The sequence below is a fragment of the Oncorhynchus gorbuscha genome, linkage group LG17 (genome assembly GCF_021184085.1).
Source record: "Oncorhynchus gorbuscha isolate QuinsamMale2020 ecotype Even-year linkage group LG17, OgorEven_v1.0, whole genome shotgun sequence".
NCBI classification, from domain to species: domain Eukaryota; kingdom Metazoa; phylum Chordata; class Actinopteri; order Salmoniformes; family Salmonidae; genus Oncorhynchus; species Oncorhynchus gorbuscha.
In genome coordinates, this window is record NC_060189.1 from 30,869,895 (window position 1) to 30,927,196 (window position 57,302).

The 57,302-nt window shown below is 43.0% G+C and overlaps 2 protein-coding genes across 3 annotated transcripts; one reads left to right on the forward strand and one right to left on the reverse strand.

The window, feature by feature from the left end:
• Positions 1-386: 386 nt before the first annotated feature.
• LOC124002010 (serine protease 27-like) lies at positions 387-22,831 on the forward strand. Its single transcript, XM_046309220.1, has 9 exons — positions 387-444; positions 9,909-9,929; positions 10,054-10,213; positions 10,338-10,606; positions 10,811-10,956; positions 11,159-11,375; positions 13,170-13,347; positions 21,306-21,403; positions 21,491-22,831. The coding sequence occupies exons 1-8, from the start codon at positions 387-389 to the stop codon at positions 21,307-21,309; spliced, it is 1,053 nt and encodes a 350-aa protein (XP_046165176.1). The 3' UTR covers positions 21,310-21,403; positions 21,491-22,831.
• Positions 22,832-30,435: 7,604 nt separating this feature from the next.
• Positions 30,436-56,981, reverse strand: ptpn21 (protein tyrosine phosphatase non-receptor type 21). Of its 2 annotated transcripts, XM_046308699.1 has the most exons (20): positions 56,439-56,981; positions 54,926-55,229; positions 50,462-50,631; positions 49,964-50,061; positions 48,595-48,662; positions 48,413-48,483; positions 43,864-43,951; positions 43,451-43,539; positions 42,827-42,914; positions 42,441-42,520; positions 42,205-42,300; positions 41,782-41,842; positions 41,489-41,570; positions 39,780-41,290; positions 38,790-38,924; positions 35,505-35,723; positions 33,786-33,914; positions 33,393-33,627; positions 33,016-33,176; positions 30,436-32,062 (listed from the first exon to the last, which is right to left on the reverse strand). In XM_046308699.1, the coding sequence occupies exons 2-20, from the start codon at positions 55,103-55,105 to the stop codon at positions 31,934-31,936; spliced, it is 3,690 nt and encodes a 1,229-aa protein (XP_046164655.1). In that variant the 5' UTR covers positions 55,106-55,229; positions 56,439-56,981; the 3' UTR covers positions 30,436-31,933. The 2 variants fall into 2 exon arrangements, with proteins under 2 accessions (XP_046164655.1, XP_046164656.1); XM_046308700.1 differs by lacking the exon at positions 42,205-42,300 and having other exon boundaries at positions 56,439-56,979.
• Positions 56,982-57,302: the final 321 nt, after the last annotated feature.

The window sequence follows — 57,302 nt, forward strand, 5'->3', positions numbered from 1 at the left end:
AAGCTGGTTGAGAGAATGCCAAGCGTGTGCAAAGCTGTCATCAAGGCAAATGGTGGCTACTTTGAACAATCTCAAATATATTTTGATTTGTTGGGGGGAAAAAATGGTTACTACATGATTCCATATGTGTTATTTCATAGTTTTGTTGTCTTCACTATTATTCTACAATGTAGAACATTGTAAAAAAATATATTTAAAAAAATGGAATGAGAAGGTGTGTCCAAAAGTTTGACTGGTACTTATATATATATATATATATATATATATATATATATATATATATATATATATATATATATATATATATAGGGGAGGAGTGAAGGCAGGGATGAGTACAAAAGTATAAACACTAAACAGAACAGGCTGTTGTGGTGGGCATGGAAACAATGGAAGTCTACAAAGCACTATGTTTGATGAATCTACTAGTTGCATTCCTTTCAAAAGGTAAGAGACACGATTCCCATTATTCCACTGCTTTACGTCTTTGGACAGTTCTACAGGTGACTCTGGAGTTAAAGGGATAGTGTGATTATGCTAGTTGTAGGGGAGACCATGCTAGCTGTTCAGCATCACTCCATCATGGAAAAAAATAATAGGCCTATTCTTTCTAAAAAAAAAAAAATATCTACGTATATATCAGGTAGTTGTGTATCCCTGGAAATAATTGGAATGCATGTAATCCCGAACACAAATTAATTTGACTTGTTGAAAATCAATTTTCTTTTTACCTAACTTGCTTACCACTTTTTCCATGTGCTTTCTTCCTTCACAGACATTTAGAAACTAGGGTAGCTGAACTTACCCCTTTGGCACAATTTATCCCACTCTCCCCTACCTGTAGACTTCCAGTCATTGTGCTAACCTAGTGGCTTGCAAAACGACCTACAACTTCTTTCAAACTGCAGAGACATAAAAACGGTATCCGTGAGTTAATCTGACGCTTGGTAAAATCTTGCACTATCCCTTTAAGGAGTTGGTCAGGTTATGGAACGGTGATGGTGGTGAGCATAGCCAAAAAAAACAGTCAAAGTCAATACAATGTCATGTGCCTTATGACACAGGAGAGAGACCTGTTAGACTGTTTTGGCCCTTGAGGGTGCTGCAGTGCGTGCAATGAGGCAGAACATTTACATTTGTCTAACATGAGCATCATAGCAACACAACAGAAATGCCATTGAACATGACTGAAGAACACTGCAAAAGGTTCAGTGTGTACAGTGTTGAAGTGGACCAGCTGAAGTCATCTTTCAAAGCAGCTAAAGGGACAGAATTAGATATTTAATGAGATGAAAGTTGAATCGTACAAGGAACTTAAGTTAGGGACAGAAAAAAATACAAACCAGTGAGTAACAGAGTAACTTGGCCAGGTCTTCCTCGTAAAAGAAGACTGACTTCAATGGGACTTCTTGGATTAAAAAAAGGTTGAAAAAAAAACAAAAAAGACCTCCAGTAAAACATTTTAAAAGCATTCCTCATTTAAGTAATGAGACTCATTAAACTACAATCTGACGCTAAGTAAAATGTTTATGAGAGAGAGAAAGAAAGAAACGAAAGGGTCTGCATGAAACCTCACTTTGATTATAGGGTGGCATGACAACTGATGATGGCATAAAGGAGATACGCAATCCCTGAAATAAAAAAGACAACAGGCAATGTTCCTTTACATGTCATGTGTATACCTTTATACAAACTAAGATTCTCCCAGCCAGCCAGACAAATGCACGCTGTATTTTGCATGAGAATTTGCATTTTAGAACAGCCTAAGAAAAAAAAGCTAAAGCACTGTCAAGTAGAGACACCTACTGTTGAAGTTGGAAGTTTACATACACCTTAGCCAAATACATTTAAACTCAGTTTTTCACAATTCCTGACATTGAATCCTTGTAAAAATGCCCTGTCTTCGGTCAGGATCACCACTTTATTTTAAGAATGTGAAATGTCAGAATAATAGTAGAGAGTGATTTATTTCAGCTTTTATTTCTTTCATCACATTCCCAGTGGGTCAGATGTTTACACACACTCAATTAGTATTTGGTAGCATTGCCTTTCAATTGTTTAACTTGGGTCAAACATTTTGGGTAGCCTTCCACAAGCTTCCCACAATAAGTTGGGTGAATTTTGGCCCATTCCTCCTGACAGAGCTGGTGTAACTGAGTCAGGTTTGTAGGCCTCCTTGCTCGTACACGCTTTATCAGTTCTGCCCACAAATGTTCTATAGGATTGAGGTCAGGGTTTGTGATGGCCACTCCAATACCTTGACTTTGTTGTCCTGAAGCCATTTGCCACAACTTTGGAAGAATGCTTGGGGTCATTTGCGTCGATTTGGAAGAACCATTTGCGACCAAGCTTTAGCTTCCTGACTGATGTCTTGAGATGTTGCTTCAATATATCCACATCATTTTCCTGCCTCATGATGCCATCTATTTTGTGAAGTGCATCAGTCCCTCCTGCAGCAAAGCACCCCCACAACATGATGCTGCCACCTCCGTGCTTCACGGTTGAGATGGTGTTCTTTGGCTTGCAAGCCTCCCCCTTTTTCCTCCAAATATACTGATGGTCAATATGGCCAAACAGTTCTATTTTTGTTTCATCAGACCAGAGGACATTTCTCCAAAAAGTACAATCTTTGTTCTCATGTGCAGTTGCTTTTTTATGGCGTTTTTTGAGCAGTGTCTTCTTCCTTGTTGAGCGGCCTTTCGGGTTGTCAATATAGGACTTGTTTTACTGTGGATATAGATATTTTTGTACTGGTTTCCTCCAGCATACTCACAAGATCCTTTGCTGTTATTCTGGGATTGATTTGCACTTTTCGCACCAAAGTACGTTCATCTTTAGGAGACAGAACGCGCCTCGATCTTGAGCAGTATGACGGCTACGTGGTCCCATGGTGTGTGTACTTGCATAATATTGTTTGTACAGATGAACATGGTACCTTCAAGCGTTTGGAAATTGCTCCTAAGGATGAACCATAATTATGGAGGTCTACAAAATTCTGAGGTTTTGGCTGATTTCTTTTGATTTTCCCATGATGTCATGCAAAGAGGCACTGAGTTTGAAGGTAGGCTTTGAAATACATCCACAGGTAGATCTCCAATTGACTCAAATGATGTCAATTAGCCTATCAGAAGCTTCTAAAGCCATGACATCAATTTCTGGAATTTTCCAAGCTGTTTAAAGGCACAGTTAACTTAGTGTTTGTAAACTTCTGACCCACTGGAATTGTGATACAGTGAATTATGAGTGAAATAATCTGGCTGTAAACCATTTTTGGAAAAATGTCTTGTATCATGCACAAAGTAGATGTCCTAACCGACTTGCCAAAACTATAGTTTGTTAACAAGACATTTTTGGAGTGGTTGAAAAACGAGTATATGACTCCAACCTAAGTGTATGTACATTTCTGACTTCAACTGTACATTCTAAAAAAAAAATACATATATGTATATTGACACTTGCACCACATATGTGGCCTGTATGACGGTGGTTAGTTCTTAGATCTAATACAGCTGTAAAGCCAGTGCACCTGTAAAATGATGGACACTTCTTCCTGTTTGTGCCACTGGAACTGATGTGAAAAAGGCACCTTTAATTAATTAGGCCTATCACTGATGTGTGTGTGTGTGTGTGTGTGTGTGTGTGTGTGTGTGTGTGTGTGTGTGTGTGTGTGTGTGTGTGTGTGTGTGTGTGTGTGTGTGTGTGTGTGTGTGTGTGTGTGTGCGTGTGTGTGTGCGTGCGTGCGTGTGTGCGTGTGTGCGTGTGTATGCAACATTCCCTCTGAAGCGTAATGGAGAGTTGAATCAAGACCATAGAATGGCTTTTCAACACGTCAAGGAAATGTTTCACCTTCAGCTGACAATTCCATCTTACTGGAAACAGTTAAGCTTGAGTCACCAATGTAATCAATGCAATGTCGTACAGGGAGGAAATTGAGGTTCCAAAGTGTATCAGAATTGGTGTCGACAGGAAAGTTGTGCCTCAAATCAAAGTGTTTGTCCTCACACACAACAGTTGGATGGAATACAATGTTTGATATGTTCATTATGTAATGCAATATTTCATGCAATGAATTTGTAGAAATGTATAATTTTGCAATAGAGAAGTCTGATTTGTCGATTGTTATTTGCCTTTTTGTGTGTTGTATGCATTTATGTATTTTTTAAAAACATGACCTGATTTTAGTGGGTGGGGACTGAATGTGAAGTACGCCAGCCAGCCAGACACACCCACAGAGCACACAGAACTAGGGTGCTTATCAGTAGTCCACTAGTCTCTCACGGATCTGGTTGCCAATATCAGCAGTCCAGTGGATCCCTCACCTGGTCTGTTCTCCTTTAGTTGCACTGGTTTGAAAAGACAGAGTAGTTGAAAGTGTTGTTAAGGCTTGCTTTCACATTGTCCAGGTCTTTCAGATCCCAGGAGAGGAAGCCACTTGGGAAGATTCAAAACATCAGAGGCAATTGAAGGGCAATTTGTGTTACCTTCTTTGTATTCTTTTCGGTGAAATCCCCATATAGTCCTCCAGCCAAGATGACTCTGTGATTGTGATTTTTTAAATTCTTGTTATTGTTTTGTTTGGATGACATTTTTCCAGACGAAAAATCTGAATGGACAGTTTGGAACAAAGTTAACCATAACATTAACACCACTTTAAAAATATATATATTTATCCTCCTAAAATGTATATACAGTGCATTCGTACACAGACCCTTTGACTTTTTCCACATTTTGTTACGTTACAGCCTTATTCTAAAATTGATTACAGTGTTTTTTCCCTCATCAATCTTCACATAATACCCCCTGATGACTAAGCAAAAACATTATTTGTATATATTTTTTTGCAAATGTATTAAAAAATCAAACTGAAATATCACATTTACATAACTATTCAGACCCTTTACTCAGTCCTTTTTGATGCACCTTAAAGCTGGACACACCTGTATTTGGGGAGTTTCACCCAGTCTTCTCTGCAGATCCTCGCAAGCTCTGTCAGGTTGGATGGGGAGGGTCACTGCACAGCTATTTTCAGGTCTCTCCAGAGATGTTTGATCGGGTTCAATTACGGGCTCTGGCTGGGAAATTCAAGGACATTCAAAGACTTGTCCCGAAGCCACTCCTGCGTTGTCTTGGCTGTGTGCTTAGAGTTGCTGTCCTGTTGGAAGGTGAACCTTCGCTTCAGGCTGGGGTCCTGAGCCCTCCGGAGCAGGTTTTCATCAAGGATCTTTCTGCTCCGTTCATCTTTCCCTCGATCCTGACAAGTCTTCCAATCCCTGCCGCTGAAAAACACCCCCCACAGTATGATGCTGCCACCACCATGCTTCACCGTAGAGATGGTGCCAGGTTTCCTTCAGACGTGACGCTTGGCATTCAGGCCAAACAATTCAATCTTAGTTTCATCAGACCAGAGAATCTCACTTCTCATATGTTCTTCTGCATTGACTTATTATTACGCACATCTGCACCCGCTTCCCGACTCACGGTGTATTCCGTTACAAACGCACATTCGGGATAATGTGAAGTGTACAGTAATGTTCGGTAACATACGCAGTGATTAAATTTGTTTTGTCAAACAATCCACAGACTCATGACAAGCATCCAGCATACAAAGTTCGCTCACATGGAAACTATGGAACAACACTAAATACACAGACTAATTGATTGACTGGCTTGGGTCCGCAGGTAGTATAACTTTTCATTACATTTCATTACATTTCATTATAGTACAATGGTTTGATTTGTCTAATCTTAGCAATTTCTTCTTAGCTAGCTACATAGCCGTCTTTGTATCAAAGATAATTGCGTAATTATCGTATTTCGTCGTCCTAACGTAGTCTACACTGCTATCTGCCCAGCAGCTAGCCAGCTAGCAAACGTCCACCGTCTACCGAATAGCAGCACTGTAGAAACTATTACGCTCAACTGAACGACTTGATTAGTGTAGTGTTAGCTAGCTACATAGTTGTCTTTGCTGTCTTCGTATCCAAGATAATTGTGTAGTTTAGAGTGTGTAGTCTTAGAGTGATTATCTTAATTTACCGAGGTTAGCTAGCCAGCTATTTGTCGTCCTTAACGTAGGAGACACTGCTAGCTAGCCAACAGCTAGCCAACGTCTACCGAATAGAACTTCCGCACTCAACAACCCGGTCGCATTCCGCTTCGCTCCACAGGTAGTATCACATTTTCATTTCATTTCATTACAGTACAACGGTTTGATTTGTTTGATCGTAGCTAGCTACATAGCTAGCTACATAGCCGTCTTTGTGTCTTTGTATCAAAGATAATTGTGTAGTCTAGAGCGATTTTCTAGGTTAGCTAGCCAGCTATTGTCGTTCTTTTAACGCAACGTAACGTAATCAACACTGCTAGCTAGCCAGCTAGCCCCCGAATAGCAGCACTGTAGAAACTATTACACTCAACGGAACGACTTGATTAGTGTAGTGACAACAACGCAGCCACTGCCAGCTAGCCTACAAAGTCAACAACGCAGCCACTGCCAGCTAGCCTACTTCAGCAGTACTGTATCATTTTAATCATTTTAGTCAATAAGATTCTTGCTACGTAAGCTTAACTTTCTGAACATTCGAGACGTGTAGTCCACTTGTCATTCCAATCTCCTTTGCATTAGCGTAGCCTCTTCTGTAGCCTGTCAACTATGTGTCTGTCTATCCCTGTTCTCTCCTCTCTGCACAGACCATACAAACGCTCCACACCGCGTGGCCGCGGCCACCCTAATCTGGTGGTCCCAGCGCATGACCCACGTGGAGTTCCAGGTCTCCGGTAGCCTCTGGAACTGCCGATCTGCGGCCAACAAGGCAGAGTTCATCTCAGCCTATGCCTCCCTCCAGTCCCTCGACTTCTTGGCACTGACGGAAACATGGATCACCACAGATAACACTGCTACTCCTACTGCTCTCTCTTCGTCCGCCCACGTGTTCTCGCACACCCCGAGAGCTTCTGGTCAGCGGGGTGGTGGCACCGGGATCCTCATCTCTCCCAAGTGGTCATTCTCTCTTTCTCCCCTTACCCATCTGTCTATCGCCTCCTTTGAATTCCATGCTGTCACAGTTACCAGCCCTTTCAAGCTTAACATCCTTATCATTTATCGCCCTCCAGGTTCCCTCGGAGAGTTCATCAATGAGCTTGATGCCTTGATAAGCTCCTTTCCTGAGGACGGCTCACCTCTCACAGTTCTGGGCGACTTTAACCTCCCCACGTCTACCTTTGACTCATTCCTCTCTGCCTCCTTCTTTCCACTCCTTTCCTCTTTTGACCTCACCCTCTCACCTTCCCCCCTACTCACAAGGCAGGCAATACGCTCGACCTCATCTTTACTAGATGCTGTTCTTCCACTAACCTCATTGCAACTCCCCTCCAAGTCTCCGACCACTACCTTGTATCCTTTTCCCTCTCGCTCTCATCCAACACTTCCCACACTGCCCCTACTCGGATGGTATCGCGCCGTCCCAACCTTCGCTCTCTCTCCCCCGCTACTCTCTCCTCTTCCATCCTATCATCTCTTCCCTCTGCTCAAACCTTCTCCAACCTAGCTCCTGATTCTGCCTCCTCAACCCTCCTCTCCTCCCTTTCTGCATCCTTTGACTCTCTATGTCCCCTATCCTCCAGGCCGGCTCGGTCCTCCCCTCCCGCTCCGTGGCTCGACGACTCATTGCGAGCTCACAGAACAGGGCTCCGGGCAGCCGAGCGGAAATGGAGGAAAACTCGCCTCCCTGCGGACCTGGCATCCTTTCACTCCCTCCTCTCTACATTTTCCTCCTCTGTCTCTGCTGCTAAAGCCACTTTCTACCACTCTAAATTCCAAGCATCTGCCTCTAACCCTAGGAATCTCTTTGCCACCTTCTCCTCCCTCCTGAATCCCCCCCCTCCTCCCTCTCTGCAGATGACTTCGTCAACCATTTTGAAAAGAAGGTCGACGACATCCGATCCTCGTTTGCTAAGTCAAACGACACCGCTGGTTCTGCTCACACTGCCCTACCCTGTGCTCTGACCTCTTTCTCCCCTCTCTCTCCAGATGAAATCTCGCGTCTTGTGACGGCCGGCCGCCCAACAACCTGCCCGCTTGACCCTATCCCCTCCTCTCTTCTCCAGACCATTTCCGTTGACCTTCTCCCTTACCTCACCTCGCTCATCAACTCATCCCTGACCGCTGGCTACGTCCCTTCCGTCTTCAAGAGAGCGAGAGTTGCACCCCTTCTGAAAAAACCTACACTCGATCCCTCCGATGTCAATAACTACAGACCAGTATCCCTTCTTTCTTTTCTCTCCAAAACTCTTGAACGTGCCGTCCTTGGCCAGCTCTCCCGCTATCTCTCTCAGAATGACCTTCTTGATCCAAATCAGTCAGGTTTCAAGACTAGTCATTCAACTGAGACTGCTCTTCTCTGTATCACGGAGGCGCTCCGCACTGCTAAAGCTAACTCTCTCTCCTCTGCTCTCATCCTTCTAGACCTATCGGCTGCCTTCGATACTGTGAACCATCAGATCCTCCTCTCCACCCTCTCCGAGTTGGGCATCTCCGGCGCGGCCCACGCTTGGATTGCGTCCTACCTGACAGGTCGCTCCTACCAGGTGGCGTGGCGAGAATCTGTCTCCTCACCACGCGCTCTCACCACTGGTGTCCCCCAGGGCTCTGTTCTAGGCCCTCTCCTATTCTCGCTATACACCAAGTCACTTGGCTCTGTCATAACCTCACATGGTCTCTCCTATCATTGCTATGCAGACGACACACAATTAATCTTCTCCTTTCCCCCTTCTGATGACCAGGTGGCGAATCGCATCTCTGCATGTCTGGCAGACATATCAGTGTGGATGACGGATCACCACCTCAAGCTGAACCTCGGCAAGACGGAGCTGCTCTTCCTCCCGGGGAAGGACTGCCCGTTCCATGATCTCGCCATCACGGTTGACAACTCCATTGTGTCCTCCTCCCAGAGCGCTATGAACCTTGGCGTGATCCTGGACAACACCCTGTCGTTCTCAACTAACATCAAGGCAGTGGCCCGTTCCTGTAGGTTCATGCTCTACAACATCCGCAGAGTACGACCCTGCCTCACACAGGAAGCGGCGCAGGTCCTAATCCAGGCACTTGTCATCTCCCGTCTGGATTACTGTAACTCGCTGTTGGCTGGGCTCCCTGCCTGTGCCATTAAACCCCTACAACTCATCCAGAACGCCGCAGCCCGTCTGGTGTTCAACCTTCCCAAGTTCTCTCACGTCACCCCGCTCCTCCGCTCTCTCCACTGGCTTCTTCCAGTTGAAGCTCGCATCCGCTACAAGACCATGGTGCTTGCCTACGGAGCTGTGAGGGGAACGGCACCTCAGTACCTCCAGGCTCTGATCAGGCCCTACACCCAAACAAGGGCACTGCGTTCATCCACCTCTGGCCTGCTCGCCTCCCTACCACTGAGGAAGTACAGTTCCCGCTCAGCCCAGTCAAAACTGTTCGCTGCTCTGGCCCCCCAATGGTGGAACAAACTCCCTCACGACGCCAGGACAGCGGAGTCAATCACCACCTTCCGGAGACACCTGAAACCCCACCTCTTTAAGGAATACCTAGGATAGGATAAAGTAATCCTTCTCACCCCCCTTAAAAGATTTAGATGCACTATTGTAAAGTGGCTGTTCCACTGGATGTCATAAGGTGGATGCACCAATTTGTAAGTCGCTCTGGATAAGAGCGTCTGCTAAATGACTTAAATGTAATGTAATGTAATGGCTTGCTGGCTGTGCTCTAAGACTCTATGTTACTACCATAGAGATCCTGGTCAATTATTCTAATTCCTTATGTGGTTGCTATTGTAAAACCAGTAGGGTGCAAAGAGTTAAGTTACATGTTTTCCCACAGTGTGCCAAAACCAAACTGTTCAACTGTTTTTCTCCTCTCCTGTTTTTAGGGTCTCACTCTCAGTTGGATGGTGAGTATTTTTCTCATTGAATGGCATTACCATGCACCTATTCACTAACTAGTGAGGTTTCAATCTCTTCACTTCCTTTGTGTGCTCCATTTCGTAAACCTTCATCCATATGTGTCTCTGTTAGTATGCGGAACCCCTCTCAACACTAGGATTGTGGGGGGTCAGGATGCTCTTGCAGGGAGTTGGCCATGGCAGGCCAGTCTGCACAGATCTGGCAGGCATTTTTGTGGGGGATCCCTCATCAACAAAGAGTGGGTGCTGACTGCTGCTCACTGCTTCTCCAGGTGAGGGATTGCAGGATTGCTAGAATCCTAACATTTAACTCTTACACCAAACCTAATCACAACTCAATTGAGCCTCCTTTTACAGCATTTCTGTTATCTTTTTTATATATATATATTATCTCAGCCCCAGTACATCAAATTTGGTGGTCTACGTTGGTCGTCAGAACCAGAAGGGCTCTAACCCCAACGAGGTGGACCGCGGGGTCACTCAGATCATGTCCCACCCCAACTACACCAGAAGTACTAATGACAATGACATGTGTCTTCTCAAGCTCTCCTCCCCTCTGACTTTTACCAACTACATCCGGCCAGTCTGCCTAGCTGCACCAGGCAGCTCTTTTCATGCCGGCACTACTAGCTGGGTCACTGGCTGGGGCACCATCCGCAGTGGAGGTGAGATCTGATGGGAGAGATTAAATCGAATGCATTGGCAATAGTCAATATGTAAAATATATTTGTAATATAATAGGAGTGATGATCAATTGTAACAAAATACATTTTCCTCAAATAAACCTTCAAAATGAATCGATCAAGTAGTGCATTTCAAATCATGTTGTACTAACTTTACTTGTCTGAATGTGTCTCCCATCTCCTCAGTGTCCCTGCCCTCACCAAAGACCCTACAGGAGGTGGATGTGCCAGTAGTGGGAAACAGGCTGTGTAACTTTAACTATGGAGTAGGTTCAATCACAGACAACATGATCTGTGCTGGTCTAGCAGCAGGAGGAAAGGATTCCTGTCAGGTAAAATCTCTTGGTTATCCTTTTTGTTTATTACATTGTGGGTCAATTACATATTGGTCCGATCCCCCGGACACAGGTTATACCTAATCCTAGTCTAAAAAGCATGTTCACATTGTAAATGGTTCCTCATCTGAGACTGTGCTTCATCTGGGAAACTGACTGTTTGATAATCCTGTTACACTTTAAATCTGTCTATGCATAGGGGGACTCCGGAGGTCCGATGGTAACCAATCAGGGTACTCGCTGGATCCAGTCTGGTGTTGTGAGTTTCGGCAAAGGCTGTGCCCTGGCAAAATTCCCAGGAGTGTACACCAGAGTGTCCCAGTACCAGACCTGGATCAACAGCCAGATCAGCAGTGACCAGCCTGGCTTTGTCACCTTCTCCTCCAGTGGGACTGACTCTGACCTCAGTGTCTTCTGTACTGGTCTTTCAGCCCCTACAACCACCACTACCACTACAACCATCACTACAACTGCCCCTACAACTGCCCCTACAACCACCACTACAACTGCCCCTACAACCACCACTACAACTGCCCCTACAACCACCCCTACAACTACCCCTACAACAACCACTACAACCGCCCCTACAACCGCCCCTACAACCACCCCTACAACAAACCCTACAACTGCCCCTACAACCGCCCCTACCACTGCCCCTACAACAACCACAACAACCACTACAACCACCCCTACAACCGCCCCTACAACTGCCCCTACAACCACCACTACTGCCCCTAGAACCACCACTACCACCACAACTGCCCCTACAACTGCATGTACATACATACAGTGCCTTCTGAAAGTATTCAGACCCCTTGACATTTTCCACATTTTGTTACGTTACAGCCTTATTCTAAAATATATATTTTTTCCCTCAATCAACCCCATAATGACAAAGCAAAAACAGGTTTTTGGACATTTTTAAATAAAAAAACTGAATGATCATATTTACATAAGTATTCAGACCCTTAGTACTTTGAAGCACCTTTGGCAGCAATTACAGCCTTGAGTCTTCTTTGTTATGACGGTACAAGCTTTGCACACCTGTATTTGGGAAGTTTCTCCCATTCTTTGCAGATCCTCTCAAGCTCTGTCTTGTCCCGAAGCCACTCCTGCGTTGTCTTGGCTGTGTGCTTAGGGTCATTGTTCTGTTGGAAGGTGAACCTTAGTCCCAGTCTGAGGTCCTGAGTGTTCTGGAACAGGTTTTCATCAAGGATCTCTCTGTACCTTGCTCCGTTCAAAGGCCAAAGAGTTCAACCTTGGTTTCATCAGAGCAGAGAATCTTGTTTCTCATGATCTGAAAGTCTTTAGGTGCCTTTTGGCAAGAGGGCTGTCATATGCCCTTTACTAAGGAGTGGCTTCCGTCTGGCTACTCTACCATAAAGGCCTGATTGATGGAGTGCTGCAGAGATGGTTGTCCTTCTGGAAGTTTCTCCCGTTCCACAGAGGAACTCTGGAGCTCTGTCAGAGTGACAATCCGGTTCTTGGTCACCTCCCTGACCAAGGCCCTTCTCCCCAGATAGCTCAATTTGTCCAGGCAGCCGGCTCTAGGAAGAGTATTGGTGGTTCCAAACTTCTTCCATTTAAGAACGATGGAGGCCAGTGTGTTCTTGGGGACCTTCAATGCTGCTGAAATGTTTTGGTACCCATCCCCAGATCTGTACCTCGACACAATCCTGTCTCAGAGCTATACGAACAATTCCTTCGACCTCATGGCTTGGTTTTTTGCTCTTACATGCACTGTCAACTGTGGGACCTTATATAGACTGGTGTGTACCTTTCCAAATCTTGTCCAATCAATTGAATTTACCACAAGTTGGCTGCAATCAAGTTGTAGAAACATCTCAAGGATGATCATTGGAAACAGGATGCACTTGAGCTCTATTTCGAGTCTCATAGCAAAGGGTCTGAATACTTATGGAAATGAAGTGTTTCTGTTTTTTGAAAACCTGTTTTCACTTTGTCATTATGGGGTATTGTGTGTAGATTGCTGAGGGAAAAACATGTATTTAATCAATTTTGAAATAAGGCTGTAACATAACGTGGAAAAGGTCAAGGTGTCTGAATACTTTCCGAAGGCACTGTATAGACTAACCTGTGCTTATGGCTACAACTTAATGTGAATCTTTTACTTTTGTAACATATCTGACTACTGAATTATTCCCTTTTATTTGTCTCTCAAATGTTTCTGTCTCTCCCTCCCTCTGCAGCTGTGGTGTGTGGCAGCGCTAGCTCCTCTTTGAACTCCCATGTTGGTGGCGGAAGCTCGTTGGCGACAGCAGGTTTGTGGCCCTGGATAGCCAGCATACAGACTAACGGAGCGCACCTCTGCGGGGGCACTTTAGTGGCGGTAGACTCTGTCATGAGTGATGCCAGCTGCTTTTCTAGGTAAGTGAACTCTACCTGTATGTCAAAGTGGGAGAGTTAGTAGCTGGATTGAAATGTCAATTCCTTACATGATTCTAAGGAAATCTAGTCATAGAACCTACATTCTGATTTTTGTTTTTACAGTGCCATTACATTAACAGTTAGTGATGCATAGAAACGTTTCCTTTTCAACCCTAATGCAAAGGTTAACCAAGATTAATACGTATGACAATTGTACAATCACTGTGCTACTGAAAATTCTAGGAGGGGTAGCTGTCTATAAACAACACCCATGTTTCACACAACCTTGGCTTCAGAGAGCATGGTTATGGTGTCATCGTCATGTCAACCAGTGTCTGGGTGACTCCATGGGCTCAACAGGCACTTACTGTAGTAGGTACTCTAGTGTACCAGAGGGGGGAGCCACCAGCCAACATCTCTTCCACACTACTGTTTTACCATCCTGATCAGCTGGACAGTTTAACGTTTTGCTACCTTCACAAGGAATTTAGTGGCCCATTCAGACTTAGGATATCTATGACTATTTTACGTATTTTGATTTAAGCACTTCTCAGTAGTTGGTATTCAGACTTACACTACATGGCCAAAAGTATGAGGATTCAACTGACACGTGTATAACAGAGCACACAGCAATGCAATATCTATACAGTAGAATGGCCTGTACTGAAGAGCTCAGTGACTTTCAACGTGGCACCGTCATAGGAAGCTACCTTTCCAACAAGTCAGTTCATAACATTTCTACCCTGCTAGAAGAGGCCCCGGTCAACTGTAAGTGATGTTATTGTGAAATGTCAAGGAGCAACAACAGCTCAGCCGCGAAGTGGTAGGACACACAAGCTCCCAGAACGGGACCTCCAACTGCTGAAGTGCATAAAGATCATCTGTCCTCAGTTGCGACACTCACTACCAAGTTTCAAACTGCTTCTGGAAGCAACATCAGCACAATAACTGTCCGTCGGGAGTGACAAGAAATGGGTTTCCATGGCCGAGCAGCCGCACACAAGCCTAAGATCCCCACGCGCAATGCCAAGCGTCGGCTGGAGTGGTGTAAAGCTAAATGATGTCAGGAGAACGCTACCTGCCTGAATGCATAGTGCCAACTGTAAAGTTTGGTGGAGGAATAATGGTCTTGGGCTGTTTTTCATGGTTCGGCTAGGCCCGAAGGGAAAATCTTAAAGCTACAGCATAAAATTACTTTCAAGGAGATTCTGTGCTTCCAACTGTGTGACAACAGTTTGGGCAAGGCCTTTTCCTGTTTCAGCATGACAATGCCCCCGTGCACAAAGCGAGTTCCATACAGAAATGGTTTGTCAAGATCTGTGTGGAAGAACTTGACTGGCCTGCACAGAGACCTGACCTCAACCCCATTGAACAGCTTTGGGATGAATTGGAAAGCCGACTGCGAGCCAGACCTAATCACCCAACATTAGTGCTTGACCTTAATAATGCCCTTGTTGCTGAATGGTAGTCCCCACAGTAATGTTCACATCTAGTGGAAAGCCTTAACAGTAGAGTGGAGGCTGTTATAGCAGCAAAGGGGGGGACTAACTCCATGTTGATGCCCATGATTTTTTTTAACGAGATGTTCGACGAGCAGGTGTCCACATAATTGTGCAGGTGGGTAGTGAGCTCTGCTGCTGTGGCTCCCTTGTTCGCATTGAATAAATGTAATTCAATTCAAAAGTTTTGGTTCAATTAGTTTTTCTGTTTATCTCAAACAACTCCCTTTAAATATTGTGTAGTTTTAATTTAAATTAGATCTGCACAAGACTAATTCATGTCTGAATTTCCCTTTAAATAATAATTACGTCAACTTTCTTGACAAAGAAAATATCAACTTAGTACAATAATGAATTATGTCAACTGATGATAACATGAATGAAGAGTTGAGTATGAAGGGTGCCTACCTAGGGCATAACATAACATACACATTACATAAGCAGTAAATAAACATTTAATAAGACAATTGGAATGAAGAGTTTAGTATCCACACTAAAGTAGCAGGGTGAGGCCGCTTGATGTACACCCCTTGGACAGGACACTAGTCTGTCACAGGCAGTGGATGCTCCACAGAGAAGGGAGGGGAGGACCATCCTCATCAGTAAATTTCATAAAAATGTAATGCTTTTGTGTGCGGGGCACTGTCCTCAGGTAATCGCATGGTGTGCTTTCGCCGTAAAGCCTTTTTGAAATCTGACACAGCGGCTGGATTAACAAGAAGTTAAGCTTGTTTTTCTGATGTATGACACTTGTATTTTCATGAATATTAAATATGATTATCTGCCATTTGAATTTCGCACTCTGCAATTTCACCAGATGTTGTTGAGGTGTGTCGCTAGCACCACGTCTAGCCATAACAGGTTTTAATGATTGCACCGAATATCAGCTAGGTGCAGGTAAGCGTGTGAAAGGCGGTATTGAATGTCACTGTCTGTCACCTCAAATTGTCTCTCGACCTGTGTGCACCTAAGTTGTAAACTTTCATTCATGAACTAGGTTGTAGCAATCTCATGATTGGTATAAGGAAAATTCCAGTATCATGTGCAGTTGAAGTCGCAAGTTTGCATAGACCTTAGCCAAATACATTTAAACTCAGTTTTTCACAATTCCCTGTCTTAGGTCAGTTAGGATCACCACTTTATTTTAAGAATGTGAAATAAGAGATTTCAGCTTTTATTTCTTTCATCGCATTCCCTGTGGGTCAGAAGTTTACATACACTCAATTAGTATTTGGTAGCATTGCTTTTAAATTGTTTAACTTGGGTCAAACATTTCTGGTAGCCTTCCACAACAAGTTGGGTGAATTTTGACCCATACCTCCTGACAGAGCAGATGTAACGGAGTCAGGCTTGTAGGCCTCCTTGCTCGCACATGCTTTTTCAGTTCTGCCCACAAATTTTCTATAGGATTGAAGTCAGGGCTTTGTGATGGCCACTCCAATCCCTTGACTTTGTTGTCCGTAAGCCATTTTGCCACAACTTTGGAAGTATGCTTGGGGTCATTGTCCATTTGGAAGACCCATTTGCGACCAGGCTTTACTTCCTGACTGATGTCTTGAGATATTGCTTCAATATATCCACATAATTTCCTTTCTCATTGAAGCCATCTATGTTCTGAAGTGCACCAGTCCCTCCTGCAGCAAAGCCCTCCCACAACATGATGCGGCCATCTCCGTGCTTCATGGTTGGGATGATGTTCTTCGGCTTGCAAGCCTCCCCTTTTTTTCCACCAAACATAACGATGGTCATTATGGCCAAACAGTTCTATTTTGTTTCATCAGACCAGAGGACATTTCTCCAAAAAGTATGATCTTTGTCCCCATGTGCAGTTGCAAAACATAGTCTGACTTTTTAATGGTGGTTTTGGAGCAGTGGCTTCTTCCTTGCTGAGCGGCCTTTCAGATTATGTCGATATATGACTCTTTTTACTGTGTATATAGATACTTTTGTACCGGTTTCCTCCAGCATCTTTTCAAGGTCCTTTGCTGTTCTGGGATTGATTTTCAGTTTTCGCACCAAAGTACGTTCATCTCTAGGAGACAGAACGCGTCTTCTTCCTGAGCGGTATGACAGGCTGGGTGGTCCCAAGGTTTTTATACTTGCTTACTATTGTTTGTACAGATGTACATGGTACCTTCAGGTGTTTGGAAATTGCTCCCAAGGATGAAACAGACTTGTGGAGGTCTACAATCTTTTTTCTGAGGTCTTGGCTGATTTCTTTTGATTTTCCCATGATGTCAAGCAAAGAGGCACTGAGTTTAAAGGTAGACCTTTAAATTCATCTACAAATTATGTCAATTAGCTTATCCCCCCCCGCAGCTCCTCGCCCAAGCCTCTCCAGGTTCTCATTTACCCAAATCCAGATAGCAGATGTTCTGAAAGAGCTGCAAAACCTGGACCCGTCGGTCAAGGTGCACCTCAGCCACACTCAAGGTACTAAACGGCATCATAACCGCATCCCGATAAAAGACAGTACTGTGCAGCCGTCTTTTCGACCTTGCCAATAAATCAGCTGGGCTTGACAATCTGGACCCTCTATTTCTGAAACTATCCACCGCCATTGTCGCAACCCCTATTTACCAGCCTGTTCAACCTCTCTTTCATATCGTCTGAGATCCCCAAGGATTGGCAAGCTGCCGCAGTCATCCCCCTCTTCAAAGGGGGAGACACCCTGGACCCAAACTGTTACAGACCTATATCCATTCTGCCCTGCCTATCTAAGGTCTTCAAAAGCCAAGTCAACAAACAGGTCACTGACCATCTCGAATCCCACCGTACCTTCTCCGCTATGCAATCTGGTTTCCGAGCCGGTCACAGGTGCACCTCAGCCACACTCAAGGTACTAAACGACATCATAACCGCCATCGATAAAAGACAGTACTGTGCAGCCGTCTTCATCGACCTTGCCAAGGCTTTCGACTCTGTCAATCACCATATTCTTATCGGCAGACTCAGTAGCCTCGGTTTTTCGGATGACTGCCTTGCCTGGTTCACCAATTACTTTGCAGACAGAGTTCAGTGTGTCAAATCGGAGGGCATGCTGTCCGGTCCTCTGGCAGTCTCTGGGGGTGCCACAGGGTTCAATTCTCGGGCCGACTCTTTTCTCTGTATATATCAATGATGTTGCTCTTGCTGCGGGCGATTCCCTGATCCACCTCTACGCAGACGACACCATTCTATATACTTTCGGCCCGTCATTGGACACTGTGCTATCTAACCTCCAAACGAGCTTCAATGCCATACAACACTCCTTCCGTGGCCTCCAACTGCTCTTAAACGCTAGTAAAACCAAATGCATGCTTTTCAACCGATCGCTGCCTGCACCCGCATGCCCGACTAGCATCACCACACTTGATGGTTCCGACCTTGAATATGTGGACACCTATAAGTATCTAGGTGTCTGGCAAGTCTGCAAACTCTCCTTCCAGACCCATATCAAACATCTCCAATCGAAAATCAAATCAAGTGTTGGCTTTCTATTCCGCAACAAAGCATCCTTCACTCACGCTGCCAAGCTTACCCTAGTAAAACTGACTATCCTACCGATCCTCGACTTCGGCGATGTCATCTACAAAATGGCTTCCAACACTCTACTCAGCAAACTGGATGCAGTCTATCACAGTGCCATCCGTTTTGTCACTAAAGCACCTTATACCACCCACTGCGACTTGTATGCTCTAGTCGGCTGGCCCTCACTACATATTCGTCGCCAGACCCACTGGCTCCAGGTCATCTACAAGTCCATGCTAGGTAAAGCTCCGCCTTATCTCAGTTCACTGGTCACGATGGCAACACCCATCCGTAGCACGCGCTCCAGCAGGTGTATCTCACTGATCATCCCTAAAGCCAACACATCATTTGGCCGCCTTTCGTTCCAGTACTCTGCTGCCTGTGACTGGAACGAATTGCAAAAATCGCTGAAGTTGGAGACTTTTATCTCCCTCACCAACTTCAAACATCAGCTATCCGAGCAGCTAACCGATCGCTGCAGCTGTACATAGTCTATAGGAAAATAGCCCACTGTTTTTATACTGTTTTTATTTATTTATTTTTCTGCTCTTTTGCACACCAATATCTCTACCTGTACATGACCATCTGATCACTTATCACTCCAGTGTTAATCTGCAAAATTGTATTATTCGCCTACCTCCTCATGCCTTTTGCACACATTGTATATAGACTGCCCATTTTTTTCTACTGTGTTATTGACTTGTTAATTGTTTATTCCATGTGTAACTCTGTGTTGTCTGTTCACACTGCTATGCTTTATCTTGGCCAGGTCGCAGTTGCAAATGAGAACTTGTTCTCAACTAGCCTACCTGGTTAAATAAAGGTGAAATAAAAAAATAAAAAAATAAAAAATTCTTGATAAACCCTAGACACTGTCGTGTGTGAAAAGCCAAGGAGGCCGGCCAGTTCTGATATATTGGAACCGGCGCACCTGGCATCGACGATCATACCATGTTCAAAGTCGATTAAGTCACTCGTTTTGCCCATTCTAACGTTGAATTGAACAGTAGCACTGCCTCTGCCTTCTTTAAATAGCAAGCCACGGCCATGTGACTCACTGTCTGAAGGAGCAAAACATTTGTGAATGGGGTGGTGTACCTAATAAACTGTAAGTTCATATGTTGTAATATCACTGGATTCACTATTAGCAATTGCAGTTTTTCAATACAATTCAACAAATTACTGTATTGCTGTATATTTAATGCAGCACACTGGTAGTGATGGTGCGTTGCATCCAGGTCTTGGACCCTCCACGTTACTTCCCGTGTCCCACAAGGATCTATTCTTGGACCCATGCTGCTCATCCTGTACATGGTCATGTCATTAGCCGGAATGGAATCTCATTCCACTGCTAAGCTGATGACACCCAGCTGTATGTAAAAACTACCCCAAGTCCGTCTGATGCATATGTCTCATCCATGCCTTTATCTCCTCAAGCCTGAACTACTATAACACACTCTTCATTGTGATCCCTGGCAGGAGTCTCCAAAAGCCCCACTACATCCAGAACAGCACTGTCAGGATCCTGGTGAGAGTGAAGAAACATCACCCCCATCCTGGCATCTCTGCGCTGGCTCCCCGTCTCACTACGGATTTAATTTTAAAACCCTCTTGCTGACTTTCCAGCGTAGTCATGGATATCCCACTCCTTATCTCAAATACCATAACTCCACCCGCACCCTCAGGTCAAGCAATGGCCTGCTCCTCCACGCCCCCAGGACCAAGCTCTGCTCCTTGGGGGAAAATCAGGCTTTCAGCTCAACCATCCCGAGCCTCTAGAATACCCTCATGTACCACCTGAAGGCACCACAGACTCTGAGCTCCTTTGAAAGGGCCCCAAAGACTGTTTAGGAAGGTAATTCTGTTGATAGCTGTGCTCCTTGGTGTCCTTGTCCCTTGTAGCGTCAGCTGGGTTCTTTGTACCGGTTGCCCTGTCATTTTGTTTTTTTATTTGAAGGTCATTTGAGATTATTCTGTATAATGAAACGCGCTTTACAAAGGTAATACATTATTATTTATTGCTGGAGGGGAATGAATCACTGTCTCATGAACATATTTTAAGGAGTGCCTTGTAAGTGGCTTTAATTGTTTCACCCATTAGTGAGAGTCCTGTACTAATTTAAGTGATATGTGGTAGTAGTTCCCTAACAATTTAAAGGTATATTGAGGACAGATCAGTGACAGCAGATCTTAAACCTTTAATGGTTGAATATTTAACAGTGTTCATTTGATCTGTTGCTCTGTAATCACAGCCAGTTTGGAAGCCTTTTGTTTAGGCCTCTGGGCCTCATTTAATATGCTGTAATACACAAATGCCTAGCAGCCAATCTACTTACTCTAATCCCTTGTAATTACAGTAAAATACTGTAAAAATGACTTTCCTACAGTTCCTTACAGTATTGTACTGTGTTTTTTACTGCTTTGACGTTTTAGTAATTTACAGGAAGCTGGCATCAAGTTACCGTGAATATCTCTGTCATGTATTGGTACTATCCAGAGATATATAATCATAAGATATCTTGTTGTAATTACAATTATTTTAAAGACCAGTATATCCTTAACTACAACAACATTTTCAGTAATGGTTATAGAAACGTTTACATGTTATGACTGTGATATATATATTTTTATCAACCTTGGTTGACTGCACCGATTAAAGAGCACCACTAAATGACCAAAATGAAAACACTGGGTAATATGCAGTAATTCTAATTGATACTGTAAATTAGTAACTGACTTGGTACTGTAAATTAGATTTAAGTAAAAATGTTGGTACCGTTAAATGAACTACAGTAGCTGTAAAATAAATTACAGTACCTTTCTGGCCAATTGCTGCCAGTAAGTTTCTGTTCATTTTACAGGAAATGTTTTACATTGTCGGTATTGTTTCCGGACAGGACCGTGGGGGTGGGTATGATAAGTAATAAACCCATCTCTCTTTGTCCTTAGCTGAGGAAGTTCTGCAGGAGTTGCAGACCTCTGTGGTGGAATGTGTGAATGTTTCGTCTACGGACAACATTTGCACCGGAGCTGTGACACTACTGCAGGTTTAAAAGTCATACTATTTAGCTTGCAACATGTTATAAGCACATAACATTATAACCATATTAAACCTAGTGTACTTCCACCCACAGGGTAATGCCGGTGGTCCTTTGATGTGTAAGCATGGCAACTCATGGTTCCAGACTGCTGTGTTGACTGTCGACAGCAGCACCAATAAAGCACGTCGGAGCAGGGATCCCCGCACTTCCCCTATCCAAGTCTTCACCAAAACCTCCCACTTCCAAAACTTCCTGACTGCCAATTTGGGAACCTTCCTATCCCCTGCTACCTCAGCTGGTGGCAGCAGTGGAGCTTCCCTGGCCCACTCCTCTCTCCTCGTCTCCCTCTCCTCCGTCCTACTGTTGGGTTGGTACTAGGAAACTCCACGGCTACCATTGACAAGCACTCTCTTTTTACTATTTTTGCTGTCAATGTTTTTGTATCAGTAGCATTTTCTGGATACTATTTTGTTATGACACTTACAGCATTGCTGTTTGAGACGCAATATGCAAGATTTTCTGTTAACTGTCTGGGTATGTGTAACATTGTAACATGACAATATCCAGATACCATGTAAAACAATGGAACATAAATGTTGCCAGAGTTGACCCTTTCTAGCCTGAGCGAAATGTTCCATTTCTTGCAGGATCAAGACCTCTGCATATATTAATGGGTATACGTTGCTGATGTAAAAATTGATAGGCATTTTGAAAGCTGAGAAACAGCCCCTTGACTGATTGCTATTGTATGTCACATTTCAAGAAATAACCTGTGAAAATATGCTTCCTATACAAAAATCTATGCTTTCTCCCAAACTGCCATTCCCATAACTTTTTAATGAAGATGAGGAAAGAGAGTATATTGTCTTTGTTTGATAAGTGTTGAACATTTGAAATCAGAATAGAAATACCTTTTACTGATGTTATTTTTCAAAAATTCTATGGAATATTCCTTGATCAGACACTATCTGGTTAGTAAATAAATAAAACTCTGCATCAAAACAAATTACAACCAGCATTTAGTCTTACATAAGGAAATAAGTAATATAATATTAAAACAACCTTATTCTTTCAATGAAGTTATGGGGAATAGATTGTCTGTCATAGCCATAACATTCATCTCAGTGATTTTTACCATAAACATTGATCTGGAATTACAGTGCCTATAGAAAGACTACGCTCCCTTAACTTTTTCAAAATGTTGTTGTGAGAAAATAAGTATATATTAAAAATACAAAACTGAAATATCATAACTGGATAAGTCTCCATCCCCCTGATTTAATACTTGGCAGAAGCACCTTCGGCAGCAATTTCAGCTGTGAGTGCTGGAATAAGTTTCTACCAACTTCGTATTTAGAACTCTTGACTTTTTCCACATTTTGTTACATTACAGCCTTATTGTAAAATTCATTAAATTCCTCAATCTATACACAATAACCCATAATGACAAAGTGAAAGATTTTTTAAAATTGTAAATGTATTAAAAATAAAAAACAAATTCCTTATTTACATAAGTATTCAGACCCTTTGCTATGAGATGCAAAATTGAGCTCAGGTGCATCCTGTTCCCATTGATCATCCTTTTGATGTTCCTACAACTGGATTGGACTCCCTATGTGGTCAATTCAATGGATTGGACATGATTTAGAAAGGCACACATCTGTCTATACAAGGTCCCACAGTTGACAGTACATGTCAGAGCAGAAATGAAGCCATGAGGTTGAAGGAATTGTCAGTAGGGCTCAGACAGGATTGTGTGGAAGCACAGGTCTGTGGAAGGGTACCAAAAGATTTCTGCAGCATTGAAGCTTCCCAAGAACACAGTGGTCTCATTTTTAAATGGAAGAAGTCTGGAACCACCACGACTCTTCCTAGAGCTGGCCGCCCGGCCAAACTGAGCAATCGGGGGAGAAGGGCTGTGGTCAGGGAGATGACCAAGAACCCAATGGTCACTCTGACAGAGCTCCACAGTTCCTCTGTGGAGATGGGAGAACCTTCCAGAAGGACAACATCTCTGCTGCACTCCACCAATCAGGCCTTTATGGTAGAGTGGTCAGACGGAAGCCACTCCTCAGTAAAGGGCATGACAGCCCGCTTGGAGTTGGACAGACCATGAAAAGGACAGACCATGAGAAACAAGATTCTCTGGTCTGATGAAACCAAGATTGAACTCTTTGAACTGAATGCCAAGCCTCACGTCTGGAGGAAACCAGGCACCATCTCTACGGTGAAGCATGGTGGCGACAGCATCATGCTGTGGGGATCTTTTTCACCGGGAGGGACTGGGAGGCTAGTCAGGATCGAGGGAAAGATGAATGGAGCAAAGTACAGAGAGATCCTTGATGAAAACCTGCTCCAAAGCGCTCGGGACCTCAGACTGGGGGCGAATATTCACCTTCCAACAGAACAACGACCCTAAGCACACAGCCAAGACAACGCAGGAGTGGCTTTGGAACAAGTCTCCGAATGTGCTTGAGTGGGCCCAGCCAGAGTCTGGACTTGAACCCGATTGAACACCTCTGGAGAGTCCTGAAAATAGCTGTGGAGCGATGCTCCCCATTCAACCTGACACAGCTCGAGAGGATCTGCAGAGAAGAATGGGAGAAATTCCCCAAATACATGTGTGCCAAGCTTGTAGCATCATACCAAAAAGACTCAAGGCTGTAATCGCTGCTAAAGGCAAGACGGAGCTGCTCTTCCTCCCGGGGAAGGACTGCCCGTTCCATGATCTCGCCATCACGGTTGACAACTCCATTGTGTCCTCCTCCCAGAGCGCTAAGAACCTTGGCGTGATCCTGGACAACACCCTGTCGTTCTCAACTAACATCAAGGCGGTGGCCCGTTCCTGTAGGTTCATGCTCTACAACATCCGCAGAGTACGACCCTGCCTCACACAGGAAGCGGCGCAGGTCCTAATTCAGGCACTTGTCATCTCCCGTCTGGATTACTGCAACTCGCTGTTGGCTGGGCTCCCTGCCTGTGCCATTAAACCCCTACAACTCATCCAGAACGCCGCAGCCCGTCTAGTGTTCAACCTTCCCAAGTTCTCTCACGTCACCCCGCTCCTCCGCTCTCTCCACTGGCTTCCAGTTGAAGCTTGCATACGCTACAAGACCATGGTGCTTGCCTACGGAGCTGTGAGGGGAACGGCACCTCAGTACCTCCAGGCTCTGATCAGGCCCTACACCCAAATAAGGGCACTGCGTTCATCCACCTCTGGCCTGCTCGCCTCCCTACCACTGAGGAAGTACAGTTCCCGCTCAGCCCAGTCAAAACTGTTCGCTGCTCTGGCTCCCCAATGGTGGAACAAACTCCCTCACGACGCCAGGACAGCGGAGTCAATCACCACCTTCCGGAGACACCTGAAACCCCACCTCTTTAAGGAATACTTAGGATAGGATAAAGTAATCCTTCTCACCCCCCTTAAAATATTTAGATGCACTATTGTAAAGTGGCTGTTCCACTGGATGTCATAAGGTGAATGCACCAATTTGTAAGTCGCTCTGGATAAGAGCGTCTGCTAAATGACTTAAATGTAATGTAAATGTAAAGGTGCTGCAGCAAAGGGTCTGAATATTTATGATATATATTTTCTTAAAGTGATATTTCAGTATTTTCTTTCTTCACATTTGCAAACATTTCTAAAAACCTGTTTTTGGTTTGACATTGTGGTAGTGTGTGTAGATTGAGGAAAAACAATTGAAACCATTTTAGAATAAGACTGTAACGTAACAAAATGTGGAAAAAGTCAAGAGGTCTGAATACTTTCCAAATGTACTGGAGATTTGGCAATATATGAACATTCTTCTTTACAAAACCGTTCAAACTAGGTCAAGTTCCTTGGGGAGTGTTGATGGACAGCAATTTTCAAGAAATGCCACAAATTTTGAATTGGACATGTATCTTTTTATTCCTTAGCAATTCCACTGTAGCTTTGACTGTGTGCTTCATTGTCGTGCTGAAAGGTGAACGTCCGTCCCAGTATCAGCATTCTTGCTGAGGGCAGCAGGTTTTCCTCAAGGACTTTCCTGAACATTGCTTTATTCATTTTCTCTTCTATCCTGATTAGTTCCCCATTCCCTGACAATGAGAAACATCCCCAGACCATTATTCCTCTTCCACCAAACGTGACAGTTGGCACTATGCATTGGGGCAGGAAGCGTTCTCCTGGCATCCACCAAACCCAGATTTGTCCGTCGGACTGCTAGATGGTGAAGTGTGATTCATCCCTCCAGAGAAGGCTTTTCCACTGCTCCAGAGTCCAATGGCGGCAAGCTTTACACCACTCGAGCCGATACTTGGCATTGCGCATGGTGACCCGAGGCTCGTGTGCGGCTACTCGGCCATGGAAACCCATTTCATGAAGCTCCAGAAGAACAGTTCTTGTGCTGACGTTGCTTCCAGGGGCAGTTCGGAATTCAGTAAGTGTTGGAACAAAGGACAGGATTTTTACCCTATTTAAGCCCTATGTGCTTCAGCACTACGCGGTTCTGTTCTGTGAGCTTGTGCGGCCTACCACTGAGTTGTTGCTCCTAGATGTTTCCACTTCACAATAGCAGCACTTACAGTTGACCGGGGCAGCTCTAGCAGGGCAGAAATTTGATGAATTTACTCGTTGGAAGGGTGCCATGTTCACAGTCACTGAGCTCTTCAGTAAGGCCGTTCTACTACCAATGTTTGTCTCTAGAGATTGCATGGCTGCGTGCTCGATTTTATACACCTGTCCGCAACGGGTGTAGCTGAAATAGCAAAATACACTAATTTGAAGGGGTGTCCACATTTGTGTATTATATAGCGTAGTCTAGGAAGGGACGTTGCAGGCCAGCTCAGTGCCGGAATCGGTGGAGCCACCTTCAAGATACTGTGCCTAGCCAAGGATTAAACAAACAACTAGAGCTAAACTGTTTACTCTAGTATACATAGTCCTTCCTAGATTGACCAATATATTGTCTTTTGTGTATTTCATTGTTCTGAGTTTTTGATAATCGCCAGTGTGCCCGCCTGTGTTTTTTTTAATACAACGTATTTTCTGCACGCAGCTCTGATAGGACGTGCATAAAGCTATCTTTGTATAGACACCATTACTGTGCCGTTCTTAATAATAATAAATATATATATATATTTTTTAAATATGTACTTTTCATGTTGCCTCTACAATGACGTGATGTATATTGATTGTGTATATAGCCTACTGTCATGTGACATTTACTTGTCGGCTTGTCCCCCACCTCTATTTCTAGAGACATGTCCACAAAGCTGCCTGAGAAAGATTAGTTGTCGCAACGCGTTGCAGTTATGCGTCCTGATGTACTATGATGACTGCTCCTATATGTATTATTGTGTAAGTTTGTGTTAATAGTTAACTAAAGTTAATTGCAACGTACTAGCCGTTTACTCGTCTAAGCGCGAAGGTTGGCTGCCGTGCGGAACTATAGTCAAAAGTCCGACAATGAGCACTTAATGGTTTCAGATGGCACTCTATCCCCGCTCTTTTGAGCCCTAGCTCAAATTACCGCTCTCTCTCAATTCAGTCTATAAAGCTGAAGCGTTACAAATGTGATTGAAATGTAACGGTCATTTCTGATTGAGTCGATATGCAGCGTTGCCCGTGAATGCAGTCTCAATTAATTTCACTAGGCCTGCCCCCCGCTTCCCTAAATGTTCAATTAATAGCTATTGTTTTAATCTAAGAACACGGTGATTTATTTACTTAGGCTATTCATATCATTTGGAATAACATAGTAGCTATATTTCCATATATTGTATATGGCATAAAAGTGATAGTGTGTAGTGTACATGACGGTAGTCTTCCATCTGGTGCTGATGTGACCATGATGATAAATGCACTTTCCTATATGTCCAGCAGTTGGCAGGATGTACATGGTCTGAGTTACAGAGAACACAAAAACAAAATATCGTATGCCTTCACGTAAGACTGATTCAGTTCAGCTGTTTCTTACAAAATACTCGTATCACAATTCTTTCAAATACTTAATCTTAGCAGAAATTACTCCTTTAAATATATTTTTTTTTACAATGGAATAATTCGTTTTTTTCCCTTGATTTTATACAGGTAATAGGTCTAAATTGGTTACAACAACATGGTGCTTTAAAACTGAGGATTTCAATGTGTACAGCATAGTAAACCGGTATAACATTCTTAGGAGATCAGATATGGGCCAAACTGTAGCCTCAGTTACAAATGAGTAACATTCTGTAACAACTTCCACAACATAAGACTCAAATCAATAATCAGCATGATCTTTAAAAAACAAAATGTAAAAAAATTGAAGCAGCATGTACAAGGGCCTTTAAAATCCAGTTCTGTTCTAAGCCAACCAATGTCCACTCAGTTTACTTACGGGTTATGAGTTTTTTCCAGTTCAATCTAATAAATATGGTAAAAAAGTTTAAAACAGTTTCACACCTAAACAAATTCAATTCTTATTCAAAAGCAAGCCTTATCAAACCCACCTTTCTGGAAGAGAATATTACTCCTTTTGACAAATCTGCTTTTGGAATCATCATTCCTGATAGACTGCTTTGACCAGATGGTCCTCATAAGGATATACATGTCAGTCAAAATACTTTCTGAAATTCTGACAGCAATTCATTTAAAAAAAAGATCCCTTTTACAGTTACTTTACAGGTAATGTGGCTATAGGCTAGCAAAAAGATCACAGTCCAAAAATGGCACCCTACTCTCGAAAATAGCCTCTATGCGCCCCTGTCAATGGTAGTGACAATGGTAGTGTAGGGAACAGTAGGGAATAGGGTGCCATTTGGGAACCAATTTGACCTGATATATAGGATCTTAACTCTGGTCCAGCATGTATTGGTTGTCACTGTGGTTAGGCCTGTTTTAACGACAGGATGTGTCTCTCTCTGTAGCAGAGGTGGGCCAAATGTCTCACTGGGGTGAAAACAAGCACTGTACCCAGGATAACTGCTGCCAGTGATACTCTGAACCAATCATAGTCCACTAAACACATCTGTAATACAGCCCTGACACATACCTCCTTACACTAATGAGCATGGTACTTAGTTCAACATACCAAGCACTGCTAGGGAACAGGATGACAAAATATGATTAGTGCTTTCCAATGAATGTGTAGGTCTGAATTCTCATGAAATACTTGCTTTTCCTTGCCTCTTTTTGACCATGGCCGTGAACATAGGTGACATTAAAACGATCTAACCCAATCAAGTTCTTTCAATTTTAGCACTCAACGGAGACAAGGAAAGGAAGCTATTTGTTACTATTGAGATGTTGCCTCCGTGAAGAGTGCCATTGAACACATCACGTGTTTCTCCATAAGATGAGTAGAACAGATTACTTCAAGGTACTACGATGTCAAAAGAAACTGATACGAACAATGCAAGAAAAAAACCCATAGCAATTTAAAGATTGTCATTCACAACACAAATTCCATCAGTGTCGTTTCCTTCATATGTGCAATACATAAAGCCCTTTCAATGCAGATTTCTACACTTAAAAAATATATATGTAGGCACTTATTTTCCAGATATAAAGAAAGCTCGCTGTATTTCCTCAACAGTAGTTATGGCACTCAGTTTAAATTAGTATGGATCAGCAGCGTTCAGTCTCTGAAATATGTAAATCATCCACCACAAACCAAACCTTTCCTCCTCATTTCTCAATCCTTTTTCCATCTCGTACACATGAATCTGACTGAAGTAATCAATCAATGGCCATGTCTCAATTACCTACCTCCTTACAAACTGCTTTCTGACCTACAGTGCATTCAGAAAGTATTCAGAACCCCCTTTGTTGCAGCCTTATTCTAAAATTGATTAAATCATTTCTCTCAATCTATACACAATAACAAAGTGTTTTTTTAAACAAATATGTCATTTACATAGGTATTCAGACCCTTTGCTATGAGACTCAAAATTAAGCTCAGATGCATTCTGTTTCCATTGTTCATCCTTGAGATGTTTCTACAACTTTATTTGAGTCCACCTGTAGTAAATTCAATTAATTGGTCATGATTTGGAAAGGCACACACCTGTCTATGTAAGGTCCCACAGTTGACAGTGCATGTCAGAGCAAAAACCAAGCCATGGTCAAAGGAATTGTCCGTAGGGAGGTGACCAAGAACTCGATGGTCACTCTGCCAAGCTTGTAGCTTCACATCCAAGAAGACGAGGATGTAATCGCTGCCAAAGCTGCTTCAACAAAGTACTGAGTAAAGGGTCTGACTAAATAGTTACACTTCCGTTCAAAAGCTTGGGGTCACTTAGAAATGTCCTTGTTTTTGAAAGAAAATATATATTTTTTGTCCATTAAAATAACATCAAATTGATCAGAAATACAGTGTAGTCATTGTTACTAATGTAGCTGGAAATGATTTTAAATGGAATATCTACATAGGCCCATTATCAGCAACCATCACTCCTGTGTTCCAATGGCATGTTGTGTTAGCTAATCCAAGTTTATTATTTTAAAAGGCTAATTGATCATTAGAAAACCCTTTTGCAATTATGTTAACACAACTGTTTTCCTGATTAAAGAAGCAATAAAAAAAACTGTTACTAGACAAAAAAACTTTAGACTAGTTGTGTATCTGGAGCATCAAAATGGCCTGAAAACAAATAACTTTCTTCTGAAACTCATCAGTCTATTCTTGTTCTGAGAAATGAAGGCTATTCCATGCGACAAATTGCCAAGAAACTGAAGCGCTCTCACAACGCTGTGTACTACTCCCTTCACAGAACAGATCAAACTGGCTCTAACCAAAATAGAAAGAGTGGGAGGCCCCGGTGCACAACTGAGCAAGAGGACAAGTACATTAGTGTGTCTAGTTTGAGAAACAGACGCCTCACAAGTCCTCAACTGGTAGCATCATTAAATAGTACCCGCAAAACACCCGTGTCAACGTCAACAGTGAAGAGGCGACTCCGGGATGCTGGCCTTCTATGCAGTTCCTCTGTCCAGTGTCTGTGTTCTTTTGCCCATCTTAATATTTTCTTAGTATGTAAATGTGATTACATTTTTTAAATAAAATGTCTAAACGTGTTTTTGCTTTGTCATTATGGAGTATTGTATGTAGATTGAGGGGGGAAAAACTATTTAATCAATTTTAGAATAAGGCTGTAACGTAACAAAATGTGGAAAAAGTCAAGGGGTCTGAATACTTTGCGACTGCATATCCTTTTTCAATTGAAACAGTCTTATCCCAGAGTCCACCAACCATTTAGACACACATCAGTTAGAATGGAATGTACTGAAGGGTTCATCTGCAGTTACTACATCCATTATTATTATTTTTTTTACTTACAAATTAATGTGCCCATTGATTCTTGAAGAATATAAAACGTATAAATGCATCATGAGCTTAGTTCAACTGCCGTATCCCATCAGAACTTAAAATATAAGCTGGTTTTACTCCAATGTTTGTAAACAAAGTAAATGTAAAAGCCAATGTAAACAAACACGGTATAGCCTCAAAACATGGTTCAAACTATAATTTTGATATCATGGATGGTCAGTCCTTGCACACATGGCTCGGTCTATGAATTTGAGAGTGGTTACATTTCTCCAGTCCCATTACTCATCTTTTTACCAAAACAGTGGCGGGGAAAACACTTAGTTATTATATCAACTGCGGATTGCACATTATGTGTGAGCCACATCTGGTATAGTGCTATATGGGAGAGACAGAATGGGGGTGCTAATGTAATACCATCAATTCCAGTTATGTTCAAATACCTCAATGTGTGTTTGTGTTTAACAGTAAAGACTCTTTGGTAGACACCTGAATAACTCAACATGATGTGTGTAGCTATTGAATGACTTTAGCTCTTTGGTTACAAATACCCAGTTTTCCCCAAAGTGAGGTTTGTGGTACCATCGGGGGAACATAAAATTAACCCCACTTATAAATCAATACATGGTCTTAGTGTCAGGCCTATTGCTAAGCCAAATAAGAGCAAAGGAGAAATCCTAAACCACCACAGTAGAGACATGAAAACACATCTACACTCCTTAGATACAAGTGCAGTTCACCAAAGATGCCCTTCATTTTAAAAAGTGGCCATTCTCATCTTCCACGGTCAACAAACAGTAGTCCAACATAATCAAAGTGTGGTTTTAACTTCCTTCAGGAATTCTCAATCAAAACATTAGTCAAGTCCTTTATAAAGACCATCATCCAGCACAGCACACAAATCGTCAAAACTAAAAATCTGTGATAAACAAATATCTGTAATTAATGATATTGATATACAATAATCAGAGTGCTGGGTTTCATGTCTGGGTTTCAAGTGCTGGGTTTCATGTCAGTAATTGTGTAGTGTAAAAATCCTACAGTCAAATCTCATTAATACTGTTCAAGAGGGGGACACGCACAAAGTCATGCGATCCTTTCATTGTCAGGTTTTATCGCAGTCACGCCTCCATTAACACTTCGAAAAAGGACCATCCAACAGCACCATCATTTTGGAGCTAAGAGCCACAGATGCTTCCTCGTGGCCGACAAACCTTTTGGGGGGGGGGGCTGCTGAGGCTTACGCTTAGATTAGCCTGGAGTTGCGAAGGAACTGGATAAGGACTTTATAAATGAAGGTGTATTGTGAGATGGTCTGCACCATCATCATGCGTTGCTGCCGGAGCATGTTCAGGACGGTCGGGACGTCAAGCATCTGGAGGAAAGAGGGGGAAACAGGACACAAGGAGTATGTTATTGGATTTGTTCAGGGGCCTCTTGAGCTAAATGAGGGATGGGCAACTTTGATGGGGGTGAGAACCACAACAAACAAAAAAAATTGAAACTCATGAGGGGCCGCAGTTGCGCCCCATTGCGAGCAAAACATTTTATGGGCCCCCCTCTTGACAGTGGAGAGAAATGTTTTACATTTTAATTTTGTACAATTCTATTTTGCCATGGGTTGTAGAGAACATGTACTAGTTTTAAGGCAAGTTCGCGGCAATTCTATACATTTTGCCATGGGGCGGAGGGGAAAATTAGCTTTTTTACAGCTAATTTCCTGTAATTCTATCAATTTTGCCATAGGGTGTAGAGAAATGTTTACAGTTTTTAATAGATCTAATTGAGACTAACAAAATCAATGGGGGCCCCCCGGCCGGTAATTTGACCGTGATAGAACGTTTAGATAGCTGGCCCTAAACTAACTTAGCAATAAAAAATTCTTAGCCGACATGGGCTAATTGACTATCACGGACTGCTGACATAAGAGAAAAACTGCTGATGCACAACCAAATTTTGAAATTGCACTTTGTGTATTTTACTAGTCTAACTTGCAACAGTAAGTTAATGAAATCAAATTATTATTTTTTTGGGGGGGGGGAATTGATCCAAGGGCCTTAAAATGGGGGTCCCTTGAGCCGGCAGTTGCCCATCCCTGATCTAAACTGACCAATGCCTGCATTACTGATGGAATAGACTAGGGTTCAAGCCTGGCGACATGATTCACACTGTCCTAACATAAAACAAAGAGAAGCATGAACCCTTACAGAATGTTTTAGAAGTTCTACATAGCTCAGCAATGTAATGGCAATATACAGATCCCACTATATAGCCCAGTAGACCATTACTGTAATGGTAATATACATAGACGTGCGATTGTTTTTTTACCTCGTTGTGTTCCAGACAGGCGATCATAATCTCAGTGAGTATGACCACCCCGGTGCGGCCCACTCCAGCACTACAGTGGACCAGCACGGGTAGGTTGGTGTTCTTTGGGTCGCTGGTGCTGTTGGTGTGTCTCCTCACTGACTGGATCTCCTCCAGGTATGCTGGGTATAAAAAAAAAAAATAGATAAATGATTTATAATATTAACTAAACTCGTAATGAAAAAAGAGGATTTTACAACAAAGTGCCAATTAATCACCCCTTCAAATTAGACTGGAAATGCCTTCTTGACCTTTCTCTTGGAATATAGATTGACAATCTTAAAGCGAATTCCTGGTTTGAATACACGTTACATCTAGATTTCAACCGATCCACTCACAGAGGAAGCCTTTGAAGTCCTCGGGGCAGCCGTGGTCGGGCCAGTCTGTGTACTGCAGGTGCCATACGGTGCGCTCATGGCCCGTCAGCAGGTGTTTGATCTTCAGGCCCGTGGTGGCATAGCAGCCCGAGTCCGTCCTGAAGCGCGTAGTGATCTTAAAGCGTCCGTATGTCACCGTGTTGTGGCGAGAGCCCAGCCGTGGCCAGTAGCGGAAACTCTTTTCCCTGCCACCCTCCTGCAAAGGGGGTTAGAGGAAAAGGTTAAAGATTAGCCAGAAGGATTGAGCTGCTACAGAAAGGTCAAAGGGTCCTGTTACTGCTAGATCTGAGGTCATTCAATAACAACTTACACTTCTGACAGACAAAGATCTATTTAACAAACACACACACACACCTCTTCAGCTGTAACCATGGCGATGATGGCCACACCCTGCTCCCACACCATTTGCCAGAAGTCCAGACAGGTGTTCGAAAGAGGGCCCTGGGAGGCGATGTAGCTCCACTCGTCTCCACCCACCGTAATCTAGGAAAAGCCAGAGGAGAGATATGGTTAGTGACCCCATCTAAAGCCACAGCAGGTATGCATGCATGCTGCTCATTACCCTACCCAGCCCTGGGGAAGGAATGATTATCAAGGAGACAATGTCTGCACAGATGCCTGAGCCATCAGCAGTAATCTGGAATGAAGAGCATTTATATGAATGTTGTTTTTTAGGATGTGACAGTCAACAGTTGGAGGTAGTAACTTAACATCCAGCACTTATTACTGTGCTGAGGACTACTTCTGTCAGTAATAAAGCCCTTCTGTGGGGAAAACTTATTCTGATTGGCTGGCTCCCCAGTGGGTGGGTCTGGCTGGCAAGTGGGTGGGTCTCTGCCCTCCCAGACCCACCCAAGACTGCACCCCTGCCCAGACATGTAAAATCCATAGATTAGGGCCTCATTCATTTATTTCAATTGGCTGATTTCCTTATCTGAAATATACCTCAGTCTTTGAAGTTGTTGCACATTGCATTTATATTTTTGTTCAGTATATTTTGGCACCTGATGTGTCAAACCTACACCACATAACCTTCTTGTTGTTCCCATGCACCATCAGTAAGTTAACATACAAGACCCTGAAAATAAGTATGATTGATTACATCTGAAAATATTAGGGATAACAAAAGTGACTGCACCCGGATAATCCCAGAGCTGAGAGAAAAAGTGACACTCATGAGTTCAGACTAATAACAGATCAACCAAGAGAGAAATATTCAGGTGCCCCTGGATTCAGTGTGTCCATCACAGACCTGCAGGTGAAGGTGACACTGACCTGTAGCAGCACTGACTGACATTACCACCTACACCTGGTACAAGAATGTACAACCTCTGGATCAAGCCTTTAGATCAGGTCACACTCTACAGACAGTTACTGCTGTGCTATAAAATGCCACAGAGATCTCCACTCTCCTGAAGTGGCTGCAATGTGTTTTCTTTGTCAGAGCGTTTTTCATTCATTTCTGCTGTGGAGTGGAGCTCCTTCCAAAGTGAACAAGAGTCAGATAGTGACACTGACCTGTAGCGCCACCTACACTTTGACTGACATTACCAACGCCACCTACACCTGGTACAAGAACGGATAATAAGAAGAGAATTACCCCAGAGCCAGGACTGAAGGGCTATGGCACAAAACCAATCGTAGGCCTCACACCTCTACTTTGATATTGACCTATGTGGGATGTTTTCTGTGGGATGTTTTCTACATTCAACTAAAAAGTTCATCTTTTTCTTTCTGGATGTTAATAAAAAATATTGATTCATTTATTACAGTAATGGGATGTTTTCAAAGTTCAAGATTATGCTTCTGTTCTTTCTCCATGGGATTCACCATTTCAAGATTTATCACTGGGTAATGTACTCTACATGGAAAATATTGACGACATATTAAAAAGCTATTTTTGCTTTTCGACCAAGTTGCTCTTAACTTATATGGTTTAGGGGTTTGTGTGTTCACATTTATTTTTATGAGACAGTTTATTTTACATTGTGATTAAGGTCAAAATCCTGTTTGAAATAAACATTTTAGAGAATATATTTAAGCATATGGTGTATGTAGTCTGTGTAACATTACCCTGATGTGCGAGGCGTTGATGTAGCCTGTGTTGTTCTCCTTGGTGGGCACCAGCTCCACACGCGTGTCGTCGTAGGGCAGCACATCCTGGAAGCGATTCCTCTCGCCGCTCTCCGGCAGCTGGGCGATGCTGCAGTCGCCTGTCGGACGCCGCTTGGCCACCTGCTCGTACTCTGTGAACACCATGCCCTGCTCCATGCGCTGCTCCAGCACCTTACACTGAGAGAAACAGAGTAAGACACATTGGATTGATCAGCTTCGAGACATGAAACGGGTATGGAGTTGAAAAGCTATAGCTTTGTGTGTGCAAGTAGTACATTTTCCTGATGGTTAGAAACATGTAGTAGCAGATTAAGGGAACATATCCCATTGGTGAAATGTGATTAAGCCCGACAGTACATATTACTTAACATAGACTGATACACTAACACGTGCAGGAGTTTCTACTAAAACAGATAAACATCAGCATTTACTTGGTAGACCTGCTCTCCTATTTATTTACGTCACCAGTATCACTCAACCCTTTGTTCTGTTTAAACTACGGTACTGTTTGGATCTCCATAAATAAAGTCTTATATAAACACATGATGTAAAACACAACCCTTTGTTCTGTTTAAACTACGTTACTGTTTGGATCTCCATAAATAAAGTCTTATATAAACACATGATGTAAAACACAACCCTTTGTTCTGTTTAAACTACGGTACTGTTTGGATCTCCATAAATAAAGTCTTATATAAACACATGATGTAAAACACAACCCTTTGTTCTGTTTAAACTACGGTACTGTTTGGATCTCCATAAATAAAGTCTTATATAAACACATGATGTAAAACACAACCCTTTGTTCTGTTTAAACTACGGTACTGTTTGGATATCCATAAATAAAGTCTTATATAAACACATGATGTAAAACACAACCCTTTGTTCTGTTTAAACTACGGTACTGTTTGGATATCCATAAATAAAGTCTTATATAAACACATGATGTAAAACACAACCCTTTGAATACAGGTGACATGGATTTACAATAGATGTTAGAAAACTCCCAACAGCAATTCTTTTAGACAACATTTACTCTGCCTGCTTGATCACCTGGTAATCGAAACCACTTCCACATCCCAAGGAAACTATGCAAATGTAGAGCAGTGAGGAGCCATGTCTGTTTCTTTAAGGGCTGGGTTTTATTTCTAATGTTCCCACCTACAAGCATGGCATTGTTATTTAAATCAGAAACACCTGCAAAGTTCAGAGTCGTGACTGAGCCAAATAGCTTTTCGTCTTGGCCTACACTGAGCTATAGGGGGTGAAAACTTGGTATCCATTGGATAATAAGTAAATTTCACTTATTTCTGCATTAGTCTGTATTAAATATATACACAGAGTACAAAACATTAGGAACACCGGCTCTTTCCACAACAGACTGCCCAGGTGAAAGCTATGATCCCTTATTGATGTCATCTGTTAAATGCACTTCAATCAGTGTAGATGAAAGGGAGGAGACAGGCTAAAGAACGATAAGCCTAGAGACAATTGAGATACGGATTGTGTATGCGAGCCTTCAGCGTGTGAATGGGCAAGACAAAAGATTTAAGTGCCTTTGAACAGGGTATGGTAGTAGGTGTCAAGAACTGCAATGCTTTCGACACCATGCCCCAACAAATTAAGTCTGTTCTGAGGGCAAATGAAGGTGTTCCTAATGTTTTGTACTCATGACAGTGCGGCTTGGTTGGGTTGTGTTTCGGAGGACGCATGGCTTTCGACCTTAGTCTCTCCCGAGCCCGTACGGGAGTTGTAGCGATGAGACAAGATAGTAACTACTAACAATTGGATACCACGAAATTGGGGAAAAAGGAGTACATTTTATTTTTAAAAATTAATTTAAAAAATTACAAGCCGAGATCTACTGGTCTGATTTTTTAAAAGCCTATGCAAGATTAACCTATTAAAAACAATACCGTAGCAATGAGGTTTTTGCAGTAGGCTATAGGCCCAATACATCATCAATGCATATTGGCTATGCTTGTTGTTCGGACCATTTTCGGTTTTTGTATTAATTGAGGCACAGCTGAGTGAGCATACATTTAAATAATTAGCTTTTTATTTTACTGGGCTGATGGTCCCTGCATCTGATGGTCAGCGGAAGGGGAGAGAGTAGCAGACTGAGGGTCCGCCTCTCACCGTCCGTCCTTTCCTCTACTGACACTGACCAAAAAAGGACACCGCCTTCCAGCTGATAGTGAAACTCGAGTCACACCGCATTATGTCTGCCTCATGCACAAATTCATGTTGCTACTCCTATGAACAGTGAAATATTTTCAGATCTTAAAAAAGATAATAACAAACCTATCAATACCCTTTCCTACTCATTCATTACAGCTGCAGTGCTGGTTGTAGCACCAATGGAAGTAGGAAGAACACACATTTTATGGCTTATAAAAGTGTTGAATTAAAAGTGTTGACAGTGCTGAGTAAGAACTTAAACGTGAAATCACTCATAGAAACAACAGCTCTTCGCTTTATTCGTTGACAGTTTCACTCTAGTCAACTATGCCTTAACTTTCTTTCACACCTGCTATGTTACTGCAGACATTGTAATCTGAGCCATCCGATTGGCCAGTCGTAAGCCTATTGTGCGCTTGATTTGCTCTCCAGGCCCTCTGGGAAGGCAGAGGTTGTACCTTCAGACACATGAAATGGGAACACTTAGCCTACCCTGCGCGTCTGGCAGCTGAATCGGGTGCACCTACCGCCAACACCGCAAAACAAATAAATAAAAACACGAACGCAAGGCTTTATCGTTGGGTGTTTACGGAAATGTTTGAGGACCATAAGTACGGGCTGACTGGCTTGTTATCTCAAAAACTTGAGATAACAATAGACGGCAAAGTCAAAGATACTGATTTCCATCTGTGGAAAAGTTTTCCTGAAATGCTTATGACAAATCCAGCTCCAGAACCAGCCAATGCAGGTAGCTAATCTTTTGAATATTGTGTATCAAAAAAACTAAACGGCAACAACAGATAACATTAACTAGCTAGATAAGGTTAGCATACTAGCTAGCTACACTGGCAGCTGTCAGCTCCCCATTTGTTGATCTCTCTCCACAACGTCCTATCCTACCCCCAATTTGTAAATATGTATAAGTAGCCTGTGTCATTCTTCTGAGGTGGAAAACGTAACCATTTTTCTCTAGTGCAGGAATTACGCCGAATTAGGGAACGCATTGCTCCCTGGTGGGCACCTTTAAACTAGTCTAGAGCATTGCCCACTGCCAGTGCCTACCCTCTCGTCGTTGGAGGCCTTCTCAGGTTGGTCCTTGCCTCCCTCGTGCATGGGCAGCCTGGACAGGGTCAGGCCGTTGAGGGCCGCCACCTTCAGGGGACCCATCTTCTTCAGCTCAGCCCGCTTCTTCATGCCCTGTTGTGACGGAGGACAGAGAGAGAGGTAGAGGGGAAAGAGAAAGAGTGAGTATGGCTGAAGTTGACCGAATGTCTAACGAAGTTAGGGGAGGGGCAGTTATGGCTCAGCCTGTTTTGGTGCCGCATTTTCCCATGGAATGCGACCGAACCAGCTACTGAGGTCGCCTTGCAACATTCCTTTCAGTTACAGGTGCACAAGGTGTCATCGTGAATCGGTCTCCCAACCACCATGAAACTACACAAAATACCCCTGCATTGGTGAGTCAGTGAGTTTAGGAGTGATTGTGATGTCACAGGTTTAGTCACCTGACCAACAGATATAGTTTGTTTTTTAAATGTATTTAACTAGGCAAGTCAGTTAAGAACAAATTCTTATTTACAATGACGGTCTACCCCAGCCAAACCCTAATCTGGACGACGCTGGGCCAATTGTGCGTCGCCCTGCGGCAGTCCCAATCACAGCCGGTTGTGATACAGCCTGGAATCAAACCAAACCAAGGTCTGTAGTGACACCTCTAGCACTCCACTCAGGAGGTTGAAATGAACATGGCCAACTTATGGCCTTTGGAATATTCCACTATTGTGTTGTGTGACAGTCCGTGATGGGAATGTGAGACATTTTAGCAAAGAGGAAAAATGTATCTTAATTAACTGACAGAAATTAAAAATAGTCTCCAAGACCATGAGATTGGGCTGTTCCTTGAACAATGAAAGACACACTGACACGTCTAGTCAAACTTAGTAGTCAAATTTGCTTTTAAAAAACAATTCTAAATACACAGGCATGTTTGGGCAGCGAGTAAGGCAGATGAGACTGGGGCTACAATGGCAGAGGAGAGGGTGCATGACTCACGGCAGGAGGCAGGCCATCAATGGGTTTCTTCCCAGCAGGAACGTCTGATACAGGCCTCTTCTTGATGAAATCCTTCTTGGTCTTCGGTTTGTTCTGCCCACTGATGTCACTATCCGACATCGAGGGCACCATCCTGCCAGTCTGTCCGCCCTCAAACAGGTACAGTGACTCCGCCTCCTGGATCAGTGGGTGCACCTGATAGGCTGGGAGACCAGACAGGAGAGGGTCAAGGAAGGAGCCAATGGGATATGCGGGCGGGGGCTCTAGGGGAATCTGTCCCAGATTGGTTAGAAGCTGCTGCGGGTCAGGCCCGGACAATAGTGCATCGTGGGATTGTGGTGTGTGGCGTCCGCTCTCATCCTCAAACTCCTCTTCCTCGCTGCTGTGCACCAGCATGGTGGCGTCTGACAGGGACTTCTTGTGGCCGTAGCGAACATCCTCTTTCCCCTCCCCCCCGTCCTCTGACTTGGTCCGCTCCAGGAACACGTTGAGCTGGGAGCCTGAGGAGCCATGAGGGACCAGATGGGGGGTGTCTGCAGCTGAGGCAGATACAGTCCTTTCCTTGACCCTCATACCCTCCAGGCTGTAAGCCAGGCCGGCAATCTCGATGGAGTTGCGTTTGTGTGCGTTGTGTTGGTGGGGGTGGTGTTGTGGGGGTCCAGCCAGGAACAGGGGCTCGGATACCTCCTGCAGGGAGTGGGCTACAGGCAAACTGTCCTCCTGGAAGGTCTGGACCGAGTGGTGCACGCGCCGCGTAATGATCAGGTCCGGGTTGCTGCTGCTCACATAGAGGTGGCGAGACAGGTCCGGCGTGCTGTTGGCGGGCCGTGGGTGGGCGCCGTATGGGTAGGGGGGTGGAGGGCGGTACACTTGGGTCCTCATGATATTGGCTGCAGGATACTCCTGCGCCTGCTGCAGCTGGACGTTTGTCAGCTCGGGCACACTAACCGCCCCCACCACCGGCCTCCTCTCCGTGGGGTAGGGATACGGCGAGGGGCTGTGGAAGCTGGAGTTGAGGTGGAAAGGGTAGTGGTGGTGCGCTCCTCCTCCACCATGCTCTCCTCTGATCTCCGGCTGGCTGTAGACCAGGGGGTCCGGCCTGCTGTAGGCATACGAGTTCCCAATGTTCAGGTTCCTCATGGAGTGGCTCTGGCGGTGCTCGTGGCCATGCACCATCCCTCCTCCACCTCCCCGGTTCTTCTGCCTCATGACCGTCTCGTAGTCCGGGGTGGCACGGTAAGAGGGGGGGATGAGTGCGCTGTGGCGGTGCGAGGGCACGTAGTCGGGCCGGGTGATGTCACTTCCTGTGATGGAAGGGTTGGAGGACATGGGTGAGGGCTGCATGTAGTGCTGGGGGTTGGTGAGGGAGCTGGTGCTGTGGGCGCTGTACACGCTGCCGTTACGCAGCCGCCCGTTCCCACCGCCGCTGTTGCCGTACTCGAGTGGTGAGCGGTCCAGGCTGGTCTGAGAGTGGTAGTAGTAGCCGTGCTGACTGTTCATGTACAGGTTGTCTGAGAGAAAGGACAAAGACAAGGTATTTGAGAACTACAGGCATAGGAAGAACAGACCCTTTAATCTAAGCATTGTTGCATGACTAAGCAGTGAGCGGACATTCTCTTTGGTCATTAGGGCTCAGATAGATGCATGGTGCATGATAGTGGTTGAAACACCAGTGATCCTGGTGAGGTCAGGCCTAACTTTATAAGTACCTTGTGAGGATGTGTAAGGCTCAGTGAAGTGACCATTGTAGTGCATCTGTGGCGGGGGCAACATGTAGGGCGGGGGCTTTGGCTGCACAGAGAGAGAGAGAGAGATCAACCAACAACACGATTTAGTTACTGCACACTTAATCTTCATGCAGCGCAACAGCATGGAATTCCACACAAATCTAATAGTGTGCTGAAGCACTGCCAGAGTCTGACGTTTGTCATGTTCTGCGCTCCACCGGCCATAGCTTAGTGTGTGTGTACACGTGTGTGTGTGCAGTTCACTGGCAGCATACCAGAGACATCCTGGTGGAGGACCGGCGTCTCACTGGGTTCACAGCGGTTGGCTGGGTTTGGCTGTGAACAGGAACACAAAAACAAAACACAGGTAGTAAAAACAAAAAGGCTTTCTTTCAAGTGGAAAGGGACCCGGGGGGGGGGGTTTAAAGAGGATCACCTCTTCTCTGTTAAATGAAATCTCCCTTTATCGCAGTGAAAGATACAAGCAATATCCAGGAGAGAACTCCTTTTCTTAAGATTGGTTTTATTTGTATACGTCTTTCTTCGCCCAAACATTGAAAACATAAAAAGGTGGTGATGAAAGGATTGGTGTCACTTGAATGTAGCTAAGGTGTTTTGTAGGGCTCTGGTTGGTTTTCAGGGGAGGCTCTCTGAAGAGACCTGTACTGTGGGCGGTGGCTGCGGACAGCGTTGCTCACCCCTTGTTAGAAGGCAGAAAAGGAAAGCGAGGAAAGGAAAGAGTGAGAATGGACTTCTGGGAGCCCTCAGAAGGCGAAGGGGGGTCAGACTCCTCTCTGGAGAGATGAGGAGAGGGGACAGGAATGAGGAGAGAACACACACACACACACACACACACACACACACACACACACACACACACACACACACACACACACACACAGGAACAGGGCTAGATTCCTTAAGAGACACTTACAGGCTGCTCTTGTTAATCTTATAAAACTTGTGCCTGGCCAGACACATCCGGCACACATATTTGGAGGTTTCCAGGTCTTCCTGTAGAGGGAAAAGAAAACATCGTCAGCGTTAGAAATTCAGTACACTGATAGTGGTGTTCTACTCATTCACCTACTCAAATAGAACTGCATGGGGCTTTAGCCAGGGGTTGTTGACTATACGCATGTGGCATGGTTACCGCGATACAAGCACACATACACAAGATCACATGTTTATCTAGAAAGGTCCATACACATTCACACAGCATGCACTGTGAGAGCATAGAACGCCAGGGCATGTGTGGGACAATGTGTATAATGGGAAGAGGATAATTGCGGTGCGTGGTGGTGGTGGTTTGAGACTCACAGTCTGGAACTGCACGCTCTCCTCTTTGTTGGTCAGCTCCAGGGCAAAGAAGGACTTATTGTGAGTCATGTTGTTAATTTCATTCCACCTACACAGTACATTAAAACACGGGAGCATGAGGCAGTGTCAGTGGTCACAAAACCTCAGTTTCTGCAGCCTGCTGTGGGAGGGGAGTGACGTTAACACAAACCCTATCTGAGTCAATAGTTAGAGAAGTGTCTACATTCAACACTCTCAGTAGCATTTGGACTGGGGATATTCTACACAAAATGAGACTTCCCTTGGGGTAAAGTTGAAGTCATGTGACCTGATCGGAGGCCTAGAGTTTCTCCATGCCAGGTCACATGGTCAGAAAAAAACATCCCTGACCCCAACTATAGAACATACCATCTGATTCAAAATAGCCAGAGACGACCATGCCATCTAAGAATAGTAGCTAGCTGAGGACTGAACCAGACTCAATATGCTGAGTCATTGGATCTAACACAATTACTGCTTCATGTACACAAATAGCAGACAGGATTTTATTCAGACAGCTCATATTTAGAAGCAGAACATATTGCAGGCCTGCGGAAATACTGTAAAAAAATGCATATAAAAATAAACAATTATTTCCCGTCTTACTTGAATACAAGGGGTGGCCTGCCGTTTTTGTGCTTGACAAAAATGCCATCCAGACAGGCCCCAAGGAGGATATCAGTGCCTTGGCTGTCCTGTGGGGATGGGAAGAGAGAAGAGGATTAAATGGAAGAACTATAGCTAATGAAAAATGTGGACCTCACTGGGCTTTTTTGTCCTCTGTGCTGAGGGCGGGGGTCTATATTTATACTTCTATGAATATATTCCAGAAGATCAGCACCTGCATCTGCTGAATTTTGAACTGAAAAACCATCTGTCCCTTGGTTCATGTCTTCACACATACATCATGTTGAACAATAGGAGGTATTGATAGAAAGTCAATAGAACTGGATAGCAATGTAGTAGTGCAGTAAGGCTTTGGTGGAGCAGGTACTGTGGGTTGGTGTAGCTGTGTTCACCTTGGCTGGGGTACTCTCCTGGCCATAGCCCTCCATCTTCTCCACCTCCTGCATGTACAACATCTCAGCCTCTGGGGCAGGCAACCCCCTGAGAGAAACACACACAGCAATATAAGTTAACATAAACAATACACATGTCCAAAAGACAGACACAAATGGAGACACCAACACCCATTAACCAGCACAGACAGAGTACACAGACAAACCCACACATACTTAGGTCACATTCCGAAACAAGATTCATGACATCACACCCAGGGCTCCAGACTAACATTTTCCCCTGTTGGCACTGGTGCCACTGACCCATGATTTCGCTCCGTGACACAATAGAAGAAATAAAGAATCCTCTTATAAAGTCATTCAAAGTGCTTTATTAAAAAAAAAGGTGTACTAGACTACTGTTTGAGATTTTATTCAAGAAATAAGTTGTTTCATCTAACATGTCTATGCAGGAATAATGCATGATTACAGCTAATTTTGGGATGATAATTAGGTTATCGTTATATTACTGTTAAAATAGGGCCCCATCATTTTGAGGGTTTCAGCATCGTAGCTATTGTATTTATTGCAGTTGATTATTATTTTCCTTCTGCCGATTGGTGATAAAAATGCATATTCTTCTGAGATGGTAAGGCCGAGGTCAGGAGGTTGCAACTTTGCATGATGGTAAAGGAGCAAGGGCCACACTATCATGCAATGCCATATGGCCACATGGTGGCACTAACAAGTGATTGAATATGCAAACTTTTAAAAATCGCACAACCCTCATCCTGTTTGAGCTAGAGTCCTGAAATTCCATAGATAGGTCCCTCTCCACACAAGGAACAAGTGTGCCTCAAGGACCCATAAAGGTCCACCATGATGGATTTTCTGCCATTTAGAATTGAGAGAAAAACAGTTCACTTAAAAACACTACTTATCTGGCACCAAATGACTGATCTGCACAAAACATGGCATTGATGGAGCAAGCAAACAGTCACAAATGAGTTTTTTCCAGGATAGCATCTCAAGCATTGGCTACTGACCAATAAAGAATCACGTGGGCGTGGTCTGGCACAAATGCATTTAACTCCGACACAGATATTCACATTGTAACTAAATTTGGTACACATCACAAACACCGTCAAGACTCAACATATCTAAGCACATTCAGCTCAACCACACAGTAGAGCTATAATGGGCACGTTTATAATCACTTGATCGGATTGACTCAAGAGTGATGAAATTTGGCAGACATGCTCAGGGATATGAGCCTGTTTAACCTGTTAAGTATGGTTCAGTTTGGTGCTGTAGAAGAATACATTTGAAAGTTGTAAACATCCTTCAAAATACATCAAACAGATATTACACTGCATGATCAGTTTGATTTTGAGTTCTGATATTTGGCAAGTGTGGTAAACAGTACAGAAGTAAATCATCTTAGGGCAATGTGCCCAATTACTCCTGATGGCGACACAGTGGGCCCATTGCTGAACCCTGTCTTTTGTTCAATAAAGATACATTTGTCTACATGTACTAACTTTTTGGGGGGCTTATTGACTAACTGAATATGGAAACTACAAACACATTAGCTAGATCGCTAACTCTAAACATAATAGCCACTGATGTAAGCCACATATTAATCTAAAAGTTTTTTTTTAATGTAAAAAAACAACAAAAACACATTGCTGTGGTAGCCTTCTACTCAATGGAGTCCCATGCACTTGCAATGGACAATGCACATGTCTTGTGCGCCATATCAAATATTTTGGTTGTAAAATAGTTTCTATAGAGCTCCATTATCAGAAGAATATATATATATATATATATATATATATATATATATGCCTACATAAAGCTGAGAAACTCTTCTCTTCAACAGTGACGACAGTAGTTGCTTCCAAGGCTGTATTTTACCCGCAATTGAGTTAAATGATATTGCCTACAATCTGAGCACGTGGAGAGGGAGTGAGTCACTCGCTCTTCACAGCAGCAAGCTCCATCGGAACAGGCACAGATACTTTCATTACAGGAACCACAAGGATTGGGGCCGTCCCCGACAAAAAAACAATATTATTTGACCAAGAGTAGTCTGTTCTTTCGACCAATCGGTCGGTTGGTTGCTGACTTAGTTGCTGAAGTGGCAACATAAATTACAGCAATTTCTGACTGAAAAGTTTAGGAAAAACATTCCCATTTCCCTCATCCCTTGCTCCATTTGTGTGACACATGTACACATTGCATGCACGTGACCAATATGGCCTGACCTATTGCATATCATAATCACATCAATAAACAAACTCAACACCGTTACAGGTGACGGCAGAATTTATCCAGAAAGACAAACACAAAACGGGGAAAGTTTACTGGTTAATCAGGAAGTAAAGGGGAAGTCAGATGTGTGGAATAAATTTCCCTAGTTGTGGAAAATATTGGCATTCAAGAACAAAAATGATGTAAAGCGCAAGCATATTATGTGTGCCAAACAGGTGCTGTTAGATTAGAATATCCTTTTTCTGACCGTTTGGAACAATGTAAAAACAAAATACATTGCAAGCCTACCAGAGAGTCCGTTGTAACACGTTTGTTTTTGTAAAGCCTTTATTACAACAAAGACTAAAAACAGTCGCATTCATTGGTGAATGCAGTTTGCGAAATGGAATAGTTTAGGCCTAATTATTGTTTACGTGAATTATTTAATGGTCGCTTCGTTAATTTAAAACTAGAATGCTTGATTGCATTTCAAAATCAGGAATTTCCCTTCTAGGCAGAGTTGAAGAAAAAGCCATATCTCAGACTGGCTAATAAAAAGAAAATATTAAGACGGAGAACAGAGAACAGACACTGGACTTTTGAACGGTAGTGTAATATGGACGATTTATAAAGCCAGGCACATTTATCAGTTAGGCTATTGATTATAGACCTAATTAGGTTGGGGTTTCCTCTCTCCTCACTTGTTTAGACAAACAGATGTCTAAAAAAAGTTAAGGGCTGTTTTCTTGCCGCCTAACTCCGTTGCTGCCTCTGCCGCATTGTTCAACACCAATATGCTGGTTAACTTTGCTATTATGCACATTGCAACATGGTCTAGGAAAAGGCGCTAATTCAGTGCACTAATGCGTTTCAAAACAGCGGACAATGACTACTATCCGCGAGAGAAAACGCATCGGTTATAAAATAATATATTTTTGATTTGTTTTGCACAATTGTTCTTATGTAATATAACCATATACAGTTTCAGTATCACATTTCTTAGACTGATGGACTGTCATCCCCACAGCCTCCACAATGGATCAGTCCACTCAGAGCCTCCTGGGGGGGGGGAGCATTGAATGTGACAAATTATTCACTAAACCTCAACTAAATCTTGTAATGAATAATGTGGAAATTGAGCGAGTTAAGGGGACTAAACTACTTGGAGTAACCCTGGATTGTAAACTGTCATGGTCAAAACTTATTGATCGGGAAAGGTCTGTCCAGAATAAAGCTAACATTAACATGCATGTCAATCTCTCCTGGCTCAAAGTAAAGGAGAGATCGACTTCATCACTTCTTGTACTTGTGAAAAGTATAGACATGTTGAATGCACCGTCTGTTTAAACTACTAGCACCCACGCAAAAACAGACAAAAATACACATTATGGAACAGCGTGGTATGTGAAGAGACACCCACACAATACCCACATGTACACATGGATTTTGTGCCGGAGGGCACACACTTAATGTGTTGTGAAATGTATTGTAATGTTTTTAAAATTGCTTTAATTTTGCTAGACCCCAGGAAGAGAAGCTGCTGCCTTGGCAGGAAATACTGGGGACGCATAATAAATACAAATACAAATGTAGAATGTGCAGCTCGTACCCATGCAATCAATTAAAACATTTACTCACACAGCCAAGTCAAATGGTAGCAAAATGCATCGAAATGGTCACAGTCTGGAGTCCTGACAAACCTTCTCAAACTGAAAGTGTCAGTCTAGTTCAACCACCAGCAAGATCAGCTGCTGCTATGTGCTATCCCCCATCATCTCCATCTTCTGTTCATCTGTGTCACTGCACTTCGTTTGACACACACAAAGTAGTGAAACCATTTCATAGACACCAACATTGAGGCAAGCATCAACTCCTCACCTCAACTACAGACACCACCCCCCCCGACACCTCCTTCCCCTGTAGCTGGGGCCCAAAACGGCTTTTTCCATCTATCTATCCAGTTCATATGGGGGGTGAGCAGAAGGCTGGAAACCTGCAGGTTGGGATGGACGGAATGAAGACCAGCTGGCCTTGGAGGTGGCTTGGTGCCAGGCCAGCCCCGGCTCGGGGCTTTTCATCCATCTGCCTGACTGTAAATTAGAGCTGAGGACCCCTGGTCAGATGGGTTTATTTTCGGCCTGCTGAGGCCAGATGAGAAAGAAGCACCATGGACTGTCCCACTGCATGGATCGAACCTGGACTCAATTAAAAGGCCCTGCGAATGCCAGCCTCAGAAGATGTGAAGGGGGGTTCCTGTGGAGAATATAAGGCATCTGATGTGAAAAATCTGATGTGGGAACATCTGAAGATTTCTCACCTGTAGTTCTGGTAAAGCACAGCCACTTTCTGAGTGGCCTCTTCCAGTACTCTCTCATCCTGGATCCAGCCCTATGAATAGATAGGGAAATCTAGATTACATTGTGCACATTAATGAACTATAGATCGTAAAACAAGAACTTTCAGACGCGAAGCCATGGAGAAAAGAAAGAAACTGCTTACGATAGGAAAGAGCACAAACTTCTGAAGAAACTCCTGCGAATCGTAACGATTGAAATCTCCGAAGTCAGCTGAAACAGAAAATAATAAAATACAATCACAATTTTAGTGCACTGGGTGAATACATGTAACACTACAGTAATATTTTTTCTAGCAGTGAATACAAGTAAAAACCTTAAATAGGTAAAAGTCTAATGTGTCTATTTCTGCAGTTAGTGTGAGGCAGACAAAGCGTCCATGGATTTTCAGAATGGTGTGATGCTTATTTTAGAAAAGCAGGGGGACCCGTGTGTTATGACACGGGATTGCTTTAACGTCTGAAACTGTAGTGGTCCAACGTTAACAGCAATCTCTTTCTGCACGCCAGCTATGTTCACAGCTATGTTCAGTATCCCAGGCATTAGCCATGCTAGCTACGGCTCTACCGGCCAGGCCCCCACAAACCCTAACCCCAGCAGCTAGGTAAAAATAGACAATGTCCAACATCTTCCAAGCAAAAACCAAAAGCAAATTTAGCAGGGCTTTTTTAAGTCAACAAATATAGGTTTCTTAAAGCTTTTAGTATTACTGGGATGCTATTTTGATCTCGCTTGCTATGCAGTTTGGGCAGCAATAGTTTGGACCTGGGTTGCACCAGTAAGTGATCTCAGTTGCTGTGCAATGTTAACACCTAGGCCAGTAACTTGCACTGCCTGATATAACTTTGCCAGTAATGTTTGAGATTCTTCTGGCTGTGCAAAAGTGGGAGTCCAGAAATGTCAAGCTGGAGACTCATGCAAAGGGAGTTTACACTCCCTGAGCCTGGCCAGTGTATAAGTTGGTTTGGGCTTGATGTTGCTTGTTAAGTGTTCTACATTAACAGACTTGTGAAAAGCTCAATAAACCCAAAATAAAGTGCTCGACTCAACTTTTATACAAACAAGGTCACTTAGGATTGTAGAAAATGGCCTTACGTTTGTACAATGAGACATCAATGATGTTCTCTTGAATAGCAAATGAAAATATTCAAGTTTAAAAATTCAAATTTTCCCTAGGTATGCTTTGAAATCATATGACACATCTGACGAGTCCCGAGCTGAGATTCAGTAATGAGCCGCGAAACCATACTCTAACAACTTCACTCCTGTTGCATTGGTGTACTGTCACCAGCTTTAGGTTCAATAAAGCATGAGCAGTGGGATTTACAACAGGTCATGACATCAGTGTGTGAGTGTGGTGCAAAACACTTGCTGTGGCCACCTATGGCAGGACCTGACCTGTCACCACAGTTTGAACAGGTGGCGAACCTCAGTCACCCCATCAGTAGATAAGTGTGTACGGAGTTTAATTTCCCGTTGTTGCATTCAGAGCCCGTGTTCAGTATTCACATTACCTTGCACTGCCAAGCCAGCCAGGCGGATGGCCTGTTCTATAGAGCAAGGGATTCGGCCTTCGAGAACATCCTTCTTCAACTGGAGATAATACTGATATCTGTAGGGAGGTAGAGGAAGTTGGTTAATCTCAAGGTGTGGACAGAAGACAAACATGACTTGGTTTGACACCTCCATTCAAAACCAGTCAGTGAGAGATGTGATTTCATACTGTAGTGGGTGCCAACACGAAAAGAACAGTGGTTACTGGACTGAGTTAATCAATGCTCAGTAAGTGTTATGGCATACGGAGTATGGCAAATCCTCTAGCATGAAGGATACACATGCATGCCATTCCACTACTTTTGACTGATCCAATAGGAATGGATAGATTAAATCAATTTGTTGGGAACTGTGTGGCTTAGAGTTATCCAAGAAATGCATGAAGGAGACAACATTTTGGCATGAGAAGCAACCTGAATGAGTGTCTGGTGTCCCTCTGTGTTAAGCGGATATCTGACCTAGTGATCTCCTGCTGCAGTTGGCCTACGGTGGGCACGTAGAAGACCACGCCGAAGTAGACGGTGGGCTCCAGGCCATACTTGTCCAGCTGCTTCTTCAGGGGCTTCTCCAGATCGATCCAACGCTGCTGGTTCTGCTTGTTGAAGTACCATAGGCTGAAGTACGTTATCTGGTGGGGGGAGGAAATGAAAAGTTGGGGCTTTAAAAATCGGGGAAACAGGAAGCAGTCTATTGAAAGATGAGGCGATTGTGAAATCGTTACTTGTTAATGAAATGACAGTAATATGGTATTTTGGTTTACAATGACAATAGCTTAGGTTAAATGACCCATGCTAAATTATAGAATACTTAACATGTTTGTGCTTCCTTCATAAACATGGCAATACTACTACACATAGCTTGTATTCATCTGAAACATGAATGTTGACCCACAAGCCCAAAGTAAAGTTAAGTTCCTGTGCTGCTGCCACTCCCTGTCCAGTCTTGTGACTCTCTGCTGGGGTGGAGCAGTGTGCATCACAAAATGAACAGTGGTTCTGGAGTTGACCTGTATTGTTTATGATGAAGGGAGTCTGGCCACAAGGCTCACAGTGTGATTGCTCCGACTACAACTATACCATCGCTAACCCATTTACAACATCTGAATGTCTATTTGAAGCGTTGGAATTTATATCAGAAATCACTGCTAGGCAATTTAAACCCTCCCCTATTGCAAACCGTTCATACAAAGTTCATGGTAAAGATCATCAACGTCTGTGAGAGAATCAAGACTTTCCAACAAAGAGCATAGTCTAGAGATTCTCTGATGGCAAAATAGTCAGGCCAAAACATAGGCTACTAGTCTACAGATTTTGAAAGCATTTCTATCTTCCTTTTATATATTGCATGGTAACAGATCCTTCAACCATGTGACCATCAGTGTCCTTTCCTATATAGGGCCCTATAAAATCTGTCATTTTCTGAGCCTGATACCATTAAGTTTTCCCCCAAATTCAGTTCTCTGTTTTGTTTTCCAGGTTTAAGCTAAAAAATAAAAAAAACACTTTTTTAATAGAAAAACAAACAAAAAATGTTCAAAGTCCACAATATAACTTAAACCATGAGACCACTTTTGAGGTCTGGGAAAAATCTAAAGAAATGTAGACTTTTTGGTTGTAGTTACCGAGAGAAGTTTCTGTAGTGCTCATGTGATTGCAGTCGTCTATTCTTCCAATCAATCGACTGGTCTACATTTTTTTTTAAATGTGTATTTTCCATTTATAGACCCACCCTATGTGTTTTAATAAAATCAACTATATGCACTGAGCGATGCTTTAAAACTTCTTGTGGCTGCAGTTGCTTGGATGAAAAGGTGTCCAGAGTAAACTTCCTGCTCCTCAGTCCCAGTTGCTAATATATGCATATTATTATTAGTATTGGATAGAAAACACTGAAGTTTCTAAATCTGTTTGAATGATGTCTGTGAGTATAACAGAACTCATATGGCAGGCAAAAACCTGAGAAAAAAAATCCAACCAGGAAGTGGAAAATCTGTGGTTGGTCAATTTTCAACTCAGCCCCTATTGAAGTTACAGTGGGATATTGGTCAGCTTGCACTTCCGAAGGCTTTCACTAGATGTCAATCGTCTTTAGAAACTTGTTTGAGGCTTCTACTGTGAAGTGGGGCCGAATGAGTGTGGATTGAGTCAGAGGTCAGGCAGCAGTCACGCGCATTTCACATGAGGTATCTCCCATTCCTTTGCTTTTCTGAAGACAAAGGAATTCTCCGGTTGGAAAATTGACAATTTGTGTTAAAAACATCCTTCTACGGTCTGCAACTAGTGAACACGCTTCGTGAGTTTTGATTTGTTTACCAAACGCGCTAACAAAAAGTAACTATTTGTACATAAATGGACATTATCGAACAAATCAAACATTTATTGTGGACCTGGGATTCCTGGGAGTGCATTCTGATGAAGATCAAAGGTAAGTGAATATTTATAATGTTATTTCTGACTTCTGTTGACTCCAACATGGCGGATATATGCATTTGTTCTCTGAGCGCTGTTCTCAGATTATAGCATGGTTAGCTTTGTCCGTAAAGCTTTTTAAAAATCTAACACAGCTGTTGCATTAAGGAGAAGTATATATCTTTAACTCCATGTATAACACTTGTATTTTCATCAACATTTATGATTAGTATTTCTGTAAATAGATGTGACTCTGCAAATTTACCAGATGTTTTTGGAACTACAGAACATAACGCACCCAATGTATACTGAGATTTCTTTTATATAAATATGAACTTTACCGAACAAAACATACATGTATTGTGTAACATGAAGTCCTATGAGTGTCATCTAATGAAGATCCATTTGTGCTTTTTGTGACTCCTCCTGGCTGGAAAAATGGCTGTGTTTTTCTGTGGCTTGGCTCTGATCGTTTGTGGTGCTTTTGCTGTAAAGCCTATTTGAAATCAGACACTGGTGGGATTAACAACAAGATTACCTTTAAAATGGTATAAGATACTTGTATGCTTGAGGAATATTAATTACGAGATTTCTGTTGTTTTGAATTTGGCACCCTGCACTTTCACTGGCTGTTGTCATATCGATCCCATAAACAGGATTTCAGCCCTAAGAATTAAGGGCACTCTTTGATGAAATAATTAAGACAAATGACTCAAGGAAGGAGCCAGAGATCAAGACAACCAAAATAACAAAAACCTGTACCCGACCATCCTCCTCCCGCTCCTACTGGCCTCTGCAGATTCTGCCGTTACACTCCTGAAGTTGCCGGTAGGCTACACAAACCCGTTTCATGTCGAGTGCCAACTTATCTTACCATTTCTACATGCCAGTTCTGGTTTTAATATGCACAGTCTCAAACAGTTAGATTTCATTTTTAATAATGTCTTCGCATCTCATAACCATTGTCATGTCGTTAATGAAAATTTGAACTAAATGAAAATTATACAAACCTAAAAGTAACTTCTATTGCCAACTATGTAGAAATATCCTATACAAAGCCAACAAATAAAAACATTGCAGACTGCAGGTAGAAAATATCCTATGAATCACATTGGCTACACATGGCAGTGTCTGCAAGGAACTTGAAACATTGTATCAACTTGGTCTGGTGCTAGCAAGCTAACAACACTGTATACATATTCTGGGCCCTCAGTTTCCCAGGTCAGACACAGCTGTAGGCTTTTTGAGCAAGGGATAAGAAATAATCAGGTTGGCCTATTTTATGAAGTTTCCACTGGATCAGAGCATTGTTGTCTTATTTTGCAGAGTAGTTATTGAGCTGTAAAGATTTTCAAAATAGTCTACACTGAGGAACTAATGTCAATGGATGTAAAAACAGACTGTTTATTTGCTGTTTGAGATGAATAAAAAAATACTTTAAAGATGCTCCACAGCTCATTAGTTGTGGTGGGTTAAGACAATCAGAAATACTATCAGATACCCAAATGGGCACATTTATAGCCCTACATTTGCACGCAGTCCAAGTAGCCTATGCCTACTTCTATGCGTAATCTGGTGCGCGTCCTTACTCAACGTTGACAGGAGGGCTCCAAACAAAAGACGATTAATAAATTGGCAAAACTCCAAAGTATAGCATAGGTTTTTGAGCTCTGCAAACAATGTGACCACTGACAATGAGAACAGTAAGACTGTCAAAATAATAATATATTGTATATATTAACAGAAATTACAATAACCAAACAAACATTGTAGATTAGAAATTATGATAATTAACGGCAAATGTACTGGTGATAGTGGTGTGCCATCCCCGCGGCCTCCACAATGGATTAGTCCACTGAGCCTATCGACCAAACAATTTACCAGTGAACTAAATGGGATCAGCCATTTAAAAAAAATGGCCACTGGATTTATGTTAAATATCATGATATAAATTCTGCCAGGTAGGCTACTTTATAGCTAACATTTAATTGATTTTTTTGGAAAGCCTTTCCATCCTTACCAGAAGATGAGTATCATTAGCATCATTGTTAATGGCTACACAAAGTATAGACATACACAAGCACCGAATTAAAAACACAATATTTTCTTTATGCGGATTCTGGAATATTCACGTGAAACTCTATTGCCAATTAGAGGGAAACCTAGCTACAGTCTGATTCAGATGCATATTGAATCACAGCACAGGTGTGTCCACTGTGTCCACAGCAGAGGTGGGTCCACTTGAGCAGTGCATTCATGGCCTACGTGATTGAAGAATGACTCTGTCAATGTGGAATGCCTTTGGCTGAAACAAATTATTCTTTCCATACCCTCAAGACAATAGGATAGGTTCTAGTTTTCTGATTGTTTTATAATGACAGGACTATCAGGTAGGCTGTTGGAGAACAGATCATCGACCATGATAACTTTAGCCTAAATGGCCACTCACTTGAGAAGAGTAATCACAAACAAAACGACAACAATCAGTGTTTCAGTCATCTTGAGCATACATACCTCTCGTAACTCGAGTCTCTGTGCAACTGCCTCCAAACATTCCTGGCCGGTGCTCTCCACAGAAAGAGTAAACTCAACAAATTCACCATTGAGCAGCTGAATGCGTGTGACCAGACAGCTCTTGCTTGAGACAGTATACCTTCGAGTTCTTTTGAGTTTTAAGCCGAATGGCAAGGGCATGTTTCAAAGTCCTTTGGCAAGGAGTATTTCCTTGATCCAGAAATATATGTCCCGTTGTCTCTAAACTTTGCCCATCAAAAATGTAGTGGATAAGAGGCCATCCATGAGTTGGATACATGTATCCCTGTGAAAACAGAAAGAAAAATTGTTATGAGACAATATAAATTATTTCATCATTCCAGATAACATTTTCAAGACAAACATATCAAGCAGTATTATACTATATGACATGTTATTCGGAATCACCAACTTTGGTTCTGGAGAGCAACAGTGTGTGCAGGCATTTGTTCCAACCCAGCACTAACACACCTGATTTTAATGTTCAACATTGATAAGTTGAGTCAGTTATGTAGTGTGCTTGGCTGGAACAAAAGCCTGCAATCCCTGACCACCGGCAGAGGTAACCAATCTCAGACCATAAAACAGATGCCCTTTATGAACAACCCATCTTATTGGTAATCCACTTAGCTAACTAGACAGGGAGCATCTAATTTCTTGGTGCAAATCAGACAGTCGAGTGATTATTGAATGAGCTGCAAATAACTCTGTACCAGTGGCTAATGGTTCTCCATCCCAAAGTTATCTGTAGGACACTTCCATTACACTGGAATAACAGATCAAAATTGAATGTTGATAGACAGTGCAGTGGGCTCCAGTCCAGATTTAACAAGTAAACTAAAGTTGTTTGTTACAAAAGACATCAACGACTTTTACTAGCCAATAGCCAATATACTAGATGACAATGTACAATACATGATATATTGTAGAGACGGACAGTCTCCATCAGATATGAGCATATATTTTTTTTTACGTTAGTCCAGCTAGCAAAGTCAGGTGGCTATAACTAGCCGTGTTAATTTAGTTAGCTAACGTTAGCTCATTAACGCCATCAAGTTGAAGCAACAAATTACTTCGGGTTACATGAAAAAAAAACACTACTTTAAACAAAGCTAGCTATACGGTTATGAAAAAGAGATGCTCCCCAAAAAGCCTAAACATAGAACCAAAGACAGTACAATACGTTTAAAAACTATCCAGTAAATTACTTCATGGTTTCCCAAGCTCGGTCCTGCCACCATCCTCCGACTGCACGTTTTGTGTTTTGTCCTAGTACCACCCAGTTGATCCAAATAACCAACTCATCATCAAACTTGGATTATTTCAATCAGCTGTGTAGTGGTAGGGCAAAAGTTTGGGAAAGCCTGCAGTACACTAACTTTAGCTAATTAGCTTGCAGGCTAGCATAGCTAACGTCGTCAGCGTCAAAATGGGCTCTCCATCACCATAACAAAATCCCTGCAAATAGCCAGATAGTTGACATTAGCATCTTTACCTTATTGATGTCCGCCAAAAGCAAATTAGTCCATTTGTAAATTGTGCATATCCAAAGCTGCCGCCAGTCATTATAGGTGATAGTTATGTCAAATATCGAAAAGGTTTAGTTTGGAAACTGCATACAGAAAACCAACTCAGCTAACGACGTGCTTCACTTCCTGCCGAAAGAGCAACAAGTCTGTATGAAGCTCTACATCCGCGGATCTATATTATCCTCTTTTTTACACAACCGTTTTCCTATTATGTTGATTTACATAGACAAACAAAACTATGAACATTTTCATTAAATATAATATTTTCTTCAGGTCCTGTATGAGTTTCAAAGGTTATATTTCTTTATAAAAGTTTGAGTAGTTCTTCAACAGCGGCGTGATACACGGCAGATTTAGAGGCAATGACATCAGACAGCTGGAATGCCAGGCAGGGAAAATGACAAGAATGAGACAGCTGCCACCCTGCTTACGACGTACGTTATCCAGCCCCGTACACCGAAAACCTATATTTCTGCTCTTGTTATACTCATTTGTGAACTGTCCGTTTACTTCACTAATTTATGAATGTCAGCTGAGGTTGCTGTAAAATAGTGTGATACTGCTGGATGAAAATAGACGCACACACACCCCTCCCACTGGGACAAAGCTGAGACAAGTTGACTTTTGTGCAGAGTGCATGATGAAAGAGGAGGCGGGTTCATAACAACATAACAAAACATTTTATTGTAAACATGAACAACACTGTTAGGCAGTCACATCAAAGGTCACAGTTAACTAGGCTACATGTTGCAGAGAGCACAGTGCCCCTTATTAAAGGTATTTCCTAGAATATTCACTGATACTCTGTTATTTGAAACCAATAGGCTACA

What these genes read in the sequence shown, in the direction of transcription:
- LOC124002010 (XM_046309220.1), top strand. Translation starts at nt 387, where the DNA reads ATGGAAGTCTACAAAGCACTATGTTTGATGAATCTACTAGTTGCATTC. An exon ending in GAGGAAAGGATTCCTGTCAG is followed by an intron (nt 10,957 to 11,158) that starts GTAAAATCTCTT and finishes GTCTATGCATAG; the next exon opens with GGGGACTCCGGAGGTCCGAT. An exon ending in CTCTGACCTCAGTGTCTTCT is followed by an intron (nt 11,376 to 13,169) that starts GTACTGGTCTTT and finishes CTCCCTCTGCAG; the next exon opens with CTGTGGTGTGTGGCAGCGCT.
- ptpn21 (XM_046308699.1), bottom strand. Translation starts at nt 55,105, where the DNA reads ATGCCCTTGCCATTCGGCTTAAAACTCAAAAGAACTCGAAGGTATACT. An exon ending in GTGCTTTACCAGAACTACAG is followed by an intron (nt 43,952 to 48,412) that starts GTGAGAAATCTT and finishes TGTTTCTCTCAG; the next exon opens with GGGGTTGCCTGCCCCAGAGG. An exon ending in AGGCCTCCAACGACGAGAGG is followed by an intron (nt 35,724 to 38,789) that starts GTAGGCACTGGC and finishes TGTTTCTCTCAG; the next exon opens with TGTAAGGTGCTGGAGCAGCG.